This window comes from Primulina huaijiensis, chromosome 7 (genome assembly GCF_012295235.1).
Source record: "Primulina huaijiensis isolate GDHJ02 chromosome 7, ASM1229523v2, whole genome shotgun sequence".
In the NCBI taxonomy this organism is placed as follows: Eukaryota; Viridiplantae; Streptophyta; class Magnoliopsida; order Lamiales; family Gesneriaceae; genus Primulina; species Primulina huaijiensis.
Genome location: NC_133312.1, coordinates 8,303,256 through 8,374,817, shown reverse-complemented (window position 1 = coordinate 8,374,817; position 71,562 = coordinate 8,303,256). Strand labels below are relative to the sequence as shown.

General features: G+C 35.8%; 4 protein-coding genes across 5 annotated transcripts; 2 read left to right on the top strand and 2 right to left on the bottom strand.

Moving 5' to 3' along the window:
- The first annotated feature begins 40,469 nt into the window (after positions 1-40,469).
- LOC140980452 (uncharacterized) lies at positions 40,470-47,693 on the top strand. The gene is made up of 2 exons (XM_073446262.1): positions 40,470-41,192; positions 47,520-47,693. The coding sequence occupies exons 1-2, from the start codon at positions 40,607-40,609 to the stop codon at positions 47,555-47,557; spliced, it is 624 nt and encodes a 207-aa protein (XP_073302363.1). The 5' UTR covers positions 40,470-40,606; the 3' UTR covers positions 47,558-47,693.
- Positions 47,694-49,828: 2,135 nt separating this feature from the next.
- Positions 49,829-53,500, top strand: LOC140980153 (uncharacterized). The gene is made up of 5 exons (XM_073445850.1): positions 49,829-50,091; positions 50,192-50,260; positions 50,488-50,570; positions 50,681-50,883; positions 53,354-53,500. Exons 1-5 carry the CDS (start codon positions 49,928-49,930, stop codon positions 53,420-53,422), a joined length of 588 nt encoding a protein of 195 aa, XP_073301951.1. The 5' UTR covers positions 49,829-49,927; the 3' UTR covers positions 53,423-53,500.
- A 6,439-nt stretch (positions 53,501-59,939) lies between these two features.
- On the bottom strand, positions 59,940-64,189 carry LOC140981041 (uncharacterized). 2 transcript variants are annotated; one of them, XM_073447261.1, is made up of 11 exons: positions 63,948-64,189; positions 63,780-63,872; positions 63,580-63,702; positions 63,102-63,491; positions 62,761-63,018; positions 62,400-62,656; positions 62,108-62,284; positions 61,931-62,038; positions 61,786-61,849; positions 61,595-61,694; positions 59,940-60,183 (listed from the first exon to the last, which is right to left on the bottom strand). In XM_073447261.1, the coding sequence occupies exons 2-9, from the start codon at positions 63,840-63,842 to the stop codon at positions 61,810-61,812; spliced, it is 1,416 nt and encodes a 471-aa protein (XP_073303362.1). In that variant the 5' UTR covers positions 63,843-63,872; positions 63,948-64,189; the 3' UTR covers positions 59,940-60,183; positions 61,595-61,694; positions 61,786-61,809. The 2 variants fall into 2 exon arrangements, with proteins under 2 accessions (XP_073303362.1, XP_073303361.1); XM_073447260.1 differs by having other exon boundaries at positions 61,595-61,849.
- A 2,908-nt stretch (positions 64,190-67,097) lies between these two features.
- Positions 67,098-68,291, bottom strand: LOC140981566 (uncharacterized). Its single transcript, XM_073447996.1, has one exon. It carries the CDS (start codon positions 68,289-68,291, stop codon positions 67,098-67,100), a length of 1,194 nt encoding a protein of 397 aa, XP_073304097.1.
- Between the last annotated feature and the right edge of the window lie 3,271 nt (positions 68,292-71,562).

The following is a 71,562-nucleotide window of genomic DNA, read 5'->3' as shown; positions in this document are numbered from 1 at the left end:
ACACCCCAAACTCGACACTACACTTGCTGTAAACGAAGGGGCCGAAGGGGAAGGGGCTGTTCTTGCTTCTTTTGATTTAAAACCGATTCCACCATGGACCAAGCCTCAAAGGGGCGACTTAGTCACGTCTTAGACATGATAGAGATGTGTTCTAACCATGGCTATAGTCTCCTAGGGCAGCCAAGATCAAGAACTCTCTCCCTTGACAGCAACCATAAAACCGAGACTCAAAAGGGACACTTATGGAGTGTTGCTATCACATGCGAGTTTCCAGCATGTATGGGACTGAACGAATGAACCAACATGGTCCTAACATGCCCTAGCACAGGTATAGATGCAGCTTTGGGAGCCTAGGGTCGAGCCAACACCTGAACCATAAAAAACAACAGCAAACGTGAAGCATGGAGAGCACCCGAAAAAACTGTGCAGAATTTTAATAAACTTGTGGTCCATATTTCGGTTTTCACTAATAAAATTGTGGATGAATGATGTTTTAAAATACTTATATGGCTTGATTGAAGAGTGAAAGAAAACATATACATGCCTTGGTTTTTGTTTTGAAGAAAACAAAAAGAAACGACGACGAGGCGCGGAGGAGACGGAGTGCTTTTCTACCTTGCTTGCTACTCGATTTCTCTCCTATTTCTTTCTCACGGTTTTGCACTGAATGCTGCTCTGAAATTTCTCTAAATTTTGAGACTAGTAGGGGGAGAGAATGGTTAGGGAGAATAGGGAAGGTACAAGATAAATGGAAGGGGAAATATTCTTTCTATCCTAGTTTATTTGCTAGATAGGAAACAAGAATGCTTATCAAAGATTTTGAGGGGATCTTGGGGTGCATTTGGTCGATTTTATGGTCTAGGGACAAGGGAAACAATTGATTAAATAAATTATTGGTTGGAGATTTAAAGGTGGGGAGAATATTTTCCTAGAAAAAGATTGAGGAAGTGAATCAAGGAATGAGTTGCCAAATCTTTTGAGTCTATCAAGGGTGATGGCCGAAAATTTCAATCAAAAATAAGGTAGAGAAAAGTGCTTAATTATTTAATTGTTGGTGATTTAAATTTTGGGAAAGATATCTATCTAGAAAAGATTAAGGGGAAGAATAATAAAGGATGAGTTGTTAAACAAAAATTAAATCTTTTAAAATAGGGGGTGACCGATTTTTATCACTTAAAAAGAAGGAAAATATTGCTAGATAAACATGGTAGAAATATTTCTTAAATATTAATTAGTGGTGAATAAATTTAGGGAATTATCTACTATGAAAAGGGTAAGGAAAAATATCCAAAATTGTGAGTTGACAAATTTGAATCAAATCTTTTATCAAGGGGCCGAAATTTTTGATAAAATGGGAGGAAAATTATTTCTTAAATCTTGTATTTTAATTCTTTAGAGTTTTATCTACTCATTAAATATTTTAGTGAATTAATAAATTAGTTTATGATGATAATTATCTTGCATGCATGGCTAATTATTAAAATTCATCCACTAACATGTTAGGGTAATATTTTCTTGAATATATAGGCTCATATTAATTTATCCCAATTTGTTACACATTTTAATTTAGGCTTTTAATTAAATTATTGGACATAAATAGTTTATTCACTACTTATCTCAAGTTGATTAATTAAATCCTTTAAACTTTCTTTTACGATAAAATAAATTATTCTTTGACTTAAATTAAATTTAAGAATATTTTCTTATCATTAACTTTTATCTTTAAAACTCCAACTCCGGTCCGGCCTCACTTATTTAACTGAAAAGCTAATAATTAAACTACTGAATAAAATAATTAAATTTAAAGAAAAGAATTTAAATACTCATGCAATAAAATCATTTTAATTTAAATACTAGAATTATGCATGACTTATACGTAATCTAATTTACGGGTTCTACAATAATAATGGCCATGTTTCATTTGGATGAATTAGTAGATGTCCACTTATACGGACGAGTGACCATGAGATGGATCGTTGAACAATTCTTCATCGTGTTTTCTGAGTGGTTATCACTTATCGAGTGGAATAGTCAGCGGTTATGATTGTATATCATTAGTCTTTAGACGCGGGAAAACATGGAAACTCTATGTACTAGTAGTGTACTTTGACTCGTTTATTGACTCCACGAGTGTCATCAGATTGTGAGATTAGGTGTAGCTCCGACATACATATGAGTCAATCAATTGTAGTCGAGGATTCACCGCTCATCTATTGGTGTTGATATCTTATGTGATATGATGAGTTAATAGTGCTGAGGATATCTGGCTAGAGAAGTAAATGTGCTTTAGAGAAGGTGGTTCTCTAGTTGCACATCTGATGCCACTTATTACTCAAATATACATCACATCAATATCTAATTCATATGCAACTCTCGATATTCCAATGGTTGCAGATTCGATTGGGAAATATGAGATGAAAAGACCATATTGTACATTAACAATAACTTATTGGTTTTTTGCATGCACTATCAGTGATACCTATGAGATCATGGAGCGATGCTACTAGACGCTCTTATCATGATTTCATGAGTGCGATCAAACTTTGAGTTCTGATATTCTTGTAATGAAGGGGTTGATGCGCATAATGGATCTAATTAGGGTAAGCCTGTAAAAGAGATAAATGTTTTCCCGAATCAAATGAATTGTGAACCCACTGCTAGTTGTATCCCTGAACCATTGAGAGTCATATAAATATTCAATTATGTGTTCCTGTTGAGATAGTTAAATTCGACGAGCTGGATTTAATGATAAAGTTTGATGAAGATCCAACATGTCGCTGATAAAGGAGTTTATAAATTAATTTCTTATTTGGAAGTTGCAAAAGTTAGCATGACTGCGAATTTTGTGAGGAGAGTGCAACCACTTATTTCAAAAAATGAGTTATAAAATATGTTGTTGCCAAAATGGATAAGTGGAAAATTTTATTTTTGAAATTTTCATTTTACATTATATGAACGAGATTTGTCCCCTCGTAGCATCGACGTTGTCTGATTTTCAATCGAAGTTATAATGAGTTCATAATTATTTAATTAGTAAAGTTAGAATATACTGATTAATATAATTGAGTAGTTTAGAATACCATGTAAGATTCCAAAGTAATATTGTAGAGAGGTCTATAATTTATTGATTAATTAATTAATAAATTAAATAATAATTATTTAATTATATTTAATCATGTGTTATTAAAAGTTGATAATTATTTAATTATATTATGTATTTTCAAAAATTGAAAATATACATGGGAAAATACATGATGAAAGGGTATTGATATCATGATGATTTTATTATTAAGAATAATCAATATGTAACATCAATAGTCAATAAACATATAACCTAGTACACATTAAAATCAACCTAGATTATCAAGCATTTAATGTACAATGTAAATCATTTAAAAATCCTATGAATGTAAAATTTAATAATTTAACATCCAAGAACGTTTAGGTGTGATTTTCGATAACGGGGGCTTGGATATTTATAGAGGTGATGTGAAAATTTTATCATAACTCGTTTGATATTTCTTTCATAATTTCGAGATAATTCTTCCATAATTTCGAGATTGCAAAGATATTTCTTCCATTTCCTTTGCATTACCATATTTTTGAAAAACTTGTGCACCAAGTTTGCATGAATTTCGAAAATATACTAGCTTGAGTAGTTGAACATGGACTATTTTTTTGTTCAAATTCATGACGTACCTAGATCGCATTGAATTTATTAGCTTTCTTATTGGGGAAAAAGTGCCTTTGCATGTATTATTTTCTTTCAAATTTGATTGATACACTAGTCCTAAATTTCGAAATCCTTGAATATTTTGCATTGGATTTTCAAATTTAATATATTTATTGACTGAAAAATTCAGAATACCATGTATTATTTAATATTTTCGAATTTATTATTACATACAATAATACCAAAATTTTGAGAAAAAAAAATCTTATGCATGTCTATAATTAAATAAGTAATGACATGCCCACAAATAGTGGTTCACAAGAGATCTAAACGAAATTATGCATTGAGATTAAATCGACAAAATTAAGAAATTCTGTCAGCTGTGCGGAGGTGGGACAATGGCAATGCATAAAGGAGTTGTGGTGGTCTCGACCGTGAGGTGGATGGCTGATTTTGAGTTGAAAAGGGAAAGAGAGTGAAGATATTCTTTGTGTAGATTTTTTAAGTTGTGTTGATTGTATATTTATCAAATTTTATAACACGATCTCTCAATATTATCAGGATTCTTCTTGAACCAAGATTCTTCAATTTTCATTATTTAAAATTCTCATGTAGTATTTTTCACTCTTGAAAATAATATGTATAATTAAATAATTATCAAATCTTGATAATACATGATTTACTATAATTAAAAAACCATTATTTAATTATCGAATTAATTTGATTAATTAATTCTAGACTCCTCTATAATATTACATGTGAATCTGACATGGTAGTCATTACTTCTCAATTATTATTTAATAGTGTATAACTCCTATTGACGATCGGACACTACCGATATAACGAGGGTACAAATATCGTTCATATAATGAAAAACGAAAATTTCGAAGAACAAAAATTTTCAGTGGTTCATTTTTGCAGCTGCCTATTTTGTAACTCCCTTAACTAAATTAGACAATTGCACGCTCCTCACTTAATTAACAATCATGCAAAATTCCACAAATTCCAATAATCAAATCTACTTATGAATTCTTTTATAAGAAATATATTCGATCTTCATCAAACTAAAGCCTTCAAATTCAACTCTTTTTGAATTCGACTATCTCAACGGAAAAATATAATCCAAAAGTTGTGAGACCCTCAATGATTCAGAGATACAACTAGTTGTGAGTTCGAGTTACTCATGTGATTCAAGACAACATATGTCTCTTATTTGGGCTTACCCTAATAAGCCCTATTTTGTGCATCAACCCCTTGATCACAAGAATGTCAGAACTCAAGTTTGATAGCACCTGTCGGATCAAGGTGAGAGTGTCTAGAAGCATCATCCTATGCTCTACTGGGTATCACTGATGGTACCTGCAAGAACTAATAAGTTATGGCTAGCATAAAGTACTGTTCCTTAACTTATATATCCCGATCGAATCTACAATTATTGGTATACCGAAAGTTGCAAATGAATTCGATAATGATATGTTGTATCTTTGAGCAATAACAATGACATGATATGTGCAACTAAGAAAACACATTTTCATAATGCACATGTCTTACTCTGGCCAGATTTTCCTTGTATTATTAACACATCAGATCACATAGGATATCCACATTCGTGGGTGAGTGGTGAATCCCCGACTACAATACATTGCTTCCTATGTATTTCGAAACTACACCAAACCTTAACATCTGAGTACCCTCAATGGAGTCAGTAGACAGATCAAAGTGCATGCTAATACCCAGAGCCTCCATATTGTCACGGGTCTAAAAACTAAAATGGCAACCATAACCACAGAATTATCCACCGATAAATGATAAATACTTGAAAAATATGAGAAAGGGTTGTTCAGTTCCTAATCAAATGAGCACTCATCTGTATGAATGAAAATCTCTATGCACTTGCCAATAAATGTGGAATTTACATCAAAGATACTAGTCTCAAGCTTGAGAGACATTTATCGTTGTTTTAGGCACCTGAATCGACTAAGAACGAATTTAGAATATAAAGTACAATTTCAAATAAATTTAATAATCTACTAAACTCCTTGACCTCATGGCAGCTTGCATGTGTATAAAGATAAAGTAAATTCCATAATTAGATAAAAGAGTAATATATTATTAAAATAAAGATTGTTTTTATATAAGAGTCAATAAAGCTCAAGCCACAAGTTGACTTGCTGACCCTCTCTACTGATATGTCACATCTTCCTACAATCTCCTGAATCATGTGGAACTTCCTCAATATATGTTTGGATCACTGATGTGACCTTGGTTCCTTTGTTTGTATAACGACATCGGTTTGTCGCAATATACTTGTACTGGATCAACTCCTTGAGGAATGATGCCCAACTCCTAAACGAAATTTCTCATCCAAAAAGCCTATTTTGTCGCAACTAATGCAATTATGTATTTGGCCTCAGTGGTTAAATTCGTTGTTGTGTCTTGCTTGGAAATCTTCCAAGAAACAACACCAACATTGAGGTTGAATATAAATTTAGAGGTTGATTTTGAATCATCCACATCTGATTTGAAGCTAGAATCTATGTAGCTTTCCAATTTCAGTTCTCCAATCTCATAGACCATGAACAAATTCTTAGTTCTTCTCAATAGTATCCTTCACGACTTTTAAATGCAATAGACTAGGATTCGACTGATATATTCTTGCAACACTCAATGCAAAAGCTATATTAGGTCGAGTAGATATCATACCATATATGATACTACCAATTGTATCATCGTGTGTTCGAGTTTTTATATATGCAGCTTGCACTCGTATATAGACAAAGTAAATGCCTGAATGTAAATATAAAATATTATTAAAATAAAGATCATTTGTAACATAATAGTCAATAAATATCAATTCATAAGTTGGTACGTTGGGCACCTGCTCTAACAATATCCTACTTTCCCCATAGTCAACTATCTACAGAACTTAATCGCATTGCTTCATGATTCTTTTCAAAAAATGGTCCTGGCAGATGTTTCTTGAGTGGATCAACAACGTTATTTGCAAAGAAGACTCTCTCAACCGATATCTCTCTTCTTCTAAAAATATCCTGGATAATGTGGAACTTTCTCGGTATATGTTTGGATCAGAAGTGTTGTCTCAGTACACCGGGACTGGATCATTTCATTTGGAATGACTCCAAGCTCATAGATGAAATTCCTCGTAAAAACAATCTCCTTTGATGTAGTTGGTGTAGCTATGTATTCGTCCTTAACGGTAGAATTCGTTATGTTGTTTTTTTTGGAACTCTTCCAAGAGACAACACCACCATTGAGCATGAATACAAATCCATAGGTCGATTTCATATCATCCATATATGATCGGAACATAGAATCCGTGTATCTTTCAAATTTTAATTATCCACCCCCACAGACCATGAACAATGTTTTAGTTCTTATCAAGTATTTAAGAATATCATTCACGGCTTTCAAATAAAATGGATCGGGATTCGACTGATATCTGCTTGCAACACTTAGTGCATAAGCTATATCAGGTCATGTAAATATCATACCATTCATGAAACTACCAATATCAGATGAATTTGGAATGCGAGTTATGGTTTCTATCTCCTCATCAATCTTGGGGCACATAGACTTTGATAGAGTCACACCATGACACATTAGTAGATATCATCTCTTGGACTCCTCCATATATAATCTCCTCAGTATAGTATAGATATAAGTAGGTTGGGTGATCCATATCATCTTTTTTTTATCTATCTCTATCGATCTATATTCCTAATACATAGGATGATTCACATATAACGTTCATGGAGTATTTACTAGCTAACCATATTTTAGTTGATTGCAACATTCATCTAACATTCCCAATGAGTAGTATGTCATCAACATAAAAATTAAGAATGTCATTGTACTCCCACTAACCTTCAATGAATCCTATCATATATTGTACCATGTCCATCAATGTCAAACTACGATGTTCTGACATACCATTCAACATGGGTGTGGTAGGTGAGATCCACTGTGAGATAATCACATTTTTCCTAAGGTAGTCTTGAAATTTAGTACATAAATATTCTCCACCTTGATGAGATCGAAGTGCTTTAATACTCTTTCCTAATTGTTTCTCCACTTCAGCTTTGAATTCTTTGAACCTTCAAAGGTTTCAGACTTTTATTTCATCAAATACACATACAGATGCCTCGCGAAGTCAACAATATAGGTAATGAAGTAAGAGTATTCATGTATTGTGATAACACACAGTGGGCCACGCATATCTGTATGGATCAAATTCAATAGATCATGTGCACGTTCTACTTTTCTTAAGAAAGAGGCTTTGATCATCTTTCAATTCAGACAGGATTCACTATGTCTGACAAGTCAAACATGTCCTCTCCCACTAACTTTTGCAGTCTTCTATAAGAAATATGTCATAGACTAGCATGCCATAAATTTACTTGATTTAGATTATCTTGTTTTTTTTTTGTTTGTTGTCGAAATCATATTTACTTGGACATCGTTAGTTAGAATATCTTTTATTTTCAATTTATAGAGATGGTTTTCTAATTTTCATGTTCCAATTAAATATTCATTCTTGTAAATATTGAAAATATCTTTAGAAAATAAACAAAAAAATACATCTTTAATAAGCATAGAAATGAAAATAATATTTTTAACCAATTCAGAAATATATAAAACATCTCTCAAAATAAATTAAATTATTGTTTAAAGATAAATAAATAGCTCTGATGACCTTCGTAGCAACCCTTGCTCGATTGCCAATTCTCAGGAATGTCTCACCTAGCCTCCTCCTTCTTTTCAACATCCAACTTATGTGCTAGATATTCCTTGCAGTTGCGCTTCCATTGTTCATGCTTCTTGCAGTGGAAGCAAACATCTTCTATCCATGTTCAAGCTTCTTGCAGTGGAAGCAAACATCTTCTTTCTTATAGGCAGTTGTGGGCCCTTGAGAAGTGTTTGAGGCTTGCTTCTTATTGAGCTTGTTTTTCTTGTTAGAGACAGACTGTTTTTTTCCCTTATCTTTTGGGCCATTTTTTGTCATAGACGAAAAGCCCACTAAGAAAACAACTTTTTTCTTCTGTATGGTGACCTCGTAAGTTGTAAGAATGTTTATTAGCTCTTCAAGGCTAACATCTATCATATTCATATTGAAGTTCACCACAAACCCGTCAAATGAGGAAAAGAGCGACAACAAGACGATGTCATCATGAAACTCGTTGGAAATCACCAGTTTCAGACCCACAAATTTCTCAATAAGTTCAATCATACGTACACCATCATGCTCATGGGCCAAGGTCCTTTCTTGCACGTGTGTATTCATGAGCTCCTTGAAATTAGTGTGCCTCACTATACGAGTTTGAGCACCATACCGCTCTTGTATGTGTAGAATGTGCATTCGAATGTCAATAACATTAATTATTTCATGTCAATAACATTCATTATTTCCTCAAACTGTCTCTACAATTCGTTTGACATAGAAACAAGCATATTACACTTAGTTTGCAGATTATGGTCCCCATTTCTCAAGCTTTGCCAATTAAATAAGAATGACATTTCAGGCACCTCTTTTGGAAGAGACCTAATAAGTGTGTATGCTTTCTCTTCTCCGATGACAGAACAATTTTTAGTTATCTTAGTCAATCTTGAAAATTCTGTTCAGCTATATTGTTTTGATCGAGTATAACAGAAAGTGGATCGCAAAACGAAATTATATTTATAATGATAATTGAAACATAATAAACATTGTTGTCTATCTTAAAATATTTTATGAGACATAAATATGGTCTTCTGTTTTTATGAATTGTCTCCCACTATTTTGATATTTTCAACACCATCAAAACGGAAAATACAATTTTCTTAGTGAGTATGCAATGTTCAATTTCTAAATTATGATCACGGATATTATCAGTCGATCATAGTTTTTAAAAGATAGTGCCCAATTGCAACTCTGTGCAACCATCACGTAAGTTGTCTCACGTTTGATGAGAGCCAAATAATATGACGCCCTTTATCTTCACTTGTTGAGTACGACCCATCAATGTTGAATCTTATCGAACGGTCGTCATGAGATCTCTAATAACATGAGCCGAATTCATGGGATTTTCACGTAGTTCACATAAAGTATGTCACCAGAAGTCATGGATTTCCAGTGCCAGGCCTCCCCAATAATATGAGTCAGACACATACCTCAGTTAACGTAATCATGCAACCAACATTGATGGAAAGCAAGAAAAAATTAAGCTCTGTTTAATTTTCCTTTTATGTGCATGATATAAATTCTAAATCTTATCGAAAATGAGAGATTTTAATTTTTTAAAATTTGTCTTATTGTTTGTTTGTATGTTTGTCGGATTCATGAAACTCTTATTACTATATTAATAATAACACATATACTCATTATTTATAATATATCGCATGCATTATAAATAATAAAATATGATTGATAACCGAGAGCTATTTGATCTGTGAAAATCATACATGGATCCAAGTCCAAAACCTAGGTAAATGAAGGGATGCAAATTTGATATTACAAAAGCTTCCAATATTTTACATGTCTTCGATCTAAAAAACTCTTGAGGATTTGGGCACACCATCTTTAAATCTGATCTCTTACTTAATCTAATACTTACATTAAATTACCATGACTTATTGGGATACAAATTTAAGGAGTGGCAACGAGCCATAAACCTATCCAATTTTTTAATTATCAAATAACTATTATCAAATAACTAAAAATGTAACATGTAAAATATCCTAACATACATCTAGTAGATTGATCATTAGTATTGATCATCCTTATACGATATAATATCAAATATTATATTAAAACCGTAATATCAAATGTTATCATAAACTCATGTATCATGTACATTTATCACTAAATGCAAAAATTAAAATAAATTAATAAATTGAATAAACACTTACTCAATTATCCAATTAATTTATTAGTAATTACAATTTCTTGAAAATAGCATTTATCATAATAATTAAAATCTAATTATTTATTTTAAAAGAAAAATATACGATTTTAACAAAAATTTATTTTCAGGATAAATTAGACCATATTTTAATAAAATATAAATTTAGTCAAAATTATTTTAAAAATTCAGAAAATATACCCGTGATCCCAATTCAAAATCATCTTGTGGGAAGTACAGGGCTGCTCGAGATGGTCACTCTGTTCGTGCGCCCGCCCGCTGACCGATTAACTCAGGCAGCTGCAGATGGGAAACTGCCCGTAGAGCACGCAAAAAAATTTAATTTCAAAACTACGAAGGCAGCATACAACACAGAAAAATGTTTTTTTTTTTTAAAAAATAATTAATTTCTAGGCGCTGCAAGTTTCTGAAAGAATTTCTTAAGTCGTTAGAAACAAAAACTCCAATCAATTTAAATAATAAACAAAACGAATCATATGATTGAGAAACCTTGTCTCTGATACCTCTTCTTATGTATCGTTTTCTAAGACCAAGAATCAACGAAAGTTTGAAAATTTTTGTTTTGACGTTCAAAATATTCTTGGGCATCATATATTTAAACAATTCATAGGGTGTGTAGATTTGATTTACCTTTGTGTTTAAGAACTCTAGATACCAAATCAGTCCGAGATTAGCGGATTTGTTCATTCTTGTAAATCTCTATGAACCATCAACTGGAATCGACAGTGTTTGTCAAGTCCGGTCCACAATAAAAAATTGCACTCCTTGTATAGATCCGCGCTAGATATCTAAACGAAGTTTTGAATTGAGATTCAAGCAGGAATTTAGAAATTTCGACAGTGGTGCAGTGGCGGCGACGATGAAAGGCGGAGCTTTGGTGGTCTCGGCAATGAGGTCGATGGCCGATTTTGTTAGTTGAAGAGGGAGAAAGAATTAAGATAATTTCTATGTGGATTATAATCCTTATTTACTTAATAAATTTAATTAATTAACTCAAGACTACTATAGAATATTCTATCTTACCGTCACTGCTACTCAATTATTATTTAATAACATATTTTAAATTCACTAATTAAATATTCATGAACTCATTATAACAACGATTGACGATTAGACAACGCCAATGTGACGAGGTAAAAATCTCGTTCATATTGTAAAAACGAAAATTTCTTAGGACAAAATTTCCATTGTCATTTTTTGCAGCTGCCTATTTTGGAACTTCCTTCACTAAATTAGGTAGTTCCACTCTCCTAACTTATTTAGCAATCATTCTAACTTTCACAACTTTCAATAATGAAATATACTTGTAAACTTGTTTATTAGCATTACGATAGATCTCCATCAAACTAAAGTTGTCAAATTCAACTCTATTTGAATCCGATTACCTCAATGGAAATACAAAATCTAATACTTGTGTGACCATCAATGGTTCTAGAATACAACTAGCTGTGGGTTCATGTTACTCATGTGATTCAAGACAACTCGTGTCTCTTATTTGTGCTAACCATAATTTTCTTAATCCTATGCATCGACCCCTTGATAACAAAAATATCATAACTCAAGTCTGATGACACCCATCAGTTGAGGTTCCTTAAAGTGATCGGTTGAGGTTTTGGTTAATGTGTTTTAATGTATCTGATAGGTTATGGGAATTTAATATGTAGAAACAAAAGTATTATTTCAGTTGTTATGATGACCTAAAACAGAAATATCAGAAGATAATGGTGACATGATCTATACATGGGTCATGGTCCACGGATCGCGCACTATCACGTTCTCTATTATAGAAAATAAATTTTAAAAGAAAACTAAGGATACTCTAAAGGAAGAATGCGTAGATGAAGGATCGTTTACTGGGCACCTTGAGGTACTTCAAACAAAATATTCTCCAAGAGCTGCAATAGCTCGTGTTCTAAGAATGTTTACACAGATAAATTAGACCAAGTTTGGTATTAAACCAAGCGAAAAATACTTGAAGTAATCATTCTTTAAGAAAAACTGATCGGTTTTATATCTTGTACAACTGAATAACTGAAGATTACAAAGGATCAGTTCTGGCTTATATCAGTCCAGTTATGGATAGAACTGAATTGATATCAGCTGAACTGATCAAGTCAGTTAAGAACGAAAAACTAGCAGTTAAACAGATATAACACAAAATATGTTTATGGATGTTCAGAGATTTCAACTGCTCCTATGTCATCCTTTCTACCACCTCGGGTAGGATCCACTAGAAGACTTTGATTAATTACATCAACTGTAATAACCAACTTAGCTTAGGACTTACCCACTGCCTAACTGAACTCCTTGTCTAAACTGAAGGCATCACTTTCCAGCCAACACTTGTTTAATGTCTATGTGTCAAATACTACATACACAAGTTTAATGACTTTGTGCAAGACCGTATTTTGGGTGGTGGTGCTGTGTATGTGTGTGTCAGAATTGAACAATGAGGGAAATAGACTTCTAACTAAGCTGATAACACGTTGAAGTGTTCCCTCTGAGCTGATTGCTTTTAGTAAGCTGATATACAATATGCGTGCCCTTTCTTTTCCACACTTGTTCTCCTACATTGGTCTTCACTGATCTTCTATTTATAGGCGAGAAACTGATCGTACAGTGAGACTCAAAAATTGTATCAGTTGCAGCTTGAATGTATTCCTTGAAATATGTGTCTCGACTTTTCCGACATCTATGCTGGAACATTTTGGCTTTATGCTTTGCTGTAACGTCCATTATTGTACCTTGATAGTACAGTTGCTTTTGTATCTTTGTACGTAGCTGGATTCCACTTAGGTAAGCTTGTCTTGATCTGCAAACTGGTTCGCTCTTAACTGATGTTCTGAACTGGTCAGTTGAACTTGTGAGGTGAAATCAGTTGACTCGTCAGCAGTTCATCAGCTGGTCGGGCTTCTGAAAGTCTTCTGCTGAACTACTTATCAACTGGACAATCAAATGAACTAGTCTTGATACTTCAGTTGTACTGGTTCAGTTTCATCAATCAATTGGCACTTTCAGTTTGCATCTCGTTAGCTTCAGTTTTGTCTATTTTAAGTGATCAGTTCAAAGCCTGATCAGTTCCAGCTTCCTGCGCACTAAGGTAAATCATTATAAACAAAATAACAAGATTTTTTAACATCAAAATCAAGATTGTGAACATGAATTGTTCCAACAGTAGATCTGGAAGAACAAGACTCGTTCTAAGGAATTAAGGATTATAGCTTCATGTACGCTTCCACTTAAGGTTTTTGTCATGTTCTTAATGATTTAGCATGATTAATTTTCTGGTTATATGAATTTCCCAAACAATATAAACTATCATGTTTTCAACGGAAAGTAAATTATATATAGTACATCATAATATATAAATAAAAATTAAAAGAGTGACACAATAGTGAAGCAAGTTTATGCTTTAACTGGAAATTACCGGCCCAAAAATGAGTGATTCTATGATGCATTTGGAGAAAAATTCTCAGTGCATTTTTCATATATGATGTTCTTGTGAACATCTCAATTCAAAACAAATAAGTGAGGTGATATGAATCCTCGTACGAAGAAAAACAAACATGATTAATTGGAATCGCTCCCTCAATTCAATAACGTTTAAAGGATCCGTGTTGTGTTGTCCCGACCTTTGAATCAAGTATTGCATGATATTTAGCTCTAAAATATGAAAAGCTTAGCAACAAATAATTGCAATAAAACAATTGACACTCGAACGAAACTTCAAAGAACACGTCTTTGACAATCCACGTAAGAAACGATTGACAAACGCCACAAAGTAAAACTTTGATAAGTTTGATTTTAAAACAAAGCAAAATCTTTTATTGTTTGAGAGAAAAACTCAAGGACAATGTATTCTATCAATTAATAATCTGAATTGTGTTCAAAATTCGTCCAAAATAAAGTTTACATACTCAAAAGATTTCAATATCTAGTTGTCAAAATAATTAAAACTCTAAACAAGGAAACAAGGATTTTCTCGCAGCTGGGCCGCGGAGGGTTCTGTAAATTTGGCGCTTGGGCGGTAAGATTTGACCGCTCGAGCGCGAGGTGTTCTGGACATCTTCTACTTGGACAGTAAGTGTGGCGCTCGGGCGGTAAGATTTGGCCGCTCGGGCGCCAAAGCTTCTGGACTCCTCATCATTTATCACTTGAATAATGTTCCTATGACTCCCAAACTTACTCCCATGCATCACGAACCCTTCGACACTTTGCACCTCACTTGTAAGCCCTTCTTGATTGCTCATAAGCGCATGCAAGGCTTCCTTGAATCTCTTCAGGCGTCCCCTCGTGATTGGTTTCTCTGGCAACTGTAAAGGATCCCATGCTTTCCTGGATCTTGACCACCTGTGATCGCATCATCCTCCCCTTCTTGAAAATGATTTGTCCTCAAATCTTGTTCATCACCTGCATCAAACAACGAGAAATCACTAACATTAAAATTAGATCTGACGTTATACTCACCTAGAAGATCGAGTTTGTAGGCGTTGTCATTGATCCTTTTCAAGGACTTGAAATGGTCTTTTCCCCTAGGCAATAACTTCGAACGTATTTTCTCGGGAAACCTTTTCTTTCGCAAGTGTAGCCACACCCAATCACCCTTCTCAAATACCACCTTCTTCTTTTCTTTGTTGGCTTTCTTGGAATATTGCTAATTTTTCTTCTCAATGTTGGCCTTGGACTTTTCATGCAAACCCCTAACAAATTCAGCCTTCTTTTTGCCATCCATGTTTAACTTTTCACTCAGAGGTAAAGACATCACTCATAGGTAAAGACATCAAATCCAACGGAGTCAAAGGATTAAAACAATAAGCAATTTCAAATGACGAATAACTTGTAGAAGAATGCACGCAACGATTATAAGCAAACTCAACAAATGGTAAACGTTTGTCCCAATTCTTCAATTTCTTTTTAAGAATAGCACACAAAAGTGTTCTTAAAGTTCTATTAACAACTTCAGTTTGTCCATCCGTTTGAGGATGACATGTAGTAGAAAACAACAATTTTGTGTCAAGTTTAGCCCACAAAGTTTTCCAAAGGTAACTCCAAAATTTAATATCACAATAAGACACAATAGTCCTAGGCATGCCATGCAACCTAACGACTTCTCTAAAGAACAAATCCGTAATGTTAGATGCATCATCAATTTTATGACAAGCAACAAAATGTGCCATTTTCGAAAATCTATCCGCAACAACAAATATAGAATCCCTCCCCTTCTTTGTTCTAGGAAACCCCAAAACAAAATCCATAGAAATATCAACCCAAGGTTCAATAGGGACTGAAAGTGGTGTATACAATCCATGTGGTTGTGTTCTAGACTTAACTTGCCTGCAAGTTAGACGCTTATCACACACTCGTTCAACGTCACGCTTCATATGTGGCCAATAAAAATGTTCATATAAAGAATTCAAAGTTTTTGTCACACCAAAATATCCCATCAAACCACCCCCATGTGCCTCCCTAACAAGTAATTCACGAATTGATGATTTAGGGATGCACAACCTATCTTCTCTAAAAAAGAAACCATTATGAAAATAGAATTTTTCATGTGGACCATGCATACATGTTTCAAACACACCCCTAAAATCTTCAACTAGCACATATTACTCCTTGACATGCTCAAACGCCAAAATTTTAGATTCCAAAGTAGAGAATAATGTGTATCTTCGTGATAGTGCATCGGTCACTACGTTTTCTTAACCTTGCTTATATTTGATCATGTAGGGGAATGTCTCCACAAAGGCCACCCACTTGACATGTCTCTTGTTCAGCTTCTACTGCCCCTTAAGGTGCTTTATGGATTCATGGTCCGTATGAATCACAAACTGCCTAGGCCTCAAGTAGTGCTGCCACGTCTCAAGAGTCCTCACAAGCGCATAGAGCTCCTTGTCATATGTCGGGTAATTCAGCGCTGCTCCATTAAGCTTCTCACTAAAGTACGCCACCGGCCGTCCTCCTTGCATCAAAACTCCAGCAATACCTACACCTGAATCATCACATTCAATTTTAAACGTATTAGAAAAGTCAGGCAAAACAAGTAAAAGAGCATTAATTAATTTTTGCTTAATAGTATTAAAGGACTTCTCTTGCTCTTCGCCCCAATGGAATGGAACGTTCTTCTTTATCACAACCGTCATCGGGGCTACCAGTGTGCTATAATTCTTTACAAATCTCCTATAGAAGCTTGCAAGACCATGAAAACTTCGGACTTGACCAACAGTAGTAGGCGTTGGCCAATCTCGAATAGCACTTACCTTGTCTTCATCCACTTGTATCCCCTATGAGCTTACCACAAATCCAAGAAAGACAAATTTGTTTGTACAAAAATCACGTTTCTTAAGATTAGCATATAAATCTTCAGCCCTTAGTGTGATTATCACAAGCCTCAAGTGATTAACATGCTTATCCAAGTTTTTGCAATACACTAGGATATCATCAAAGTAAACCACAACAAATTTTCCTATGTGTGCACACAAGACATGATTCATTAACCTCATAAAGGTGATAGGAGCGTTAGTTAAGCCAAAAAGCATTAACATCCACTCATATAACCCGTATTTGGTTTTAAATACAGTTTTCCACTCATCACCTTCCATCATCCTAATTTGGTGATAACCACTCTTTAAATCAATCTTGCTGACAATACATGCACCATGCAACTCATCTAACATATCATCTAGTCTAGGTATGGGATGCCTATACTTAATGGTTATGTTATTGATTGCTCTACAATCCACATACATACGACATGAGCCATCTTTCTTAGGAAATAATAAAACAGGTATAGCACAAGGAGACATGGACTCACGCACAAAACCCCTATCTAACAACTCACTTACATGCCGTTGAAGCACCTTATTCTCCTCCGGATTGCTTCTCTAAGCTGGACGGTTCGGCAATGCACTCTCGGGCACAAAATCAATTTGGTGCTCAATTCCCCTCAATGGTGGTAGTCCTTGAGGTAGTTCCTCCGGAAATATATCATCAAACTCCTGCAAAAGTGAAACAACAATACTCGGAAGGGACCCGGCTATATCACTTGTGTTAAAGCGGATCTCTTTATAAAGAATCAACACAAGTGGATCATGTGTGTTCAATATTCGGTTCAACTCACTCTTTTGGGCCATATATGTTTTCTTTTTGGCCTCTTTCATCTCACTTTCTTTCTTCTCACTTTCTTTTTTCTTTTGTATGGCCATCTCACTCTTTTGATCACTCTTTCTTTCAGCCATTTAATTTTTGCTCTCAAAGGCCATCTCACTTTTTCGTTCACTCTTTTTTTCGACCTCATCTCTCTTCTTTTTATTTAATTGTTCCTTTAACACTTGCTCTGGGGACAATGGAAGCAATACAATAGGTTCCTTCTTCAATACAAATGAATACATATTCTTGAACCCGTCGTGAGTCACATGCCTATCATATTGCCATGCTCTATCTAGCAAAATATGAAAAGCATGCATTGACACCACATCATACAATACCTCATCAACATACTCCCCAATTGAAAGTGCAACTAAAACTTGCCTATTAACCTTCACTTCCGCACAATCATTCAACCATTGAAGCCTATATGGTTGAGAATGCTTCAAGGTAGCTAAACCCAACTTCTCCACCATCTCAACACTAGCCACATTAGTACAACTTTCCCCATCTATGATAAGATTGCAAACTTTGCTATTCACAAAACATCTAGTATGGAACAACTTTTTCTCCTCCTCCTTGACTTGGGCACAAACTCATGATCCGCCTAGTCACTAGTGCTTCACCTACAACTGCTTCATATCCCTCATCAGGTTCCTCTAAAGCAGGCATCTCATCATCATCATCCTCACTTTGAGACTCATAGTCACCATAGCCATTCAACATCATTGTCCTTTTATTAGGACATTGGCTAGCAATATGACCAACCCCCTGACACCTAAAACATTTAATATCCCTAGAACGATTTAGAGGAGTTTCAGATTTACATTGCACTCCTTGTTTAGGCGTTTCTTGCTTGGTCTCAATCTTGGGCTTGGTCATCACCTTACCCTCTTCACGTCTCACCACATTTGGTCGCCAAGAAGATGAAGAACTATCAGTTTGATTAGTGTGGCCAACTCCTCGCCTCTTAAGTTTTGCTCCACCTTTATGGCCATTTGAATCATCTCATCTAGATCCAAGTAGAGCCTAAGCTCCACTTGGTCTTGAATCTCTCTGTTCAAACCACAAAGAAAACGTGTCATTGTCGCCTCACTATCTTCCTCTACATTTTCCCTAATCATGACTACTTCCAACTCTGTATAGTAGTCATCGACACTCTTTACTCCTTGTCTTAAAGTTTGTAGTCTCTTAAACATCTCTCTATAGTAGTAATTGGGCACAAACCTCTTCCTCATGACTCTTTTCATCTCATCCCAAGTCTCAACGGGTTTCTCGTTATACTTCCTCCTAGTGGTCACTAGTTGATCCCACCAAATGAGAGCATAGTCTAGAAATTCAACCACCGCCAACCTAACCTTCTTTTGTTCGGAGTAGTGGTGACATTCAAACACAAACTCTTTCCTTTTTTCTCACTCTAAGTATGCCTCCGGGGTCAGATTTTCCATGGAACGATGGAATCTTCATCTTAATGCTACCCATGTTACCATCTTTCCTATCATCGTACCTACCCTGTACGGCTTCTCTTCTTCCTCTACCAAACTCTCTACCTCGTCCGTTCCTATCCCAATTTTCATTTTGGCTCTCCTCATCTCCTCCCAAATCATACTCCTCATCTTCTTCTCCTCTACCCAAATCTTTAGGCTTAGATTTATTTTCACTAGTACTAACTTCAAGCCTACTCATCCTCTCATGTAACGGCTCCAACTCAACCCTCATCATCCTAGTGAAATGACCGAACAACGTCTCCATTTGCACCTTAGACAACCATTGGTTCGAACTATCTCCTACCTCCTTCTCAATTTTTCTTTCGGACATTGTACCTGCAAGAAAACGTTAGTAGAAATAAAAGATATTCCTCAACCGAATGCTCACAGTCACTCCAAATAAAATTCGCTCGTCTCTCTTCTCCTTTTTTTTTCTCACTACAAATACTCACCGTTCACTCCAAAGAAATAACGCTCGCACTCAAGTGTCTTCACTCGAATTTGATAGTTCTATCGAAGGTGTGCTCAAGCTTTTTACTTTTATATATCAAACAATCAAGTTCAACTCGTGAACAATTGTGACCGACTCACTTGGACTGCGTAGACATTTGAAAATTCTTTTTTTTTTTTACTGTGAGAGAGTATTGAATATGACTCACAAAAGGAAATAGAACAAGATACCAAAACAAATTTGTATCAAATTTTCGGAATTTTTGTATTTTTTTTTGGACTTGCACAAGGGTGATTGTGCAACTCGAAAATCCCAAAAAAAATCACAAAATTTCGAGAATCACAGATTCACGAAAAAGAGGACGAACGATAGACAAAGCAGATCTGGAAACAAACGAAGGAATAACAGATCTGAAAATATAAGAACAAGATACTTACTTGAATTCAATGAACCTATGCACTAATACCAAATGATATGAATCCTCGTACGAAGAAAAGCAAACGATTCATTGGAATCGCGCTCTCAATTCAATAACGTTTAAAAGATCTATGTTGTGTTGTCCCGACCTTTTGAATCAAGTATTGCGTGATATTCACCTCTAAACTATGAAAATAGTATCAACAAATAATCACAATAAAACAATCGACACTCGAACGAACCTTTAAAGAACCCGTCTTTGACGATCCGCGTAAGAAACGATCGACAAACGCCACAAATTAAAACTTTGATAAATTTGATTTTAAAACAAAGAAAAAGCTTTTATTGTTTGAGAGAAAAACTCAAGGACAATGTATTCTATCAATTAATAATCTGAATTGTGTTCAAAATTCGTCCAAAATAAAGTTTACATACTCAAAAGATTTCAATATCTAGTTGTCAAAATAATTAAAACTCTAAACAAGGAAACAAGGATTTTCTCGCAGCTGGGCCGCGGAGGGTTCTGTAAATTTGGCGCTTGGGCGGTAAGATTTGACCGCTCGAGCGCGAGGTGTTCTGGACATCTTCTACTTGGACAGTAAGTGTGGCGCTCGAGCGGTAAGATTTGGCCGCTCGGGCGCCAAGGCTTCTGGACTCCTCATCATTTATCACTTGAATAATATTTCTATGACTCCCAAACTTACTCCCATGCATCACGAACCCTTCGGCACTTTGCACCTTACTTGTAAGCCCTTCTTGATTGCTCATAAGCCCATGCAAGGGTTCCTTGAATCTCTTCAGGTGTCCCCTCGTGATTGGTCCCTCCGGCAACTCCAAAGGATCTCATGCTTTCCTTGGAGCTTGACCACCTGTGATTGCATCATGTGGTCTATCAATATTTTTTTGTTTCTAAATGACATGGTTGCACGTATATTTTGTACAAATACATCGAGAGTGTTTCTCCGTTGTAATATAATTGCACTACCCAAAAATTATCTTGTTTTTTCTCCTCTTCTTATATATTTGTAGAAAGTGAATCACTAGAAAAACACTCACTATGTGGAAGGTGAAGGTTTGGTTTCATCAAGATTTCTGCTACAAATAGTTGTGAAAAATATGGATTTATGTAAAAAAAAAACACAATGGATATGAGTCATATGACAACCCTTTCAGAACTGAACAATAAAAAACAAAAATAAAAAATAGAGCTACAATTAATTTTTTTCGAGCTAGGTTCCAATATCACTTACGTGGGTAGTGGTTATATCAGATGGGAAATTGTTCCACCACATTGTATTCCAAAAAAAAAAATTTAATACTGAAATATTAAGATTAAAGTTGTTTACGGCTAACTGATATATGTCAATTTCTTGCAATTTTAATAAATTTTAATATTAAGTGACATATTTGTGGTTACAAAAAATTCATATTTTTGTTATCAAATTTGATCAAGATATAGTTGTTTAGTGATAATAAAATAAAAATGAATAGATAAAACATAAAAGAATCTTAGCCAATATATATTTTAGGAATAACTATATTTTCGACAAAGTTAAATTAATTTTGATTCGAAAATATTTTTCAAAAATGTTATTCATATATAAAAAAAATTCATCCATCCAACTAAATAAATACTTAATTAAGTAAACGTTTACAATAAACGAAATTTTTTTCTCTAAAATACTGCTAAATAGTGCGATCAATCTTGGTAGTTTTACCTATACAAGATCTTATTTTCTAGAGACTGCAGATTGTACAGAAAAAGTCTGATTGTTCCTAAGATGATTATATACTCAAATATATCAAGTAAACAATATATGTAAATACAATAAAGGAAATGACACAACACTTTATGGATGTTCGGAAACTTAAACCTCTATGTCACCCCTTCTTTCACTTAGGAAGGATTTCGCTAGAAAACTTTTGTTTTACAATTCTTTGTAACAACTCACTTCAACCTTATGACTTATCCATTGTCTAAGTCGAAACTCCTAGTCAAACTCAAAAAGTTGAGAAACCCAGTCTAACAATCAATACAAAACCAATATAATAAAGAGATGAATTCTCATATTCAAATTGTTGAACAACTGATCGATCATCTTGAGTAGAAACGGTCCACTGGTTTGAAATAAGCCCTTATGATTCTTGAAATATATGATCTATGTTCTTGATGTGAGCGCTGTTGAGCAGTGAAGATTATATGAAGATTAAGATTGTTAAGAAATATTTAAGATAATACAAGCTTGAATGTGTGTGTTCTAATGAATTTTTTCGTGCTTTCAACTCTTCTTGGCATCTTTTATTTATAGTATTTGAAATTTCTCATTCAATGATAACTTGTAATATTTCTCGAAAATATGGATATGTCACCATCAGTTACTGCAATTGTCATTTAATGCTAATTAATATGCTTCATTCTTTTGCGATTTTAAGTCCATACTTTATCTAAAAGTTGTCATTCTGCAGATTTTATGTCATGTGAGAGTAGGTAGGATCTTTTTGCAATCTTTCTATTGTAAGATTTTTGTCTGTACTATCGACTTTTCAAAATCTTTATGGGAAACTTCAAATCCGACTGTTTCGGTGCTGTTGGGAATCAAAAGTTAGAACTTTACACACTGCTTTGAATTATTTTGACTGGTCAATTGAAGTAATCAATAAATCCAACGATTAGATGACTCTGTATTTTGACGTTGGTTGAATGAGGCCTTGAGACTGGTTGAACGAGTATCTTCTGAATCTTCATAGAGACGGGGTCGGGTACCTATAATACACTCAAAAAGGCATCTTGTACTATTACAATAACTTATTGTTTGTTATCACCAAAATTAAGGGTTCTAACAATTTATTCATTTTTTGTGATGAAAAAACCTTTGCCCGAGATATCAAATGCTTGTTTTAAAAAATGAATTTCATTGAGATAATGAATTTCATTGTTACAAAGAATGAAAAAGCAGTAAATCCAACTACACCTACTTGAATAAAATAAATACCTATACTACCTTCTGAACCTGGAACTTTCACCGCTTCCTGATCTACCACCTCTCTTATGATAATCAACATTCTTCTTCTTTTCTTCCACTACGGTTCTTCTCCTAGCTTCATCCTTATTCCTTCTGGCCTTCTCCTTTTGCCTTCTTTTTTCTTCTTCCCCCTTTTTAGCATCACTCTTATGAAGTAATTCTAACATTTCTTGAAGCTGAGTGCCAATATCCTGAAGACCGTCAATGATTTTCAAGTCTTTTTTCAGTTTGAGTTAACTTACTAGACAAGGTGACTATATCATTGTTGATGTGTTTCTTGAAGGATTTGAACTCATTCATGCGGAGTTTAATGTCTTTTGAAAGATCAGATACATTCTTCATGACTGTTTGGAGAATATTAGAGATACCAACATCAGAAGCGAGCAGACGAGAATCGAAGTCTACTATGAGTCAGCGAACCTTTTCAAGCTTGAAATTGACCTCTGAAAATTGAAAATCGATCGCAATCTGATCATTTTTGACCGAAGGTTCATCATCATTAGTATCAGCTGAATCTGACCGGTCGTCTTCAGTATTGTGTAATTCCTTCACTTGTTCCATGTCATTGGTTCCAGAGGTGCCTTCACAACCGAGAAAAATGGAGAGGCATCTTTAGGAATGTCAGACTCAACCGGTAGAGAAATAAGAGCAGTAAATTTAGTAGCAATCAGGAGCTGTATGGTTGTGGCATCAGAATTTTTCTTCCTCAAAATAATAATCAACTGAAGAGGACACTTTCTCATTTGGAGGTTAATGAAAGGTTGCCGGCTAAGATCAACTTTAATTTCTTATGTTTCAGCCCAACCCAACACCCGGCCTTCTAGAGTTGCTAGATTTTATAGCAGATCTTCTTCCAGAATGGTTTTGAACAACACGGAGGTTTGGTGTTCTAACCATCTATCGAACAACTTTATTTTCTTTGCCACAGCCTGCATTTCTTGTGATAGAGTTAGAATGACATCTGTCTGAACAGCGATGAGAGTCCACGAAAACAGTTGCATCTTCCATTTACCCTTATATAAAGGGTTCACTGGAGGGGCAAAAAAAGCGGTTCAAGGAGAATCACATTAAGAAATATGAATTCCATCCACTGGTAGAGTTGGTTGCACTAGTTGAACCGCTTCCGATTGAATTACTTAATATACTAACTTAAGCTTCTTCTTATTGGCCTCATTATCACCCTTGGACTGCTTTTTGATCGGTATCTGACCATTTGGATGCAGCTGTTGAGGTCCTTGTCTTGGTGAAAACTTATTTTCAAGATACGTTCTCCTGGTCATCATCTTCATCGATGTCAGAATACGCCATCTTTCTTTTTATCGATGCCTGGACGATGTTTTCTTCTTCTTTTGAGCCTCTTGCTTAGCACCTTTCATCAACATAATTTTTGGTGAAGCAGCAGTAGAAAAAGAGTTTCTCTTCAAGAAATCTGCAATGGTTGCAACATTGAACTACTTCTTGGGATGTAGCATTTCAGTGATTCCAAATGAATCTTCAGTAAAACAACAGATAACAAATCTGCAGAGAAAAACTTTCTGATTGACCTTGGTCATCTCATAGAGGGTCCCAAACAAGATATCTGACCAATGACACCTATCTTCGATGCAATCAAAGCCATATACTAAAATTTTTCTTGGGTTATCTTGTCATTGGCTGATCGAGCAAAACTTGCACTGTGGAATCCTCAATAAAATATGGTTTTGTATGCTCGAAAATTAATCGCAAGTACACGATGTCAAGTAATAGTATGATGTACGAGAGTACGAGTATCGTTCCACTGGAGACTGTATTTGACAATTATTATTTCCAGTTATCAAATCTTTAGCAACGAAATTTGAATGGTTGTTTATTACTACTATGCTCAAATAAAAATACATATAAAAAGGTTCAGGAATTAAATAATGAGATATAATATCTAGAATGGTTAATTAAAATTCAATGAGAAATGAATTTGTTGGGAATTTCAGTTCACATATCTCTCGTTCATTAATTAATTCGTTCGATAGTGATTTACGCTTCCGGCAGGATTTCCTATTCAATTGAACACACGCTCTCAAGCTATGCCAAACTATTTATACTCAGTGAAGTAATTAAATATCTTTAATTATTTATCAAGAGTGAATCGCATATCGATCTATGAAATCCCCTAGTTTTCGTCCTACTGGACTATGACTATCGGTGTGTATCCAATTTCATATGTCTATGTAAATTGTAGATCCACGGATTATGTTACTCGTTCTTATCACAAGCTATTCTCTCGAACTCACTCGCAATATAAGGCTATTATTAAAATTAGCTATACTTTAATAATTATAATGAAAACAGTAGCATAATCAAGAATAAACCAACAATTGAAATATGAATTAACTAAATCAGTTTCGGGATAGGATCCCCTTAAATCCCAACAAATATTGTAATTTAACTACTCGAATTCATAGTAAAAATAAACACAACAATGTTTAAAGGATAAAAACTAAATTAGAAATACTAGATTTGACGAAAAACACGAAGAACGATGCCCGGAAATCTTCGAATCTTCAACTCCAAGCAATTTCTCATTTTCTCCTATTCCTTGGCTGCTGAATGATGTCTGAAAATCTTCCAAAAATGTCCCATCTATCAGCCTCCTTTCGAAATTTAGGAAAAAGATCGGCAGCAAATCTTTCCAAAAATCAAACCCGCCCGGGCGGACATGAGTTTTCGCCCGGGTGGATGGCTTGCGCAGATCTTGTTTTAAATATTCATTCGACGCGCCCGGGCGGACATAAGTTTCCGCCCGGGCGGATGACTCTCGCAAAAAATCTATTAATCACACCTTGAAGGCGCCCGGGCGGACATAAATACGCGCCCGGGTGGATGACTCTTGAATTTCTTCAGTTTATTCACGAATTTCCTGCATTTTCACCCACTAGACACATGAGCAACAATAAAACATAATATAGCCAAAATGTCACAAAATGCATGCAATCTAAACGATATATGCAACACAATGAGCTATCACATAATATGAAAAACACGTAAAATTCACCTATATCATTGGCCCTTGCCTTAGCCATCAAAGATTTGGAAACAATGGTGGCTAGAAATCGAAACTCCACTTCAAATCTTGCTCTCTGTCGGATTAGAGACGGAACTTCCGACCATAGATAATCCAGTAATCTATATGTCGGTGTTGCCCTCTGGGATGTCATTGAATTTGGTTATACCAGTGGTGGGAAGTTCCAGAGCAGCACCAAATAATTGTTGAGAAATGATATAGTTTTTTCCACCAATGGTGCAAATTATGTGTTGGAAACTAAATTTCGGTGGTTTGACAAACTGATCATTTAATAGATCGAACAAACTGATCAAGAAGACTGGCAGTAACTAATCAAAATATGCGAACTGACAGTTGCCTTAACTGAAGATTAATGCGAAGAGCTCTTGATCTAGTCCTAGATTATTCTCCACGAACGGTTGTAAGAGCTCTTGATCTAGTCTAGTATGATTTTTTTCTGTGATTACTATACCGGTTTTAAAAGTTTCTACAACTTTCATTGTTGACCCATCAATGTTGAACCTTATAGGGCGGTTGTCATGAGATCTCCAACAACATGAATCGAATTCATGAGATTTCCACGTAGTTCACATCAAGTATGTTAGTGGAAGTCACGGCTTTCTAGTTCCAGGCCTCCCCAATAATATGAACCAGACACAAACTGAAACGACCTCGATTTTTTATTTTTTTCTATAGTAATCATAAATCATAAACTCGAAAGTACTATATAAATAAAATAACTTAACATAATCAACAATCATAATAATTTAGCATATGAAATCTCGAGTGCATTAAAATAAATCCTAAATCATCAACTAACCAAAACTCCTAAATCGACCTTTAAAAAGATCAACTAACCATAAAATAAAACATAAAATATCTCTAATAAAAGTCATTAACATAATCTTTAAATCATTAATCTATCTACCTAGTGCGGAAACATAAAGGCTCTCGGGTGTGTACTGTTGCACTCGATCCACTCAATCGTCAACACCTCCGATAAATCATCCAAAACTGCATCATACAAACCTAGTAAGTCCAAAGACTCAGCACGTTCTAAACATGGATAACAAATAATACATATATATACATTCACATGCATTAAAATCATATTTTTATTTAAAATAGCTTTTAAACATAAATAAATCGTAAACCGTAAAATCATTTTAAAATACCTTTGAGCATAAATAATCATTTAAAAATATTTAAACATAAATAAATCATTTTAAAAATAACTTTATTCATCATCATAAATCATATATCATAAAATCATTTTAATCATAAGCTTTCAATCATATATCATTTTGGGTGAAGTTTGATCTTTGAAAGTGACTAGGTTTTATCCTTTGGTCGACTGCAGTCTTAGCTCCACATTGTCCATGGGGGTGGGCACTAGGCTCCACCATGGAAAAACGATCGTCGGGGCTCCCTCGGGGGCCCTCTCCCATAGACGGGCTTCCTCTGGGGTCTTTTCCCATAAATGGGCTCTATTTGGGATCTTCTCCCGTAAAAGGGCTCCGTCTGGGGCCTTTTCCTCTCACGACATCCCCACAAAAATCATATATCATATACCATATCTTTTGTCACATTCAATTCATTTCCCTCAAAATATTTTCTTCTTCTTAAAAAAACATAAAATATCACAGCTTTTCAAAAATAGTATTTTAAACAATATAAGTTGCACAGCTTTATCATAAACCGTAAAATATCATATTATCATCAAAACCATCATAATAAATCATAAAATATCATTTAACAAGAATTATGATCCTTCGGGACGCTGACAAGCGTTTACGTATTTTCCTAAGTGTAAAATTACCGTTTTTCTCCTAGACGTAAAAATTCTCGATTTTATATTTTTCTCAATTTTAATGACATAGGCTTATTCTAAATAATTATTTAAGCTTAAATATAATTTTTCATAGTTTTATAAAGCTTAAAACTAGTTTTTTCAATTAATTCTTTAATTAACGTTTCGTGATGCGATTAATTCTCAGATAAATCCAAAACTCCATATTTTGATCTCAAATTTTAAACATAAAATTTTTATTATTTATTCTACCTTTGTGAGCCATGAACCACACCCGTGGACCCATGGTTCAAATTTTTGTCTTATTATTTTCAGTTTTGACACATACTCGAACACACCGAGCCATCTCCCAAAATACTCGAGCCACGCCGAGCTTCCTTGAGCCAAACCCGAGCCAACCCACCTAGGAACCCTATTGACCAAGTCCAACCAATAGAACCTAGCCCTAGCTCGCTCAAACTCGCCTGGAACCGAGACCATATTCTGCACAACTCTAACCCTTCGCCCAAGACTCCTAGCTAGCAAGGGCTCTTCCAGCCGAGCCACCACCGAGCCCACCTGACCCTGACCATCCTTGGACCACACCTAGACCAAGACCCAACCCACACCAGCCCAAGCCCTTGAACCCAAGTAGCGAACCCCCTGAACCAAGGACAGGCTGCGCGCGACTCCATGGAGCTTCCCTCATGGTTCTCTTGTTTGGCTCGAGCCACAGCGCACCCAGCCGCTCCAGCCCCTGGCTTGATCCCTGCCCATCACCCTAGGACCCTGATGGACCACCTATCCCAGCACCAAACTGAGCCACAGCCCCTGGAACCCTCGGCCAAAACACAATCACCCTACGGGAAGAGTCCTATGCAGCGAGGACTCTTCCCCAGCCTTGCCGAGCGTGTACTAGGACTCTACCAGGCCCTCTCCCCTGACCTTCCTCAAGCCCCAGCCAGCCCTGGCCGAGCCCCCAAGCCCCATGCATAGAAATCGAGCAATAGCATCAAGAACAAGCCAATAAAACCCTTCGGCCCTTCATTAATTTCTTCATACGGTTCCAACTTGTTTTCTTTAAAACAATTCTCATATTCCTCCATGTTTAAACATAGATTGGCAGCTTTAACCCTTGGGTATCATAACGTTTCATCAATAAGCGTAAAATCATAAAAACATTGAAATTACGTATCATACCGTAAAATAATCGAACCCCAATATTTTTCATGCATAATCAATTAAAACACACATATTATGATTTGTATGATGTTTAAAAGGGTTTAGAAAATGTGCTTTTGCGTTTATAACGCTCGAATATACGATCGTTGTCGAGGGTGCGACGTTGGACGACCGGACGACGAAGAACTCCTAGCCTTCTTTCTTCCCCAATATTTTGAATTTTATGAAGTGTGTGTGTGGTGTGTTACGGCTGCTGATGGTGATGATATTGTGGTGATAAAAGACCTAGGTTTAATTATTTACAGATTTAATTGTATGCTAATGGGCTTTGGTTTTGGGCTTGCAAGCTTAAGGGCAATTGAGCCTACTTAAATTAATTAAATTGAGCCCAATAACACTTATTTAAACATAAAAGTTTATAAAATAATTTTCCTAAAATAATATTTTTGATCTTTTAAAACTCCTCGTTTGCCCAAAACCTGTTTCCCGGGAAGAATCGAGCTCGAGTCGTAAAATAATTCGAACTCCAATATTTTTAGGAAAATTAAATCTTTTTAAATCATATTAGGAAGTCTTGCCATTATTTAATGAAAAATACATATTCTTGTCTTGGTCGTCCCCGGTCTCCTTTCCCCTGCCTATTATCGAATATTTGGGTAAAATCCTTAATTTCATGTAATCTTGTTATATTATCATTTAATTAGGCAATCATGTATTTAATCGTATAAAAATATCATTCTAGCATTTAAAAGAAATTAAATAAAACAATTAGTAATTAAAATAATTTTGCATGCATGTGGTTTACGTAGGTTGGTTTTTTGGACGTTACAATTCTCCTCCCTTAAATAAATTTTGTCCTCGAAATTTTTCCTTGACTTGATGATTACAAAGCTTAGATTCTCTCATCCATCTCAAACTTAACATCTAACTCAAATTTTACTCTTCAATTCGATCCTCAAAATCTTGAAAATCGTACTACTAACCCAAAATTTCCGAAAGTCGACTCCTAAATCTAGTTTAAGTAGTGCATGCAGCTTATTTTCCTCTAAGTTCTTCGATATCCCAATCAATTCCCATAACCCAATTTAACAGATTATGCAATAAAAGCATCGAAAAATGTTAAACAGCTAGGTTACCTCGAAATCAATGTAGTGTCGGCTCTGTCTCATCCTCTGCAGCTTGCATCACATAGACTCTTCCAGTCATAGGTTGCTTAGGCTTTGTGAAATCCCCAGCCTTGTGTCCCAAATCTCCACACTTGAAGCATTTGAAGGTGCCCCACATGCACTTGACATGATAATGACGACTGCACTCCGTGCAAAGTGGTTTCTCATCAGCCTTCGAAATGTTCCCTCTAGGTGGTTGCCCTTTTGGTTTAGGTGGTTCTGGTTGCTTTGGTGGTCCCGCATAAGGCTTCTTGTTACTCTGACTAGCTTTCTGAGCACAATTCCTCTTTCGCTACAACTCCCAATCAATGTCCTTCTGTGACTGCTCGGCTCTAAAAGCTTTGGCACCGACAGTAGTATAGTCAGTAGGATCACTGAGCATCACATCCCGACGGATAGTCGGCCTCAAACCATCTATAAAGTGTCGTAGTTTCTCAGTAGCATCATTGGCAATCAGAGGCACAAAGTGAGAGCCCATATCAAACTTCTACACAAACTCAGTAACAGACCAATCCCCCTGACGGAGACTCATAAACTCCCTCTTAAGCCTAGAACGAACATTAGATGTGAAGTACTTGTCATAGAACACCCTCTTGAACTCATCCCATGTCAACATCGCCATGTTCACTCCTCGCTCCGCTTCCTCCCATCATAAAGAAGCGTTGCCCTTCAGCAAATAGATGGTACAGCAAACTCGGTCAGCATCCGCCATGTCCATGTAGCGAAAAATCACCTCTGGAGATCGAATCCATCCCTCAGCAACGAATGGAACAGTAGTGCCATTAAAATCCTCGGGGTGCATCCTCCTGTCACGCTCATATGCAACCTCTAGTCTAACCCTTGCTCCATCTCCTACGTGCTGCTCAAAAAAACGGGCCATATCGGCTAGTACACGGGCACTAGCATCCTGAACAGGTGGAGGCTGTGGAATATTCTCCTCTTGTCTAACCTCATCAGTCCTACGCAAAATCCTTCTAGGAGGCATCTCTGTACACGTCGTCCAACCACGTAACCAACATGCATTTAATCATTTTTCATGCAGCATGCAACTAACATTTATATCATGTATCATATAAGCATTTAAAAAAATTCTAGCATATAAAATGTAAAGCAGTAAAAACTCACATATTTGAGGCGTCACTTCTTGAGCTTCTCGGAGTGACAATACACAACCCTTTGGAGAAAACCTTAGCTCTGATACCAACTGATACGACCTCGATTTTTTTTTCTATACTAATCATAAACTCGAAAATACTACGTAAATAAAATAACTTAACATAATCAACAATCATAATTAATAATTTAGCATATAAAATCTCGAGTGCATAAAATAAATCTTAAATCATCAACTAACTAAAACTCCTACATCGACCTTTAAAAAGATCAACTAACCATAAAATAAAGCATAAAAATATATCTAATAAAACTCATTAACATAATCTTTAAATCATTAATCTATCTAGCTAGTGCGGAAACATAAAGATCCTCGGGTGTGTACTGCTATACTCGATCCACTCAATCGTCAGCGCCTCCCATAAATCATCCTAACCTACATCATACAAACCTAGTGAGTCTAAAGACTCAGCACGTTTTAAGCATGGATATCAAATAATACATATACATACATTCACATGCATTAAAATCATATTTTTATTTCAAATAGCTTTTAAACTTAAATAAATCGTAAATCGTAAAATATTTTTAAAATACATTCGAGCATAAATAATCATTTAAAATCATTTAAAATAAGCTTTAAGCATAAATTATTCATTTTAAAAATAGCTTTAATCATCATCATAAATCATATATCATAAAATCATTTTAATCATAAGCTTTCAATCATATATCATTTTGTGTGAAGTTTGATCTTTGAAAGTGATAGCTTTTATCCTTTGGTCGATTGTAGTCTTAGCTCCACATGGTCCATGGGATTTGGCACTAAGCTCCACCATGGAAATACGATCGTCGGGGCTCCCTCGAGGGTCTTCTCCCATAGGCGGGCTTCCTCTGGGGCCTTTTCCCATAAATGAGCTCCCTCTAGGACCTTCTCCCGTAAATTGGCTTCCTCTGGGTCTTTTTCCGTAAATGAGCTCCCTCTATGGCTTTTTCCTCTCAAGACATCCCCACAAAATCATATATCATATATCATATATTTTACATTCAATTCACATCCCGCAAAATATTTTTTTCTTCTTTAAAAATCATAAAATAACAAAGCTTTCCAAAAATAGCATTTTAAACAGTATAAGTTGCACAGTTTTACCATAAATCGTAAAATATCATATTATCATAAAATCATCATTATAAATCGTAAAATATCATTTAACAAGCATTATGATCCTTCAGGACGCTGCCAAGCCTTTACGTATTTTCCTAAGTGTAAATTTACCGTTTTGCCCCTAGACGTAAAAATTCTCGATTTTATCTTTTTTTTCAATTTTAATGACATGGGCTTATTCTAAATAATTATTTAAGTTTAAATATAATTTTCTATAATTTTATAAATATTAAAACTTGGCTTTTCAATTAATTATTTAATTAACGTTTCGATTGCCGGATAAATCCAAAACTCCACATTTTGATCCCAAATTTTAAAAATAACATTTTTATTATTTAATCTACCTTTGTGAGCCATGAACCACATCCATTGACCCATGGTTCTAATTTTTGTCTTAATATTTTCGTTTTTGACACATACTCGAGTACACCGAGCCATCTCCCAAAATACTCGAGCCACGCCCGAGCTGCCTTGAGTCAAACCCGATCCAAGCCACCTAGGAACCCTCCTGACCAAGCCCAGCCAATAGAACCTAGCCCTAGCTCGCTCAAACTTGCCTGGAACCGAGACCATATTCTGCACAACTCTAACCCTTCGCCCAAGACTCCTAGCTAGCAAGGACTCTTCCAGCCGAGCCACCACCGAGCTCACCTCAGCTTGACCATCCCTGGACCACGTCCAGACCCAACCCAAACCAGCTCAAGCCCTTGAACCCAAGCAGCGAACCCCCTGAACCAACGACAGGCTGCACGCGACTCCATGGAGCTTCCCTCACGGTTCTCTCATTTGGTTCGAGCCACAGCGCACCCTGCCGCTCCAACCCGTGGCCTGAAATATTCCCATCACCCTTAGGACCCTGATGGACCACCTATCCCAGCCCCAAATCGAGCCACAGCCCCTGGAACTCTCGGCCAAAACACAATCACCCTACGGGAAGAGTCCTATGCAGCGAAGAATCTTCCCTAGCTCTGCTGCGCGTGTCCTAGCCCACTAGTACTCTACCAAGCCCTCTATCCTGACCCTCTTCGAGACCCAGCTAGCCTTGGCCGAGCCCCCAAGCCCCATGCATAGAAATCGAGCCATAGCATCAAGAACAAGCCAACAAAACCCTTCGGCCTTTCCTGAATTTCTTCCTATGGTTCCAGGTTGTTTTCTTTAAACAAATTCTTATATTCCTTAATGTTTAAACATAGATTGGCAGCTTTAACCCTTGGGTATCATAACGTTTCATCAATAAGCGAAAAATCGTAAAAAACGTTGAAATTACGTATCATACCGTAAAATAATCGAACCCCAATATTTTTCATGCATAATCAATTAACACACACATATTATGATTTGTATAATGTTTAAAAGTGTTTAGAAAATGTGCTTTTGTGTTTATAACGCTCGAATATACGATCGTTGGCGAAGGTGCGACGTTGGACGACCGGACGACGAAGAACTCCTAGCCTTCTTTCTGCCCCAATATTTCGAAGTTTATGAAGTGTGTGTGTGGTGTGTTACGGCTGCTGATGGTGATGATATTGTGGTGATAAAAGACCTAGGTTTAATTATTTATAGAATTGTATACTAATAGGCTTTGGTTTTGGGCTTGTAAGATTAAGAGTAATTGTGCCTACTTAAATTAATTAAATTGGGCTCAATAATACTTATTTAATTAAAACATAAAAGTTTAAAAAATAAGTTTCCATAAAATAATATTTTTGATCTTTTAAAACTCCTCGTTTGCCCAAAACCGGTTTCCTGGAAAAAATCGAGTTCGACTCATAAAATAATTTGAACTCCAATATTTTTAGGAAAATTAAATAATTTTTGAATCATATTAAGAAGCCTTGCAATTATTTAATGAAAAATACATATTCTTGTCTTTGTTGTCCTCGGTCTCCTTTCCCTTGCCTAATATCGAATATTCGGGTAAAATCCTTAATTTCATGTAATCATGTCATTTTATCATTTAATCATGCACTCATGCATTTAATCGTATAAAAATATCATGCTAGCATTTAAAAGCAATTAAATAAAACAATTAGGCAATTAAAATAATTTTGCATGCATGTGGTTTATGTAGGTTGGTTTTTCGGACGTTACACAGACCTCGGTTAACGTTCATCATGCAACCACCATTGATGGAAAGCAAGAAAATATTAATCTCTGTTTAATTTTTTTTATATGCATTATATAAATTTTGAATCTTATCGAAAATGAGAGATTTAAATTTTGGAAAATTTGTCTTATCTTTAATTTCAAAATATTGTGTTATGTTTGTTTGTATGTTTGTCGGATTCATGTAATTCTTATTATTTTATATATAATAATACATATGCTGATTATTTAGAATATATCACATGTATTATTAATAATAAAAGATGATCGATAACCGAGAGCTATTTGATTTGTGAGAGCCATACACGGATCCAAGTACAAAACCTAGGTAAATGTAGAGATTCAAATTTAATATTACAAAAGGTTCCAATATTTTATATGTCTTCAATCTACAAAACTCCTGAGGATTTGGGCTCACCATATTTAAATCTCGATTCCTCGCTTAATATAATACTTACCTTAAATTACCATGACATATTGAGATACAAATTTGAGGAGTGGGAATGAGCCACAAACTTATCCATTTTATAATTATCAAATAACTAAAAATGTAACATGTAAAATATCATAACATACACCTAGCAAATTGATCATGAGTATCGATCATCCTTATGCGATATAATATCAAATATTATTTTAAAACCGTAATATCAAATGTTACCATAAACTCATGTATCATGTTCATTTATCACTAAATGCTAAAATTAAAATAAATTAATAAACTGAATATACACTTTTACTCAATTATCAAATTAATTTATTAGTAATTATAATTTCTTGAAAGTAACATTTATCATAAATAATTAAAATCTAATTAATTATTTTATAAGAAAAATATATAATTTTATAAAAAAATTATTTCAAGGGTAAATTCGATCATATTTTAATAAAATATAAATTTAGTAAAAATTATTTTAAAAATTCAAAAAATATATGGCACAAGTCAAAATCAGCTTGTGGGAAGTACAGGGCTGCTTGAGATGGTCACCCTATTCGTGTGCCCGCCAGCTGACCGATTAACTCAGCAGCCGCAGGTGGGCGCTGCCTTTAGGGCACACAAAAAAATTTAATTTAAAAACTGCACAGGCATCATACAACGCATAAAAGTGTTTTTGTTTTTCTAAAAAAAATTGGGTGCTGCAAGTTTCTGAAAGAATTTCTTAAGTCGTTAGAAACTAAAAAAATCAAATCAATTTAAATAATAAACAAAATGAATCATATGATTGAGAAACCTTGTCTTTGATACCACTTCTTAAGTATCGTCTTCTCGCAACCAAGAATCAGCGAAAGTTTTAAAAAAAAAATTTTGACGTTCAAAATATTCTTGGACGTCATATATTTAAATAATTCATTGGGTATTACATTGGCGTTTAAGAATTATGGATATCAAACCAGTCCGAGATTAGTGGAGTTGGTCATTCTTGTAAATCTCTACGAACGATAAACTGGAATCAAAGTTGTTCATCATTCGTCAAGTACGGTCTACGATAAAAAATTACACTCTTTGTATAGATCATCGCTAGAGATCTAAACGAAATTCTGCATTGAGATTGAATGGTCGGAATTCAGAAATTTCGATAGTCGTGCGACGACGGCGATGGCAGGACCTACTTTTAAGCTTATTGGCTTAAATATCTTTTTAAACTTTTGAATAACAATTAGGGCCCATTTATTTAATCTTAAACCATATATTTATCACCTAATTATTCCCCTAAGCTCTTCATTAAACCTAATTACTTTTCATCAGCTGCCCACCCCCTCCACTTACAAACTTTCTCGTGATTTTGCTGCTGCAAGCTTTCGGTGACACCATTTTCTGCTTCAAGCAAAGAGCACCTCCCTTCGGCCGTTTGTCCCTCGATCATTCGTCCAAGAATATTCACCAAGGCACGCATTGTATCATCCTTTACGCATCATACACGATATATACATGCTGTAATATGTTTTTTTTTTGTGGAACTCCCGATCCAAGCGTGAGTATGCATGGTTTACGATTTCTCAAGTGTTTCTTGCATTATTTTGTTTTTCACTCACGTTTTTCCTTCAGATTGTGCAAGGGGTCTGCTGTAGGGTGCTTTGAGGGCTGTTATCACCGAAAGGATGGGAGTGGTAGGCTAGAAACGAGATCATCACAGCATTGAGTAAGGGTGGTTCTCGGTACTTGTTTATTGGTTCGAAAGTGGGTAGATCGGCGGAGTGGTGAGGATCAGCATTGCAGGAGCCATACCAAGCCATGGACCAGACCTTGAGGAGTCTGAACCACAGCCTGGAAAGGCTCGGCTAGAGCTGGGATGAGCCACAAAGCTGATCGAGCTCGGGGTAAGAAGTTGATCGTGTAGGATGCTTGAAGTGATTACCGATCGGGTAAGCTGTGCTTCGTACATGGGGGTGCAGCCGTGGTTCCCATGGGTCTAGATGAGTCCCAGGAGGGTCTAGAGGAGGCCGAGCCATAGCTGGTGTAGAACCCGTAACTTAGACTACGTATAAGCCATGCATAATTCTAGTATTTTAAAATGATTTTTATTGCATGAGTATTTAAATTTAATTATTTTACGTAGTAGTTTAAATTTTTATCCTTTCAGTTATTTCAGTAAGGCCGGATTGGAGTTGGAGTTTAGAGATAAAATTTAAGATTCAAGAAACATTTCCAGAATTTATTTTAGCTAGCAAGTGAGTTAATTTAAGTAAAAAAGGAGTTTAAGGAATTATTTAAGTTACTTGAGGTGAGTAGAAAATAAATTCATTTAAGTTCTTAATTATGGGGTTAGTTCACTAAATTAATTAAAGGATAGGTAAGGCTTTTAAGGGTTATAAATCTATTTAATAATTAACATTTCCCCTCCACTTATTTGTTGAAATTCGGCCACCACTTGGAGATGCAACATTTCTATGCCAACTCACCCTTTTGACTCATTCTTTGTTATTTTAACATGCCAACCTTTTTAATTATTAACCACCCTTAATTAATTAATTAATAAGCATAATCCTAGTCTAGGTTGGCATGAGTATTCGGCCACCACATTCTAGATCCCTCCAAGAAATATTTGATAACAACAAAAATTCAAATTTCAAAAAAATAAAATGGAGACTTGGTCTTGCTTTTTCCACCTATATTGCACTCATTTCCCCTCACTCTCCAAACCATCTTTCCCCATCCCTCTCCACCGAATTCAGAGCCTTATCAGAGTAGAAAAAACGTGAGAATTCAGTGAGAGATAGGAGAGAAAAATCGAGTANAGTATTGGTTCGATTCCAAGCTCCCAAGGCGACATCTAGACATGTAATAGGATGTATTAGGATCACTTCGGTCCATTCATTTGAGCCCCACACCCACTGAAAACAAGAAATGACAGCTGCTTCCCATTCTTGCCATATTGAGTTTCGATTTTCTCATGTTGCTGTCAAAGGGAAATGAATCTGATCTTGGCTGCCCTAAGGGCTTATAGCCATGGTTGGATCACTTCCCTAGCATGTCTAAGACGTGACTAAGTTGCCCTTCTGGTGGCTTGATCCATGGTGCATCAGTTTTTAAATAAAATTCAAGAACAGCCCCTCCCCTCTCGGCCCCTTCGTTTTTGACAGCATGTGTTGTTTCAATTTTGTGGAGTGGTGTGGATCTTGGTTGGCCTATGGCCCTTAGCCACGGTTCATACCATGCCCCTAGATGTCTAGATCGTGCCATGGTCAATCAAATGGCCACTGGAACGACACGAAACAACAAACGAAGTGGTACACCCCACGCACGCAAGGGTGCTTCTCGGGTGAGAGTTTCGGCGAGTTTCTGGTGTGATGCGAATTGTGGCTGGCCTAGGGCCCTTAGCCATGGTTCAAATCATTCCTTGGGATGTTGTTGAGAGGCTCTGGTCGGTGGTTCAAGCCCCAATGGCCAAAAGTCTTGCAAACGACGCAAGGAATCAAGACGCTGCTGCTGTAATTTTTTTGACAGCAAGCGACGTCGCGGTTCAGAGGCGTGTTCCGGGTTCTCGGTTGGCTTTTAGCCCATGGCCTTGGACTGGAAAGTGCCTCATCGAGTTAGGAAGGTCATGTTTTTGACCGTTCATGATTCGGATCATTTTTGAGGTCGTACGAGAATTTACGGTGCGATGTGCCAAATTGACTCTCGAAAGAGCGTTTCATGTTTTGGCCTCCATTCGCATAGATTTCGGCCCTCACCATTTTAGGAGCATTATTTGATCATTTTAGACGTATTTTAATCATGACTACATGATGGTTTAGTGTTGGTTTGGGTTGGCTCGGAGTCATGATTTAATACGAAGTCGGTAGGCGTAATTGTCACATTTTTGAAGGTTATGGTATAGTTTGGTCCCATAAATCTATTGCATATTTTCATGGCATATTTAGGTTGCAGCGAGCCTGGGAGCGATCCAATCCAAGCAGTAAAATGGGTACAGGATATTTAATTCAGTTATTTAATTATATTACGTGCAAAAATACAAATTTTGAGATTTATGCGATATTGCTTGTGGTCACTTTACTATCATGCTTAAGTCCGGTCCCCAGTATCGGCCCGGTCACCAGTTACCGGTCAGTTCAGTTGTTTCACCCAGTACTGTGGCAGTAGTCTGATCAGACGTAAATCCGATCCCCAGTATCGGTCCGGTCACCAGTATCGGTCAGCTCAGTTCAGTTCAGTTCAGGGACCACTTGCGTAGACCATAATCTCACAGAAAATTATTATATGCTATTTCAGTACAGGGCTCCAAGGAGCAAACAGTTTCACTATGATTTTCAGTTCAGCTATGCACGTATTATAATTAATCATGACACGACATTTTACGATATGCCTCATGACATGAAATTTTACTCCCATGCAATTTTACTATATTTACTCGTTATTTACGATATATGCATGTTGAGTCTTTAGACTCACTAGACTTGATTGTTGTAGGTACTGATGATGTCGGGATCGAGGGCGGGGACCAGTGAGCTAGCTCGAGTCGGCAGTAGTGGCACCCGAGGACCTCAGTTTCAGCACTTGCCATTTTGATGCTCAAATATTTTATTAGTTATTGAATACTTTAACTTGTTATTTTGGCAAGTAATAATTTCTTCCGCTGCTGTTTTGAACGTTAAATATTTTATCAGTTTTTGGTATGAATGAGGCACTCCATTTATTTTAAAAGAAAAATTTTAAATTTTCCGCAAATTTTCAAGTAAGGATTTTTAGGCCTCTACATCTGGTATCAGAGCAATGGTTCTGTAAAGGGTTGCACTACTACTGACCGCGAGAAGCTCATGAAGTCACGTCGTCGGTCTGTAAGTTTTACAGTTACGCATTTTATTTAAAGCATGAATTATTTAACAGCATGTTTACATGAAATGTTTTACTTCCAGATTTATGTTATTGTTAAGTACTTAAATTTAAATAAATTATGGAATTATGCATGTTAGTTACGTATGGGTTATGTATGGAACAGTATGCCCCCTAGACGCATTCTCGAGCGCACTATAAATGAAGAGCCTCGCTAAGAGGACAGGGAGGAGCAGAGGCAGGAGAGAGACTTACCACCTCCACCACCACCGGACATGAATGCCCAGATGCTAGCTGGGATGACTCGGTTCTTCGCGCACTTTGCGGAGAACAATGCTATGGCGACCAGGCCGACAGGGCCTGAGGCAGTATACGAGAGATTCATGAAGATGCGTCCAAAGGAGTTTTCTGGGACGACGGACCCCATGGTTGCCGAGGGCTGGATCAAGTCCCTCGAGGTTATCTTCGAGTTCATGGAGCTTGGAGATGCAGATCGAGTTCGTTGTGCCTCCTATCTGTTCGGAGGAGATGCCCGCTTATGGTGGGAAGGAGCTTCAGTAGCACTTAACTTGGCTACCCTGTCATGGACACGTTTCACGGAGGTATTCTACTCCAAATATTTTACGGAGGAGGTGCGCACCAGGTTGACCACAGAGTTCATGAGCCTGAGACAGGGGGATATGACTGTTACGGAGTTCATCCGTAAGTTTGAGAGGGCTTGTCATTTTGTACCCCTGATCGCAAATGATGCTAGAGCCAAGTTGATGCATTTCTTGGTGGGTTTACGGCCGATCTTGCGCCGTGATGTTAGGGTGTCTGACCCTACTTCTTATGAGGTCGCTGTCTCCAAAGCCTTAGCCGCAGAGCAGGATCAGCGGGACATCGAGAGAGACCGTCAGGGCAAGCGCCCAATCCAGGTACCCCACCGTCCTCCTCCTCAGCAGCACCAGCATCAGCATAAGAGGCCGTATCACGGCCCGCCCAGGAACAGAGGAGGACCTCAGCAGCATCAGGAGCAGCAGCAGCAGCAGGGACGTGTCGTCCCGAGGACCTTTGAGCACCCAGTCTGTCCCAAGTGCTCACGCCGTCATCCGGGAGCATGCATGTTTGGCTCAGGGAAATGTTTTAAGTGTGGCAGCACGGACCACATGCTACGGCAGTGCCCCCGGAAGAATCTGCCTACCCAAGGCAGAGTTTTTGCTCTCCATGCTGCGGAGACGAACCCTGACACCATGCTGATGACAGGTACCTTACAGCTTTAAGTTACATTTGCATTCCAATGTTTTGGGAATCGGGATTAAGATTTTGAACTTAGAATTGCGATAGGATTGCATGCTCTACTCAGTATTATTTTCGGGATTTAGTTAGAAGAACTGTGACCTTTGCATGTCTATAAGCTTAGCTCTTGTGATTATTTGGGTTCAGCTTAGTGTTCCGAACTTTCAGGGAGAATTTTCATAGCTGGCTCAGCTACCAAAGCCCTGATAGATTCAGGGGCTACCCACTCATTTATTTCAGAGGTCTTTGCAAACTTTCTCAAAGTTAAGACCATCGGGCTAGATGTAGCCTATTCGGTGTCATTGCCTTCGGGAGAGGAGATAACCGCCACCAGCGTGATCCGAGACATAGACCTTGAGCTGCATGGAAATCTTGTTTATGCGGATCTCATCTTATTGCCGATGCCAGAGTTTGACATCATTCTGGGGATGGACTGGCTATCGCGGAACTGAGTTTTGATCGACTTTCAGCGGAGATCCATTTTAGTCCGACCGCCTGGGATGACACAGTTCTTATTTGAGCCGGACAGGTACTTTCCTTTACCGCGCATTATTCCTTATATCCAGGCTAGGAAGCTCATGCATAGAGGGTGTCGGGCATTTTTAGCAACTTTTATATCTGTCCCCGAGGCACCCAGTCAGTCAGCCTCAGATGTTCCGATTGTTAGAGACTTCGTAGACGTTTTCCCTGAGGACGTCTCTGGTGTTCCACCTGAGAGAGAGGTGGAGTTTTCCATCGAGCTTATGCCAGGTACGGCTCCGATCTCAAAAGCGCCGTATCGACTAGCCCCGACAGAGATGGCAGAGCTTAAGAAGCAGATTCAGGAACTTCTTGACAAGGAGTTCATTCGCCCTAGTTTCTCACCTTGGGGCGCGCCAGTCTTGTTTGTTAAGAAGAAGGATGGCTCGATGAGACTTTGTATTGACTATCGGGAGTTGAACAGGGTTACAGTGAAGAATAAATACCCACTTCCGAGGATTGAGGATCTGTTTGACCAGTTGCAGGGAGCTTCGATTTTCTCTAAGATAGATCTGCGTTCCGGTTATCACCAGTTGAGAGTGAGAGATGCTGATGTTTCGAAGACAGCTTTCAGGACTCGTTATGGCCACTACGAGTTCCTTGTGATGCCGTTCGGTTTGACGAATGCGCCAGCGATCTTCATGGATCTCATGAATCGCGTATTTCAGCCGTACCTCGATCAGTTCGTGATAGTATTCATAGACGACATCCTCGTCTACTCCAAGAATCGGGAGGATCACAGCAGGCATCTGACTACAGTGTTGCAGACATTGCAGAAGCACAAACTATTCGCAAAGTTCAGTAAATGTGAATTCTGGTTGGAGAAGGTGGCGTTCTTAGGCCACATTGTTTCTAGCAGTGGCATTGAGGTGGACCCAGCGAAAGTTGCTGCAGTCAGAGATTGGGTAGTGCCTCAAAATGCATCCGAGATCCGCAGTTTTCTTGGCCTAGCAGGATATTACCGGAAGTTCATCAAGGGATTCTCCTCGATTGCAGTTCCACTCACAGCACTGACAAAGAAGAATGTGAAATTTGTTTGGAGCGAGGAGTGTCAGAAGAGCTTCGACACTTTGAAGCAAGCTCTTATCTCAGCACCAGTTTTGGCCATGCCGTCAGGGCCCGGTGAGTTTGTTCTGTATACCGATGCTTCGAAGCTCGGTCTTGGCGCCGTATTGATGCAGCATGGGAAGGTGATAGCTTATGCTTCTAGACAGCTGAAAACTCATGAGAAGAACTACCCTACCCATGATCTAGAGTTGGCCGCCGTGGTTTTTGCTTTGAAGATTTGGAGGCATTATCTGTATGGAGAGAAGTGCCAGATCTTTACCGACCACAAGAGCCTCAATTATTTCTTTACGCAGAAGGAGCTGAACATGCATCAGAGGCGTTGGTTGGAGCTTGTGAAGGACTATGACTGTGACATTAGCTACCACCCGGGTAAAGCTAATGTAGTTGCGGATGCATTGAGCAGAAAAGTCACAGTGATGGCTCATTTGACGATTCAGAGACCTCTTCAGATTGAGATGCAGAGGTTTGATCTAGAGTCATATTCTCGAGGTAGAGTTCCTCGTCTATCTACCTTGACTATCCAGTCTTCTCTCATTGACCGTATTCGCAGTAGTCAATCAGCAGATGAGCAGTTGGCAAAGTGGAAGCAGAGAGACAAGGCCAAGGGCAGTGTTTTGTATTCAGTTAGTGACGGTATTGTGAGATACCGAGACAGGATATGGGTTCCTAGCAGTGATTTTATCCGAGCAGATATTCTATCAGAAGCCCATATGTCGCAGTACTCTATTCATCCAGGGAGTACGAAGATGTATAAGGATCTGCAGTTATTGTATTGGTGGCTAGGAATGAAGAAGGACATCAGACGGTTTGTATCCGAGTGTCTGACTTGCCAGTTAGTGAAGACGGAGCATCAGAGACCAGCAGGTTTGCTCAAGCCTCTTCCCATTCCCGAGTGGAAGTGGGAGAATGTTACCATGGATTTTGTGACAGGATTGCCGAAGTCAGCCAGAGGATCAAATGCCATCTGGGTGATTGTAGATCGTCTTACCAAATCAGCGCACTTCTTGCCTATTAAGACAACTTTCACTATGGTTCAGTATGCGGAGTTGTATATCCGAGAGATAGTCCGACTTCACGGCATTCCAGTTTCTATCGTGTCTGACAGAGATCCCCGATTTACTTCCTCGTTTTGGAAGAGTTTGCATTCGACCATGGGTACGAAGTTGCTGTTTAGCACAGCTTTCCATCCGCAGACAGATGGGCAGTCAGAGCGAGTTATTCAGATCTTGGAGGATCTTCTCCGTGCTTGCGTCATTGACTTCTCAGGGAGTTGGGAGTCGAACTTGCCATTGGTAGAGTTCACCTATAACAACAGCTTTCAGTCGTCTATAGGAATGGCTCCGTATGAAGCACTATATGGTCGCAAGTGCAGATCTCCTGTTCATTGGGATGAAGTAGGAGAGAGAGCAGAGTTGGGTCCAGAGATTATACAGCAGACTGTTGATGTAGTAGCCCGGATCCGTGATAGAATGAGGACTGCTCAGAGTCGACAGAAGAGCTATGCAGATCAGAGAAGGAGAGAGTTAGAGTTTGCTGTGGGCGATCATGTTTTCGTGAAGGTGGCACCCATGAAGGGTGTCATGAGATTTGGGAAGAAAGGGAAGCTCAGTCCGAGATTTATTGGACCGTTTGAGATCCTCGACAGAGTTGGGACGCTAGCCTATCGTGTGGCTCTTCCGCCGAATCTGGCCGGAGTACACAATGTCTTTCACGTCTCTATGCTGAGGAAGTACATGGCGAATCCTTCGCATGTCTTAAACTTCGAGCCGTTGCAGCTTACTCCGAACCTATCTTATGAGGAGAGACCAGTTCAGATCTTAGACAGGCAGGAGAAGAAGCTTCGGAACAAGCTGGTTAGGCGAGTCAAAGTCAAATGGCTCAACCATTCAGAGGAGGAAGCTACGTGGGAATCTGAGCCAGAAATAAGGAGTCGGTACCCCGAGTTATTCGGTGAGTCTTAATTTCGAGGACGAAATTTCTTTTAAGGGGGGAAGGATTGTAGAACCCGTAACTTAGACTACGTATAAGCCATGCATAATTCTAGTATTTTAAAATGATTTTTATTGCATGAGTATTTAAATTTAATTATTTTACGTAGTAGTTTAAATTTTTATCCTTTCAGTTATTTCAGTAAGGCCGGATTGGAGTTGGAGTTTAGAGATAAAATTTAAGATTCAAGAAACATTTCCAGAATTTATTTTAGCTAGCAAGTGAGTTAATTTAAGTAAAAAAGGAGTTTAAGGAATTATTTAAGTTACTTGAGGTGAGTAGAAAATAAATTCATTTAAGTTCTTAATTATGGGGTTAGTTCACTAAATTAATTAAAGGATAGGTAAGGATTTTAAGGGTTATAAATCTAGTTAATAATTACATTTCCCCTCCACTTATTTGTTGAAATTCGGCCACCACTTGGAGATGCAACATTTCTATGCCAACTCACCTTTTTGACTCATTCTTTGTTATTTTAACATGCCAACTTTTTTAATTATTAACCACCCTTAATTAATTAATTAATAAGCATAATCCTAGTCTAGGTTGGCATGAGTATTCGGCCACCACATTCTCGATCCCTCCAAGAAATATTTGATAACAACAAAAATTCAAATTTCAAAAAAATAAAATGGAGACTTGGTCTTGCTTTTTCCACCTATATTGCACTCATTTCCCCTCACTCTCCAAACCATATTTCCCCATCCCTCTCCACCGGATTCAGAGCCTTATCAGAGTAGAAAAAACGTGAGAATTCAGTGAGAGATAGGAGAGAAAAATCGAGTAAGAAGAAAGGTAGAAAAGAAAGCGCTCCACCTCCTCCGCGCCGGATCGTCTCGTTCTTTCGTTTTTCTTTCAAACGAAACCAGGCATGCATATATTCTTCCTTGACTCTTCAATCAAGTCATACTATCATTATTTTTATGATTTATGATCATCATTTCATGCATGAACCGAAATACATCAAGAAATTTCAGAAAATGCAACATGCAGAATTTTTCGGTTTTCTCTTGTGCTTCACGGGTTGCTTTGTTTTGTGGGTTTCAGGTATTGGTTCGATTCCAGGCTCCCAAGGCGACATCTAGACATGTAATAGGATGTATTAGGATCACTTTGGTCCATTCATTTGAGCCCCACACCCACTGGAAACAAGAAATGACAGCAGCTTCCCATTCTTGCCATATTGAGTTTCGATTTTCTCATGTTGCTGTCAAAGGGAAATGAATCTGATCTTGGCTGCCCTAAGGGCTTATAGCCATGGTTGGATCACTTCCCTAGCATGTCTAAGACGTGACTAAGTCGCCCTTTTTGTGGCTTGATCCATAGTGCATCAGTTTTTAAATAAAATGCAAGAACAGCCCCTCCCCTCTCGGCCCCTTCGTTTTTGACAGCATGTGTTGTTTCAATCTTGTGGAGTGGTGTGGATCTTGGTTGGCCTATGGCCCTTAGCCACGGTTCATACCATGCCCCTAGATGTCTAGATCGTGCCATGGTCAATCAAATGGCCACTGGAACAACACGAGACAACAAACGAAGTGGTACACCCCACGCACGCAAGGGTGCTTCTCGGGTGAGAGTTTCGGCGAGTTTCCGGTGTGATGCGAATTGTGGCTGGCCTAGGGCCCTTAGCCATGGTTCAAATCATTCCTTGGGATGTTGTTGAGAGGCTCTGGTTGGTGGTTCAAGCCCCAATGGCCAAAAGTCTTGCACACGACGCAAGGAAACCAAAGCACAGTTGCTGTATTTCTGGACAGCAACTTGCTGTGACGGTTCAGTGGCTCGTTCGAGTTCTCGGTTGGCTTTTAGCCCATGGCCCTGGACTGGACAGTGCCTCACCAAGTTAGGAAGGTCATGTTATTGGCCGTTTATGATTCGGATCATTTTTGAGGTCGTACGAGAATTTACGGTGCGATGTGCCAAATTGACTCTCGAAAGAGCGTTTCATGTTTTGGCCTCCATTCACCTAGATTTCAGCCCTCACCATTTTAGGAGCATTATTTGATCATTTTAGACGTATTTTAATCATGACTACATGATGGTTCAGTGTTGGTTCGGGTTGTCTTGGAGTCATGATTTAATACGAAGTCGGTAGGCGTAATTGTCACATTTTTGAAGGTTATTGTATAGTTTGGTCCCATAAATCTATTGCATATTTTTCATGGCATATTTAGGTTGCAGCGAGCCTGGAAGCGATCCAATCCAAGCAGTAAAATGGGTACAGGATATTTAATTCAGTAATTTAATTATATTACGTGCAAAAATATAAATTTTGAGATTTATGCGATATTGCTTGTGGTCACTTTACTATCATGATTAAGTCCGGTCCCCAGTATCGGCCCGGTCACCAGTTACCGGTCAGTTCAGTTGTTTCACCCAGTACTGTGGCAGTAGTCTGATCAGACGTAAATCCGATCCCCAGTATCGGTCCGGTCACCAGTATCGGTCAGCTCAGTTCAGTTCAGTTCAGGGACCACTTGCGTAGACCATAATCTCACAGAAAATTATTATATGCTATTTCAGTACAGGGCTCCAAGGAGCAAACAGTTTCACTATGATTTTCAGTTCAGCTATGCACGTATTATAATTAATCATGACACGACATTTTACGATATGCCTCATGACATGAAATTTTACTCCCATGCAATTTTACTATATTTACTCGTTATTTACGATATATGCATGTTGAGTCTTTAGACTCAATAGACTTGATTGTTGTAGGTAATGATGATGTCGGGATCGAGGGCGGGGACCAGTGAGCTAGCTCGAGTCGGCAGTAGTGGCACCCGAGGACCTCAGTTTCAGCACTTGCCATTTTGATGCTCAAATATTTTATTAGTTATTGAATACTTTAACTTGTTATTTTGGCAAGTAATAATTTATTCCGCTGCTGTTTTGAACGTTAAATATTTTATCAGTTTTTGGTATGAATGAGGCGATTTTATTTATTTTAAAAGAAAAATTTTAAATTTTTCGCAAATTTTCAAGTAATGATTTTTAGGCCTCTACAGCTGGTTCATCGGGTCTAGGCTAGGAACGAAAAAAAAATAGAGGCTTAGTGTATGTTGGAATTTTTCAAGTTCGCAATCTTTGCTTAATTTTGATGTTAACAAAACTTGTTATTTTTGTTTCTAATAACCTATCTTAGTGCGCAGATAGCTGAAACTGAAATGATCAGTTTACGAGCCAAAACTGAAGCTATCGGAGATGCTAACTGAAAGAACCAACTGATCGAATGAACTGAACCAGTTCAACTGATGCATCGCAACTAGCTCAACTGAATGTCTAATTGATAGGTAGTTCAGTAGAACATCTTCAGAAGCCCGGTCAGCTGATGAAGAGTTCAACTGATGAAAAGCCCAACTAACCAGGTAACTGAATCAGTGAAATCAGTTTAGCTGACAAGTCAACTAATTTCACTAGATCAGTTCAAAGACCAGTTGCTGATCAGTTTGAAGAACCGGTTCAGAACATCAGTTAGGAGCAATCAGTTACAGATCACGACAAGTTTACTTAATGGATTACAGCTGTGCGCAAAGATACAAAAGCAATTGTACTATTACAGTAAAATTATGAACGTTGCATCAGAAGCTTAAAGCCAAAAGTTTCGGAATGGATTCCAAAGAACAAATTCAAAATGCAAAGGATACAATAATTGAATCCCACTGTACGATCAAACTTCGCGCCTATAAATAGAAGATCAGTGAAGACTCAGCAACAACCATATACGAGGGTGAAAAGAGTTGAGAAGAAAAACAGTAAAGGGCACGCTCAGTTGCATATCAGCTTTCAGAAGCACTTAAAGCCCAGAGGGAATTCTTCATCGTTGTATCAGCTTAGTTTAGAAGCCATTTTCCCTCAGTGTGTGAGAACATTCTTGTTCAGTTCTCACACACACACTCACTCTCAAATCCACTCAAATACAGTCTTGCAAAAAGACAATAAACTTGTGTATATAGTATTTGACACACAGACGTTAAACAAGTGTTGGCTGGAAGGTGTTGTCTTCAGTCTAGACTAGGAGTTCAGTTAGGCAGTGGGTAAGTCCTAAGCTGTGTAGGATTTGTACAAGGTGTTGTATAAATCTAAGTCTTCTAGTGTATCCTACCCGTGGAGGTAGAAGGGGTGACATCCATAAACATATCCTGTGTCTTTTAACTGTTTAACTGCTTGTTTTGTTCTTAATTGATTTGATCAGTGCAGCTGATATCAGTTCAGTTCTGTCCATAACTGAACTGATATAAGCTCTAACTGAATTTCCCGTAAATTCAGTTCTTCAGTTGCACAGTATATAAAACATATCAGTTTTCTTAACGAAGGATTATTTCAAGTGTTTTCCGCTTGGTTTAATACAAAACTTGATCTAATTCATCGATGTATACATTCTTAGAACTCGAGTTATTGCAGCTCATTGATTTATTGTGTTGAAAGCACCCCTAAGGTGCCGAGCACACGATCCGTCAGTGCATTAGGTAGAGGTGCGCATATTCTGTAATTTCCAGCAGCATACCAGCAAGATTTTCCATTAATAGTTAGTTAATTATTTATAGTTTAGTTGTTTATTATGATTTATAATAATTTTTTGTATTGGATATGATATGTTAATTAGTATAAAATTAGGAGTAAATTCACTAGATTTTTATACGATTTGATCGATAATTGTATATTTTAGTATACTTACCATAGATCAGTTGCACAAATGGGGCAGCGTGATTTTTCTTTTTTGAAAAAACTAGGCTCCCCATTTGTTCAAATCTCCTCTATTTAATTTTACGAAAAACACAGAATATAAAAACAAATAAACCTATGCGAATATAGCAGAAATACGTACTCATCAGCCCTACAACCAACACAAGTAGATCATAAGAAGAATCCAACATGTGTTTTCAGCTATATTAACACAAAAGTAATACTTTTTTATGAATGATATAAATAGAGATATGTCTTATAAAATATGTCTCGTGAGATGAGACCGTCTCACATAAATTTTTGTCAAAAATAATAAACAAAAAATAAAAACCAGCCATCTCAATTATTGAATTGTCCTTCATCGTTAATTCATTATACATTATATTCCATTCTTCAAGTATTAGCCCAATAGGCGACTTTTTTGTAGAAAAACTGGAGTCATGAATTCCAAAATCTCCAGCCGCTGCATCGACTTTCATGTTAAAGATTGCAGCAATCTCCATCCATGTCTTCGGCCGCGCACCCTGTCTCAGGCACATTGTAGGACTTGCATCGATCAATCTCAGCTGTTCTTGAAATTCAACTCAAAATATGGGATTTCTACGTACGTTAATTAGCAATCCCTTACACTGAATTTCTTAGTTATTGTTTATTTAATCAGCTTAGATCGACTTCTTCTTTTTTTTTTTTTGCCTAATTTACAGGGCTATCACTATTTCAAGGAACTTTGTACCCAGGGCATCATCTTCTCCAGATCCTTCTACCTCGCCATGGTAGCTAAAACTTGTATTTGAGACATATGCAAGCAAATGATTTTGGTTTGGTGGAAACGAGGATCATTTTCGTGCATAATACGTTGGTTAATTTTTTGAAAAAACAGATGCTTGACAAAATTCGAGTAAAAAAAATATTAATTTTCGTTTCAGTCAAGATACAGCAGCGCCTGCCTGCTTCTCGCTGGTTTAGTCAACTAATGTTTTTTTTAACGTTTTTAATGCAGGAAAAAATGGTTGTTAGGCATACTATTAGCAGTGATTCTACCTGCAGTTGGCCACAAAGGAGGACTCTTTGTAGGGCTTAAAGGTCAGTACGTATGTCTTAATCAAGAACAAATCATTTCTATATATGACATTTATCTCTCACTAGTCGTTTGTAGATTGTATTTAAGTTTTCGTATATATATGTTGTTACAGTGAAGATCGACAAAGCCATAGAAAAGGTGGAGCAATTGACGGAAGTGGTTGAAGAGATAGCGGAGGAAACGGACAAGATCGTGGAGGAGGTGGAGGCAAAGCTCCCCGGAGACTCCAAGCTTAAGCAAACCCTTGATAAATTCGATAATCTTGCTAAAAAAGCAGTCAATGAAGCCAAACAAGCTGAAGACATCGTTCACAAGGTCCGTCTCACTTTCTTCCTATCACAAAGTTTTGCCTGCGCTTAAATTGCAAGTGGTTTTTTTTATTTATTTTTTGTTCATTGACTTACTTTACAGTCATTTTCTAGTAGACAAAAATAATCTAGTCTTTTGGTAATAAATAACCATTTATAAGTTTGAAAAGGTAAACACATTTGATGAAGATATCCCATTCCACTCATCCTTTCACGTGGTTTGCCTTTTCCTTGAGGAACATTAATGAATATTATTCTCTTATTCGGTAGGCTTGCCAATATGTGAATCACATGCTGATGATTATTCTCAAGTCACCATCAATTTTAAAGTATCTACTGCTATTTATTATATCGAGTCGACCTTCACCAAACGCCAACCTGTTCTATTAATTAAAAATTTTTAAAATCGCATGATATATACACAATTAAGTTCATTATTGCCCAGAAAAAAAATTGTAAAAGATTAACGATAAAAGGAAATCACTTAGCAAGTGAAGAGATAACTTTTTCTAATGTCCTAGTACTTGATAGTTTAGTGATCTACAAAAAATTGTGGACTAAATTCCATAAAGATAGTATCTCCAAATTTTCGAAATGAAAACGATAGCCGCTAGCTGGAGATCATATGTTGGATTTGTTATTATACTCTAATGGACTGTCTCAGTTGGATTAAATATCTATCAGACTTGGTTTATATTGGATTAGTATCAACTAAACTGTTTGTGCTGGCTTCGCAACGGCAAGATTGCCTTTTCCAGAGTTGTTCTGACTGGCTATACTACCATACATAGGCCAATATAGGTTTTTCTTAGCCGAATATAGAATCTGGTTTTCCTCTAATACAACTTAAATATCACTCCCTGAATCTGGAACTAGCTTCAGAATCATGTTCTCAAAAGTTAAAATTTTAAAAATACTAAGCATCATAAATACTAAAATTACATTTCGTAAGTATAAAAATAAACACTAAATATATATATACTTAATTTTTTTTTTCTAAAAATTATAATATACACATTTTTTTTGGCCCAGCGTGGGCAAGTACCCGCACTGGGCCTTAGCTGGCTCCGACCATGTATATGACCTTATATGTGAATTATTATGTGATGAAGGTTGTCTGTTAATGTGAAACCCAAAACTTAAAGTGATCGATTAAGGTTTTGGTTAATAAGTTTTAATGTATATGATAGTTTGTAAGCTTTAATACATAGAGACAAAAGTATAATTTCAGTTTTTATGATGAGCTAAAACAGAAATATGAGAAGATAATTATATACATTATCTAGATATGGATTGTGGTCCCGAGATTGCGTATTATCACATTCCCTATTCTCTACTCCCATTATACAAAATAGATATCCAGACTTCATTTTGAAATTGTCAAACTTTTGGATTACTGCAATTTTACAGAAACAGTCCAATGGTTCTTAAGATGATTATATACTCAAATATAGTAAGTAAACAATGAACGTAAATGCGGTAAAGGAAATGGCACAATTTTTTTATGGATGTTCGAAGACTTAAGCCCTTACGTTACCCATTATTCCACTTAAAAAAGATTTCACTAGAACACTTTGGTTTTAACCGCCTAAGACAAAACTTTTAGTTAAACTCTAACGGTTGAGACACTCGGTCAAACAACCAATACAACACAAATAAAATAAAGAGATGAATCCTCATATTCAAATTGTCGAACAATTCTTCGATCGTCTGGAATAGAAACGGTTGAATGGTTAAAAAGAATCCCTTGATGATCTTTGAAGTATAAGATGAATGTTCTTGATGTGAGGGCTGTTGAGCCGTGGAGATTATTTTAAGATTAAGAATGGTCAAAAACCTTCTTAGAGAATGCAAGCTTGCATACGTGTTATCGTGAATTATTTCATGTCTTAAGCTCTTCTAAGCATCCTCTATTTATAGTATATTTTGAAATTTCCCGTTCAACGATAACTTGTATTGTTTCCTGAAAATATGGACATGTCAGCATCAGTTGCTGCAACTATCATTTAATGCTCATTAATATCTTTCCTGCTTTTGCGGCTTTAAGGCCATACTTAATCGAAAGGCAACCATTTTGCAGATTTTTTGTTATACAATTATAGGTATGATATTTTTGCAATCTTTCTATTTTAAGTTTTTTGTCTACATAGTTGACTTTGCAATATCCTTATGAGAATCTTCCAATCCGACCGTTTGCAGTGATATTGGGAATCAAAAATTTGAACTTTACATACTATTTTGAATATTTTCGACCGGTCAACTGAAGTAATAAATAAATCTAATGGTTGGACGGCTTTGTATTATGAGGCCAGTTGAATGAGGCCTTGAAACCGGTTGAACGAGTATCTTCTGAATCTTAATAGAGAGTCGTTGGGTACTTGTAACACACATAAAAAGCCAGATTGTACTAATACGCTGAATTATTGTTTATTATCACTAAAACTAAGAGTTCTAACATAAATGTGAACTGCCCGCAGGTAAGAGATGTGGAGGAAGAGATAGAAGAAGCGTTGTTGAAAGCTGGTAAAGATGAAATTAAAAAGTAGGGTAATCTTTTATATAACATTAGATGGATCCGATAATTTTTTTCAATATTAAATAAATATATATATATTTTCCTCTTACTTACATATCTGTGCGTATATTTGCACGGGACATATCTGCATGATACCTTTGATTATTCACTGTACGTCTGATACTAAAAGCACAAACTATCGCATAAGGTTTAACTAATTAATTAAAAAGTAAATATTCAACTCTATGGATGGAGATAAGACAGGAAAACTGAGAAGTATCATGTAGGAAAAATTATAATTTTGGCTAAATATATATATTTCATTCCTAATACTGAATGTTTCCTTTTGACAATTTTCGAAAATGTTAACATGACATTACGTTACGTACGCTTGTCGTATCACAGAAGAACTAGAATTGCAATTTTAATATACCAAAATTGTAATTTTGGCATTTCAGTATTGTGACATGTTCTCAAACAATCAACTGCATTGCAGAATTTCCATTTTACTTTAGAATGTTGTTCAAAACTTGCATTTGTTTTTTCTTTGCAATTTTTTTTTCTAAATCTGTATCCTTCAGTGAAAATGTTAATATATTATAAGTTTGCGATCCGATAAGATTAGTACGACCCCAATTATGTCTTTCCTTTGAGAAAACTAAGAAAAAATAAGTTACAATTTGTAATTTTCCTACTCTTTGTAAAATATATTATAATTTTATTTATTTTAATTTATCCATGGTATCAATCAAATATAATGCTCATAAAACTATTATTTTTTAAAATGTTATCTTATGACTTTCCCTTTAATTTTTTTAAATCTCAATTTTTAGCGATATTTTTACATTATTATTTTTTAAAATATTATTGACGTTCAATTTATCTTTAAGGACTCTAAATTTTTTATTTCTGCTTATTTCTAAAATCAAACTATCTAGAACTGTTATTGTCATTCATTTAATCAAAATAGGTAATTGGCATATGTATTTCGTTCCAATAATTATCGTATTTTAAAAATTGTGAAATAAAATTTGAAATAATTAGTATATAATTATATTAAAATAAAGAGAGTTGATATTTATATTTTATTTTGTATTATTTACAGTCTTGTGTAAAATATGTGTCGAATTTATTCGTAAATGGAGCGCAAATAACAAAAAATGAAGTCTAAATATCAAGTTTTTAAAATAAATAAATGTGATATTAGTGAAGTTAAATTTTAAAAAATATGACTAATATTAAATTGTGAAAAGGGATAATTCAGAAATATGATATGTGTGTTGTAAAAAAGTAAAAGTTTACGGTAAAAAGTAAAAATTTACGGTAAAAAGTAAAAATCTAAAACTCTCAAAATTATCACACTACACACTTTATAATATTCTTCTCTCAACTCAATTGCAATTTTCTTCACAAATGAGAGATCTATTTATAGAAAATCTTTACAAATATTCCAAAAATAAAATCATCATTACCTACATCATCACACACTAATTTTCAATATTTACGACTCTTATTTTCAACATTCAAATATTCAACATTTAAATATTCAACATACACATTTTAAATATTAATTTTCAACACTCCCCCTTGTGATGATGATCATGATACGATGATGTCTTCATTACGTGTTTTTGTACTGCCTCATTAAAAACCTTACTAAGAAAAACTCATTGGGATAAAAATCATAGTAAGGGAAAAAGAGTGCAGTCACGTAAACTCCCCCTCATGTTGATACGAACAATTCTTCACAAATTTCGTAGATTGCGCATCCCAATATTATGTATGTGCTTTCTGAATATTGTCGTAGGAAGTGCCTTTGTGAAGAGATCTGATGAGTTTTCACTTGATTGAATGTGACGAACATCAATACATTTATTCTTCTCAAGCTCTTTGGTGAATGCGAAGAACTTAGGAGGAATATGTTTAGTNGGGAACGTGCCTTGTGTGGATCAGATAAGTATCCAGCATCGGCATAACCAATTATACTTGGATTAGCATCTTTTGAATACAAAAGTCCCAAGTCTGTCGTTCCTCGTAGATAACGGAATATATGTTTAATTCCGTTCCAGTGTCTCTTTGTTGGATATGTGCTAAATCTTGCCAATAAATTTACGGCAAAAGATATATCAGGCCTTGTACAATTTGTAAGATACATAAGGGCACCGATAGCACTTAAATATGGTACTTCTGGACCAAGAATATCTTCATCATCTTCACATGGACGGAATGGATCCTTTTCTATGTTTAATGATCTAACAACCATTGGAGTACTTAAAGGATTTGATTTATCCATATTAAAACGTTTAAGGATCTTTTCTGTATAATTTTTCTGGTGAACAAATATTCCACATTCTTTTTGTTCAATTTGTAAACCCAGACAATACTTGGTTTTTCCAAGATCCTTCATTTCAAATTCTTCCTTCAAGTATGACACAACTTCATGAATTTCATTATTCGTTCCAATGATGTTTAAATCATCAACATATACAGCAATAATTACGCATTCGGATATTGTTTTCTTAATGAAAACACAAGGGCATATTGAATTATTTACATATCTCTTTTTCATCAAATGATCACTTAGCCGATTATACCACATTCGGCCAGATTGCTTTAACCCATATAATGATCTTTGTAATTTCACAGAATAACATTCTCTGGGTTTTGAACTCTGTGCTTCAGGCATCTTAAATCCTTCAGGGATTTTCATATATATATTACTATCAAGTGATCCATATAAGTAAGCTGTAACAACATCCATAAGACGTATTTCTAAATTTTCAGATGTAACAATGATCATACATACCATGTAATTTCTTTTTCGATATGTTTCTTGTCTCCCCCTAACATTGGGAAGATTTTCTCATTAAAATGACAATCAGCAAAACGTGATGTGAACACGTCGTCTGTCTGAGGTTCAAGATATCGAATGATTGATAGACTATCATAACCAATATAAATACCAATCTTTCTTTGAGGTCCCTTTTTCTTTTGTTGAGGTGGTGCAATAGGCACATACACCATACATCCAAAAATTCTCAAATGAGAAATGTCTGGTTCTTTACCAAATGCAAGCTGCAATGGGGAGTATTTATGATATGCACTTGATCTAATGCGAATTAATGAAGCAGCATGTAAAATTTCATGTCCCCATATAGAAATAGGGAGCTTTGTTTTCATAATTATTGGTCTAGCAATCATTTGCAGACGTTTAATCAATGATTCAACCAATCCATTCTGTGTATGTACGTGAGCAACAGGATGCTCAACAATGATTCCCATAGACATACAATAATCATTGAAAGTCTGGGAAGTAAATTCACCAGCATTATCAAGTCTAATGTCTTGATTGTATAATCGGGAAATTGATTCCTCAATTTTATTATTTGAGCAAGTAATCTTGCAAATGCAACATTTCGAGTTGACAATAGACATACATGTGACCATCTGCTGGAGGCATCAATCAATACCATAAAGTATCTAAACAGTCCACATGGTAGATAGATTGGTCCACAAATATCACCATGAATACGTTCAAGAAACATTGGTGATTCAGTTTGGATTTTGGCTGGTGATGGTCTTATAATAAGTTTTCCAAGAGAACATGCTTTACATTGAAACTTATTATTCTGAAAGATCTTCTGGTCTTTCAACGGATGACCATGTGTAGTTTCTATAATTCTTCGCATCATTGTTGAACCATGATGTCCTAATCGATCATGTCAATTGGTTAATATTGAAGAATTATCAACTACCATGTTTGATTCAATGGGACTTATATGTGTATAATGCAATCCAGTAGGGAGCATTGGTAGTTTTTCAATCACATATTTCTTTCCTGATTTATATGTGGTAAGACACATATATTTCTCATTCTCTTCATTCATTGTTTGAGTATCATATCCATGGGAATATATATCATTAAAACTCAACAAATTTCTTTTCGATTGTGGTGAATATAAAGCATCATTGATCAAAAATTTTGTACCATTAGGTAACAAAAATTGTGCTTTACCACATCCTTTAATCAAGTCTACAGGACCTGATATTGTATTCACCATTGTTTTTGTTGGTTTTAGTTCCAAGAAATATCTTTTATCTCGGAGGATAGTGTGCGTTGTACCACTATCAGGTATGCAAACTTCAGCTTGGTTCATAGCATTTTCCATATTTGAACTTCAAAAAAAAGTGCAATGAAATAAAATTACTGACAATACATTTATAAAAATAAAATACAATACAATACATATTTAAAAATTTAACACAGGATAAAATATTATCATACAAGTACATGGAAAAATAATTTTTTTTTTACATATCTATTCCACCAGCAAATTGGTCATTGTCTGAGAAATCAATCAGAAAATCTCCAGCATCAAAATGAGTTGAATCATTCAAAGGTTCATTGTGTTCAGTAAAATTGGTCTACTTTTCTTTCCCCTTTAATGATTCTTTATAAAGTTTACAAAGGTGCTCAGGGGCTCGACAAATACGCGACCAATGTCCTGGAGTACCACATCTGAAACAAGAACTTTCAAATCTTTTTGAGTGATTCTCATTAACACTCATATTCTCATGATGCCTTTTCGGTGGATGGTTTGGGACGCTCTTTTGAGATGAGTTATAGAAATAACTATCTCGATTATTTTCAAAACCACGGCCGCGTCCACGATCACGAACACTTCCACGTCCACGTCCACGTCCACGACCACGACCTCGATTTTGTCCTCGACCAAAATCTTGTCTATAAGTATGATTTTGGTTTCCAGGTTTACATTCATTTTTGCTTACGACATTTACTTCAGGAAATGCCGTTGAACCAGTGGGTCGTGCCTGATGATTTCTCATTCACAGCTCATTATTCTTTTCCACCACGAGAAGACAGGCGATGAGTTCAGAATATCTCGAAAATCCACGCACTCTATATTGTTGTTGTAGAGTTATATTTGATGCGTGAAAAGTGGAAAATGTTTTTTCAAGCATTTCCGATTCTGTAACCTCATGTCCACAAAATTGTAGCTGCGAGATTATTCGATACATCGCTGAATTGTAATCACTGACTTTCTTAAAATCTTGGAATCTCAACGTATTCCATTCATCCCGGGCGGTCGGAAGTATAACTTCCCTTATATGTTCGAATCTTTCTTTTAATCCCTTCCACAAAACCATGTGATCTTTTTCAATCAGATATTCACATTTTAATCTGTCGTCGAAATGTCGACGCAAAAATATCATGGCTCTTGCTTTTCTTGTGATGTGCATATGCCATTTTCTTTTATGGTCTCATTTAGCCCTAATGACTCACGATGCATTTCTACATCGAGAGTCCATGGCATATAATTTTCCCACGTAATATCAAGAGCAATGAATTCGAGCTTTGCCAAGTTTAATATGGTAAAACTAAAAAAAATTACGATGCATTTTATTAGTTAATGAATATTACAATACAAAGTAATGGATAAAAAACAAATACAAGAATTCGTAAAAATAAAGAAAACACACGAGGAGGATATTCTCCGATAAGTACAAGATTCGTGAGTATTATAACCAAAATAATTAAAAATAACTTTGTGAAAGCCATATTCTTTTTTCTTCAAAAATTTGATGAATAATAATTTTAGAGAAGAAGAAAAAGTTGGAGTAATTGAATATGTTTGTGAGATCATATTTATAGGGCAAAAACTAGCCGTTTTGTTACCGTTTATGACCGTTGGTGTACAAGAAAATAAATGTATGTATTTGTATAATTTTATGATAACAATATAGTGCACTAGTAGAAAAATCGCTTTTTACTTCGCGTATGCAATGAAGTAATAAGGTAGTTAATTGCCGAAGTATATGGACGTGAAGTAATAGATGTACCTTTTACTTCGCATAATAACCGAAGTTATATGATTGAAAATGCTGAAGTCTTTGACCTGTTTTCGAAGGAAAAACGGTCCAGAATTGGACCGGTGCCGAAGTAAGAAATTTGTTTTACTTCATCGGTTATTGTAAATAATGAAGTAATATATTATATATAACTTCGTCTTAATTTTTATTTAGCGAAGTAGTTTATAATATTTTACTTCATTATTTACAATAATCGACGAAGTAATTTATCTGAAAGACTTCATAGTTATATATTTTGATGAGGTAATAGACACAAACAACTTCACAATTTATCCTATTTGTCGAAGTAAATATAATCTATAACTTCAGCATTTGTCCTATTTGTTGAGGTATTTTATATTATGTTACTTCACAATTTACATTTAGTGACGAAGTAAGTGGTTCGAAAGACTTCAGTAATTTGTATTTTAGTGAAGTAATTGCGCAAAACAACTTCGTTTTTACAGAACAATGTTGAAGTAAATTAATTCTATCACTTCGTCTGATTTCTTATTGACGAAGTATTTAATATTATGTTACTTCACAATTTGCAAATAACAACGAAGTAATTTACCTGTTACACTGCATTATGTTTTATTTTGATGAAGTAATTGTTAAAAAAAGACTTCGCAATATATGACTTAATACACTAATATAATTAAACTCATAAATTATCCATCTAAAAATGATTAATATCCACGAATCCACAATTACATATTTATCAATCCACAAGTAACCCAAAAAATGTATCTACAAAATCAAAAGTATATCCAAAAATCCACAATGACAAGCAAAATATTTGTCCCAACATACACCATCCATCTAAACACCTACATAGGAGTAAACAAATTCACTCCATTCACTTCTGACCTCGTCATATTGACATTGGGTGTAATATTGGTTCTTGATGCATCCTGCAAACTGAAATTTGAAAAACAAAATACATTAGATTCTTCTATTTCAAATAAAAATTGACAAATATAAAATATATCAGTACTGGTAGAGGCAGGTTTCATTTGAAAGTACGAACTTATTTCATTTGCATCTTGAAATAACACCGGATAAAAATTCATAACATGTCACCACTCTCCAAGCTGAGATAGCGCCTGTTGTTTCCATCTAGTCTACATCCATTACAGATTACCCCAATTGCATGAAGACAATTGCACTTACTAAACCAATTTAATCAAGATATTATATAAATAATTTCGAAAAACCACAAAACTTGAAACAAGTCACCACCCAAATAGAAAAATGATGTAGCATATCGAACACCAAGCAAATTTATTTATCCATGGACCAGTAACGCACACATATATAACACATCAAACCGAAAGCATACAAAACACAAACAAAAGGCATAAATTGTCTTTAATTTCCGGTGAAGAAATGCGCGCCCTAAACTCGGATATGCCCCTGCAAATATGTGTCAATTATAATTATTAAAACATAAAAAACGTAAGGCTGGATGAGCCGCCAAGCTAGCTAGGAAAATTAAAACTTAATCTTGGAACACAAATATAATTAACCCATGCTTAAAAACAATTATAAGAATTTCCCGTGTATCATCGATTTTTTTTCGAAGAACAAGCTGTCACAAAAAAGTAAAACCATATTAATTTGAGGATTAACGTAAAAGAATTAATAGATGAGACAATTTTGATATGATTAACATGATGCATGTACCAATAAACGCAGACAACAAGAGTCTCGAGTTCAATCCGATATGAGGGAACCAATGTTAAGTACCAGTCAATTCCTTCAAGATGGTTAGTTGCATTTACATTTGCGTGAGGACAGATATAGACAAAAAAAACAGGAAAAGACAAAACTAGATCACCTTAAACTCCAACAAAATCTGAAGCAACCCAACTCCTTGTTTCAAGAAGCAAAATTAACTTAAAAGTAAGAACAGATTGAATTTTTGCCACTTGGAAATGATACAAGAATCTTGAAAAAAAAGACAACACTTACAGTCCAGAATCATACTCCCGTATATGATTTCTGGGCTTCAAATTTCTTGATAAAACCAACAACCCACCAAATAAAACAAATGAAAAGAAAGTATGTTAACCAAAACATATATCAGCAATAAACAGAATAAACACAAAAGCTTAAGATTACAACACAGAAGATATAAAAATCAGGAAAAAAATTTCCTTTTTTTATCACTAATATAAAATATATCACAATGACAACAATTCATCTCAAGCAATTATCTCAACAATAAAATATATCCCAATGGCAACACATTATCTCAACAATAAAATATATCTTAATGACAACAATTCATCTCAATCAATCAACAAATTTACCCCAAGAAGAAACTCACCATCTTCTCCAACTGTGGATCATCACAATTGACTATCTCTTTCATGTACCTCATCACACAATATCCACACTCAACCGAACCACTTTGTTTCAGATTACCCTATAATGGAATTGAAAAGTTAATGCAACAATCACAATCTAATTAATAACCACTACAAATCCATGTATTCATAAATAAGTATGATACATAAAGTCAATATTTTAAAACCTGGCCCTTTAGAAATACCCTTGGAGGCATTTGTACATCTTCACCCCACTACATTTTAAAAAATAAGAAGTTATTTTTTTGCATATTTATAAGTTAATGTATTCAAAATCAACATAAGCTACTACCTACTTTGTCACAATAGTTTTCCATGTATCATCTCGGTTCCTGTTAGACGTAGAATCCAATAAATATATCATATTCTTATCTTCGTTGACGATTGTCAAGATCCAATGGTACGTGAAAAAATGAAATTACAGCATTGACTACCATGAAGTACTAGAAATCTATAAATAACTAAATTCTTACCCAGTGTTGTATGGGATGAGGTAGATGCTATCTCTACACACTGCTTCCAACTGGTCAGCAATATGTTGTGATAAGTCACGGCCATCTGTGCCAATTGGGCATGTAGGTATATTACCGGGATCCACAAACGAAAAATAATCAGCCTTGTCTTTTTTCTTCAAATCTTTGTAGAGGTGACTGCATGATATAGATGCACAAATATATCGTTTAGAAAATTTTCAAAATATGAACAAGTACCACAAAAAAATATTATATAAATGCACAAATATTGTAAGTTAGACATTATATATACCCCATGTAAACTAAAATTTGTCTGGCACTCATCTCCATAAAGCGTACGATATCTTCTCTTAGCAACCGTATGCTTTTAGGACGTCCAAACATAGCGTCCTCAAACTCAATGCATATGGTATCCGATTCATTCAGCAATCGAACAACATGATAGTAGATATACTTGCACGACATGGGTAATGTTTTCTCAATTTCTTTGAAATTGTCGCGCTGACCAAGAACATCCGCAAGCACAAATGATTGAGGTTTCCCCTTCCTCTACAATTTAAAATATTATTCATACAAGTATTTTAAAATAAAATATTGTTCGAGCAACATATCTGACAGTTGCAATCACAAAGTCAAATGAAAACCGAAAGTACCTTTGTCGTTGGAAAAATATCCAACTCTTTAGGCCAACCAACAATGACTCCAATAGCATCATTGATGATTGTTGGTCCAAACTTAATTGGGATCGGAAGCTGTGCTTTTTCATCTAAGACAACATCAATAGATACCTTGAAGTTCTCTTCCCCAAGTGGAACATGGTGAATCATAACATTTGGACCTCCTTCTGATATTATTGTGCCATAAGCCACCACGTTTTCGTGTTCTTTTACAGCCATGTGACATTTTTTCCCCTTTCAACAACAAAAAGACATGATATATTTTTATATGGAGGTGAATAGTATTTAATTGACATCAAAATTCAGAGACATACAACCTTCGTATTTGAAGTGCCGCAATCATAAACTTCTTGCACATCATCTGACAATTTTGAGTCTTTCACTCCTGAGAACTTGTTTGATGCTACAGTCTCAGAAGATCGATCATTGATTAATGGAATCACAGCAGCAAGTTGAGACCTCAGCATCTCCAATTCAGCTTTCAAACTTTTAGTCTCCTCCGATTGTGCTTTTACATTTTCAATCACAGCTTTTGAGATTGTTTCTCTCTTCTTTCTTGGAGTTTTAAAGTATACTTGTGGTTTTACGAAACCTCCCACACCTCGAACCCTTCCATAGTGTTCTTGGCTTCCTAAGGCAGCGGTTAACACGTAATTAATTCCAGAAGATTTGAACTCTCCTTTGCCTTTCTTTTCCAACAATTCATCCTGCAATTGGAGACATGACAAATCAATTCACAATCTACAGTGTTATTTATCTAGGCAATATGGCGATTGAATAAAACTAAACATTTACAATTTTTTCAGCTACTTCTGATGTCTCCGAACATGTTATGTTGCCAGATTTGTCTTCTCGAGCTTTACGCCAAAGCACAGATCTATCAACTTCCTCATCTTCAGCAACCAATTTTTTGTTCCGCTACAATTTCAAAACTCATATGTTTAATAACATGAAGAACATGCTAAAAATTACAAATATATTGCTCTGTTTCTTACCAGTTCAGCCTCCAAGCCGATGTAACCCTTGCGAGACATTCTGTGGTGATATTTACAATGCATGGTCCGTTGTTTTTGTTTTTCATGAGTAACCTGCATCATTATGTTGGCTTGGTTAAGTATTGAATTTAATAAATTCGTGAGGAAACATATCATTTATTAAAGTACCTCCCATGATGGATCCAGTCTCGCATCCACAAATGCTTTCCAATCCGCTAGTGGGAGTTAATACTGACTTGGTGGAGAAATCAACTTTTCAAGATTATCTTTGTTCGGCCAAACAAATCTACTAGTCAATTTGTTTTTGAAATCTCGCCACTTCTGAGATGCTGAATTCATCACAGCATACTGACTTTCTGGCGCTAGTTCAAAGACATTCTGCAACAAAAACAGATTATTTAGAGGTGCAAGTATGATTGTAAATTCAAATTGAAGCTTGTACTTATCGAAATCTCTTCCCACAGTTTTTGTTTTATGGTTTCTGGAACTTCAGGCCATGACTTTATACTGATTGGCACCATGGCTCTAGCAATAGAACCAATGTATGATTGTAAAGCCCTTCCATTTGCATTGCATGCTGGCCGTCCCATGTCATCATAATCAATCTTTGCTTTTTTCCCCCATCTGGCAGTAGCAATTAGTTTACCCATCAACGTAGGGCCTCGCTTCTTCCTCCGCACATCTACAAGATGTTCTTCTCCATCAGTAAGTATAGGGTGCTCTGCATTAGTAACTTCATTTAGCTTATCATCATGTACTCATTGTATCATCTCAACTGTAGCATTTGTGTCTTTTTTTTTACGACCCATTGAGTCTTTTTCTACATATTTACATGAATGAAACCAATGTTAAAACCTACACAATAACATTAACCATTAAAATAACATAAACAATAATTCTAATAAGACATGTATAAACATGACATAAATAATAACAGAAACAATAATAACATAAATAATAAACATGACTTGTAGAAACCTGACATAAATAATAAACATGACATAAATAATAGCAATGAGGTTATGTTTATAGCATAACAAAAAACATGACATAAAAGTGAATCACATCATTTTTTCTTGTTCGTTTCCCAGCCACCCTCAATTTCTGATCTAAAGTAACTTTCATGAGCCGGAATACAATGAGTATCAACATCATCAATTGGTCGAGAATCAGGAATACTAGTCCAACCATCATCATCTCCCTCGTAACATCGATTTGGCACAGGGAGTACAATTGACCACCCTTTTTGTAAAGGGTCATCAATATAAAAGACTTGATTGACTTGACTTGCAAGGACAAATGAGTCATTCTTGTGCCCTATTTTGTTCATATTGACCAAGGTGAATCCACATTCATCATTGTTGATTACTCCTTTGTCATTTGCAACCCACGCACACTTGAAAAGAGGAACTTGAAATTGATGATAGTCCAACTCCCATATTTCTTCAATCACTCCATAGAAAGTCACATCAGTCATCAAGGGATTCTTATCTTTGGCACTACAGACAAGCATGGTGCTAGCAACTAGAGAAACCCCACTGTTTTGGCAAACTCTCTCATCATCCCGTGCCTTTGTTTGGTATAAATTGCCATTTATCACGTAACTACCATACTTAATGACTTGCCCACGTGGACCATGAGCCAGCCATGTCAATGTTGATGTCGTTCCACCATTGCAGCTATCTATTTCAGCATCCACCTGACATTTATACAATTAGAATAGGGTGATTAAAATACTAGCTCCAAACTGTTCACCGCAAAATGCATAAAGCAGATTTATCCACCTAACCTTTGCATGAAACCAGTCAATGAACTTCTTATTGTGAGCATCTTGTATCCACCTTTCATCTTTCTCTTTTTTCGGAAACATTGACTTCAGGAAATATTTATGTTCACTGTAGGAAATATTTATATAGCGATTTGTGTTGGATATTAAATATTGACAATCACATGGGTGCAGAATTATAGAATAATGCAATACACTTACATAATGTAGGGAGATACTTCTTCTGTATTTTCCAGCACAGTCAAATGTGCTTGTTGAAGGTCAACTTGTGGCACTACAATTGGTGTTTTGCATGCTAAGAAGCCAGCAATGTTTGATTTGGGATCGCGATTTGATTGAGGGAACCCAATAGGATCAAGGTCATTTAGGTATTCCGAACAAAACTCAATTGCTTCTTCGGCCGAATATCTCTGAACAATGCAACCTTCAGGATGTTTTCGACTGCCTACATAACTCTTAAGCACCTTCATGGATCTTTCGAACGGATACATCCACCGGAAGTACACTGGTCCACATAATCGAACTTCTCGAACAAGATGAACTGTTAAGTGAAGCATGACATCGAAGAAAGAAGGGGGGAAATACTGCTCCAATAAGCAGAGTGTAACAACCAAGTCAGATTGCAGCTTATCTAACTTGGCTACATCTATCACCTTGCAACAAATATCTTTGAAGAAGAAGCATAATCTTATGATGGCATATCTAACATGTTTTGGTAACGCATCACGTATGAGTATTGGCAGGAAATGCTGCATTAGAACATGACAATCATGAGATTTCAAGCCAATCAATTTCAACTCAGACAAGGACACAAGATTTTTCAGGTTCGATGAGAAACCTTCTGGGACTTTTATATCCATTATCGACTGACAAACTTGTAACTTTTCTTTTTTTGTGAATGAGCATGCAGCAGGAGGAAGATATGTTCTTTTTTCACCAAATTTAGGTGCCAATTCAGGCCTTACTCCCATTTGAACCATGTCCAACCTAGCTGCCACATTGTCCTTGGTTTTTCCTTTAACATTCATCAAAGTATTAATGAGAGATTCGAAGACATTTTTCTCTATGTGCATCACATCGAGACAATGCCTAACATGCAGGTGTTTCCAATAAGGAAGATTGAAAAAAATTGATTTCTTCTTCGAACATTTTCTGAAATCTGTTGATCCAAAATCTTTTTCTTCTTTACTAACTTCCAAATTATTGTCCTTTGCATTCTTTCTCTTTTTACCTTTCACACTAATCTTCTTTCCGAAAACACACCTTATGTCAGAAAGCTTGTCACTCAAAGCAACCCCAGATAATGGTGTAGATGATTCTCCATGTTCTTCCATACCATCGAACTCTTTCATTTGCCTCCGATATGGATGTAACAGTGGTAGGAATCGTCTATGACCAACAAATGACATTTTCTTCCCATTTTCCAAATGCTTTGCACAAGTACCTTTTTTGCATACTGGGCATGCATAATAACCATGTGTAGTACATCCACTAAGGTTACCATAGGCTGGAAAGTCATTGATCGTCCATAATTAGACTGCTTTAAGAGTGAAAAATTGTCTTCGATCAGCATCATAGACACCATCAACTCCATCCCACAATCGTTGCAAATCTTCAACTAACACATCAAGATAGACATCTATATTGTTTCCTGGCTGTTTAGGCCCTGAAATGAGCATAGTTAGCATGATGAATTTTCTCTTCATACACATGTTTGGAGGCAGATTATAGGTGACCAACATAATTGGCCAGCAACTGTACCGACTACTAAGGTTGCTATAAGGAATAATGCCATCAGCTGCAAGTGCCAGGCGAAGATTTCTTGGTTCACTTTCAAAGTCTGGCCACATATGATCCACCTTCTTCCAAGATGGTGAATCAGCTGGATGACGTAACTGACCGGGAACTCCTGTGGTTTCTGCATGCCATGTTAAATTTTTGGAGGTATGTAGAGATTTGAACATGCGCTTAAATCTTGGTATGGGAGGGAAATACCACAACACCTTTGCAGGAACACCTTTCTTCTCAACGTTCTTCTTGGTTAGCTTCCACCGTGACAAGACACATTTAGGGCAGTTTACGCAGTCTTTATATTGCTTCCTATGACGAATACAATCATTGGAACAAGCATGAATCTTTTCATGACTCAACGCCAAACAACTCAATGTCTTTTTTACATCATACATTTTGGTTGGCAGGTTGTGATTATCTGGTAGCATATCCCCAAAATCCATTAGTAGATCGGAAAATAGAGCGTCACTCATCCCATGCTTTGCTTTGGTGTTGTATAGTTTCACAATTGCACTCCACTTTGTGTAACGCTTACATCCATTATACAAAGGTTTCTCTGCTTCCTCCAAAAATTCCATAAACTCTTCTGGATTTTCTGTATAGTTATCATATGCTGCCTCACACATATTAGTGGTTTCAAAGTGTCCGTGATAGTTACCAATTGGCTCCTTGTTCGTGCTCCAATTTACTTTGTCACTTTCAGCTGACTCACCGTGCCAAATCCAATTCACATAATTTTGACTAAAACCATGGAAATAAAGATGCTCTCGAATGGACTTAGCTGGTCTTTTTTTAAGATTTTTACATTTGCAACAAGGACAATGAATTAAATTGGGGTCAATATGGGGATTCTCTAAACAACCTCTGATAAACAGTTCCACACCCTCCTCGTACTGTTTTGACCTTCTATCCGAGTGAATCCAAGATTTATCCATTTCAATACAGCAAAATACCAGAAATATATAACAATAAATTTGATCTAAACCTGAAAATATTACATTTAGTAATGTCATTTTCAATTTAATTTGTTGAACGCAAAAAAAGAAAAGAAAGATGACTACAAATTGATGAAAATAAAGCAACATTGGTAAGTAGACATTTTCTGAAACTAGAAATGCGTAGGTAGCACCAATAATTTGGATTCCAGGCTACATAAATTAAAGGCCTACATCAGTGTTGTCACTTTGATTGTTGCACTCCCAAGAGTAGGTTGTCCACAAGTAGTATAATTCGATGAGTCCGATATCGTATCCACAGGGAAGCTAAGGTAATTACAAGTCCACTACAATGTCTTTTGGTTTTGTTTTTGTTTTTGTTTCTTTTTAATTTTAATTGTTTGAATCTTTATTAATCGTTCCAATTTTAATTTAAGTAGTTGAGATTAAAGGATCCACTCTTGGTATTTTAATAAAGTTAACATTAACGAACAATATTGGAATCCACTTAATAAAATGATTCCAATATATTAAATAATCATATTTATATTATGTTATAAATTATTATCTTATAAATATATAATATATACCAAAACTTATAAATGTGGTCAAGTATTTATTGTGCTATATATATTTGTAAACACTAAATCAAGGTTCCCACTTTAAATGGTTGGTAAAACCAAACAAACATTTAAATGGTACCAATAAATTAATACTATGATATATTCATATATAATAAATCAAGGAATCCAAGTTAAATGGTTGGTAAAACCAAACTAACATTTAAATGGTTCCAAGAATTTAATATTATAATATATTTATATATAATAAATCAAGGCATCCACTTTAAATGGTTGGTAATACCAAACTAACATTTAAATGGTTCCAAGAATTTAGTGTAACATATAGCAACAATAAATCAAAACTCCCACTTATAAGTAGGGTATAAAAATGCTTAAAGAAATAAATATAACATAAACAATAAATAATGATTAAATAATATAAAACATAGATTCTTACCTTTTAATAACCTTATTATCATGCCAAGAGTTTCACCTTATCATCTCAACTTTAGGAAGTTAGCTATTCATTATTCAAAGTGTAAAACTTTGAATATGAAATTAACATGCTAATTGTATTTAAATGAAGAAATAAAGGAAAAATATAGAGAGAAATATTATGAACTCAAAGGTTTGTTCATAGAATGAGGGATATCTCAATACATTACAATGCACCCCTATTTATAGCCAAATTTGGGGAGACAACCACAAATAAAATATTATTTTTTTACACATAAGTCTTCATTGGTGTTCCAAGATATTATATTATATTACACATCACTTTTGAAAATCTTCTTCTCCGAATTTGCTTCTTCACATAAAAAGAAACATGTGGATAATTGAGTTGTCTAGTTGTGGTATTTTTTTCAAACCATTTGACCAAGTAATTTGAGAGATATGGTCAAAATACTAGAGCATGGTAAAACTGCCACTCCTTTGGTAACTTTATTTGTTGCTTAATTTGATCCCAATTGTGAGAGGATTTTTATCTCATGCTTGTCAACAATATTGTAGATATTATAATCAACTTTCTACAGGTCCAAGAATCATCTTAATCCCATTTGCAACGCCAAGTTTATTCTTGTTTTATCGAACCTGTAAAAAATAGTAAAAACTTGTAATTACACAACAACTTATATTTTATACAATTTATTATAAAACATATAATATTTAAACATTTAATAAAACAAAAACTATATATTTATATTATAAAACATTTAATTAATGTACAATTTTTATGTTTATCACACCTCCCAACCAGCTTATTGCTAGTCCCTAGCAATTTAAGCGTTAATAGCAATACAAAACATATTGATTAATTTAAATAGAAATGTAATCAAAACTATCTAAGTGTTTAAATTAAATTTGAAAACTGTCAAAGTTATATCAAGATCATCATAATTATAATTTATGAAATAATTTGAGATGATCAATTCAAAGCTTATTTCAGGTAGTTAAATGTACACGGCCTTCAGAAATTCCTAGTAAGAGTCTCAACTCCATATCCTCACAGGTTAATAAATGTTTCAATTTATGGCAACGATTTCTCTCATGGAGTTGGAATACAGATAAATGCTCAGAAAAATGGTTTACAGAATGCAGACAGACAAACGAGCCAAACTAATCAAAAGATAGAAAATCCATTGATTCAAAATCTAGTTGTACTTATTATATATTTTTTCCTGATCTTTTTTTTTTCATTACATCATGGAATAAGACTAAGTTTATTCTTTTTGACCACATATTTATTTAATTTGTACAATAAATTTCTCTCTTTCTTTTTTTTTTCTTTTATGAGAGATAAATGGGTCGTAGCATATAACTTAAAAATTACATAGATCTTCAACATATTTATTTTTGTTTTTTTTTTCTCTTTTTTTTTTTTTAGGAAATATCATTTTTTTTTTAAAATAAGAACTCAAGATCTAAACAATAGATAGCATCTCTCATGATCAATAAAGGCTCGAAAGCTGTTTTCTCAGTCCTCTCCACTCACTCACAAAATATGTATGAGTTTAAAATTTTAGGCACTCTTATATGATATATCTTGGGCCATATACTTTAATACCTGATTTTATCACAATGGTTAATCACTAAAAAAATATTTCATAAATCATATTTTTATATTGATCAGAATATTAAACTTGACATTTTTTCAAATAAAAATTTAAACATCCTTAAATAGATTAATACATGATCTAATTTAAACCTTTCAAACATGTAATGTATGATATTTTTGCAAAAATTACTAAGATATAAACAATAAACATGATTTTATTTTAAAAATAATATATATATATATATTTTATTTTTTATTTTTAATTTTTTTTAATTTTTTTTTATAAGTTTGTTCTCCCCCCAATCAGAATATGACATTGTCTCTAATGTCAAAATAACTATTAATAAAGAATACATAATGAAAGAGATATCACCTGGAATTTTATTGAAGATAACAAATTGAAACAAACGCAAACCAATCCACGACTTTTGAATCAATGATCCAACTTCCTTTTCTTACTGCTTGATTGCGACCAATTGATCTTTGTTATCATCGGATCAGGCTTATGAACAAAAGCTTCCAAATCATCAATTAATTGGTCGGCAGTCGAAGCACAGATGAGCATCCGTCGTGAATTTTCTGAAATGAAATTCTGTTCCACAGCTTTATCAAGAAATGTCAACAAACTGTCATAATAATTATTGATATTCAA

Coding starts and splice junctions, on each gene's coding strand:
- LOC140980153 (XM_073445850.1), top strand. CDS start 49,928: ATGAATTCCAAAATCTCCAGCCGCTGCATCGACTTTCATGTTAAAGAT. Junction 50,571..50,680: donor ACTCTTTGTAGGGCTTAAAG/GTCAGTACGTAT, acceptor ATGTTGTTACAG/TGAAGATCGACAAAGCCATA. Junction 50,884..53,353: donor CTGAAGACATCGTTCACAAG/GTCCGTCTCACT, acceptor AACTGCCCGCAG/GTAAGAGATGTGGAGGAAGA.
- LOC140980452 (XM_073446262.1), top strand. CDS start 40,607: ATGAGCCTGAGACAGGGGGATATGACTGTTACGGAGTTCATCCGTAAG. Junction 41,193..47,519: donor TGACACCATGCTGATGACAG/GTACCTTACAGC, acceptor TGATTGTTGTAG/GTAATGATGATGTCGGGATC.
- LOC140981566 (XM_073447996.1), bottom strand. CDS start 68,291: ATGGATAAATCTTGGATTCACTCGGATAGAAGGTCAAAACAGTACGAG.
- LOC140981041 (XM_073447260.1), bottom strand. CDS start 63,842: ATGCATTGTAAATATCACCACAGAATGTCTCGCAAGGGTTACATCGGC. Junction 62,285..62,399: donor CAAATTTTAGTTTACATGGG/GTATATATAATG, acceptor TATATCATGCAG/TCACCTCTACAAAGATTTGA. Junction 62,039..62,107: donor CTCATCCCATACAACACTGG/GTAAGAATTTAG, acceptor TCATTTTTTCAC/GTACCATTGGATCTTGACAA.